Source organism: Pinus tabuliformis, chromosome 2_1, assembly GCF_031772625.1.
Source record: "Pinus tabuliformis cultivar Carrire ecotype Pingquan chromosome 2_1, CPIR1, whole genome shotgun sequence".
Taxonomy (NCBI): domain Eukaryota; kingdom Viridiplantae; phylum Streptophyta; class Pinopsida; order Pinales; family Pinaceae; genus Pinus; species Pinus tabuliformis.
Window position 1 is genome coordinate 434,607,991 of NC_142299.1, and position 72,089 is coordinate 434,680,079.

Sequence of the window (72,089 nt, forward strand, 5' to 3'; positions counted from 1 at the left end):
CAACAATGGTAAACCATGGTCAACAATATTTATTTTAGGGTTTGTAATATTTATCTTATGGTTTTTATACCTTGGGTTTATAATATTTATCCCTTGGATTTAATATTATTCCCTTGAGTTTATAATCCCTTGGGTTTTTAGTATTAATCCCTTGGGTTTATTAATTTAAGGGTTCATATTCCTAGGGTATAATATTATTCATAAGGTTTATAATATTAATCTTTGGGTTTAATATAAATCTATTGGGTTTATAATCATGGTCAACCATGGTCCAACATCACATTGTGACAAATATTTTCTCAACGTGAAAACCAACCAATGTCGCATTGTGGCAAGGATTGTCTTAATATGAAAATCAACCATGATAACCATGGTAAATCATAATTATAGGCCTTCAACATATATCAACCATATTTACTAATGTGGTTCTGCATGTGATTGATATAAGCCTTCGATGTATATCAACCACATTTACTAATGTGATTATGCTAGCACAACCACATTAAAAATCAAACACGGTCAGCCATGGTCAATCATGGTCAACCATGGTCCAACATCTCATTGTCACAAAGATTGTCTTCATATGAAAATCAATCATGGTCAACCAAGGTCCAATGTCGCATTGTGACAAAGATTGTCTCAATATGAAAATTAATCAAGGTAAACCATGGTCAACCATGTTTATTTTAGGGTTTATAATATTTATCTTAGGATTTATATACATTGGGTTTATAATATCAATCCCTTAAGTTTATTAATCTAAGAGTTCATATTCCTAGGGTATAAAATTATTCTTAGGGTTTAGAATATTAATCTTGGGTTTAAAATAAATCTCTTGCGTTTATAATCATGTTCAACCATGGCCCAATGTCGTATTGTGACAAATATTGTATCAATAAGAAAATCAAGCATGGCCAACCATCATCAACCACAGTCAATCATGATTAATAATAATAAAGTACTATAAAAATGATTATTGTTATTCTTATCATTTATATTTTTGAATATTAAAATTTAATTATTTCTTGTAAAATAATAAATTAATTATTATACCAAAAAGAAATAAATTAAATAATTATTATTATGTTTATTTTTAATATAAATAAAAAATATTATTCATTAATTATTATTAATATTTAAATAAATTTCCGTATTCAAACTTCTGTGATCCATAATGGAATTAAACAAAGTCTTTCGATAGAAAACACATGAGAGAATATTTTTGGCTGACGCGTTTCGAACCAACAAGTGTGGTTCATCATCAAGACCAGATGAAGAGGCAGACCATAGCAAAGGCTAAAGCCAGATCTGTCTTCAACTTGGAAACCCTTACGTGAGACTGTTCAAAGTGATGAACTTTAATAGCAGTGGCCCTTCCGTATATGGTAGTAATTTCTGTATTCAAGCTTCAGTGATCCATAACGAATTAAACAAAGTCTTTCAGTAGAAATCACTTCATCTGGTCTACCTCTTCATCTGGTCCTAATGATGAACCACACTTGTTGGTTTGAAACGTGTCGACCAAAAATATTCTCTCATGCGATTTCTACTGAAAGACTTTGTTTAATTTAAATAAATTATTTTATAATTATTTAGTTATTTACTATTATTTATTATTTAACTCAAATTTTATTATTATTATTATTTAATAATATTATTTTTTTTCTCAGTAAAGCCAATTCTATTAAAAAGAAATAAAAATATAATTACAATGAGGTTGTAGCCTCAGCCGAGAACAACTGAGTTCCTTCTGGGTATCATAACTGCCCCATATTTGGGAAAATCAGTTTAACATTGCAAAAAACCATGCAGAAGACCGGGAAAACATTGACAAAACTAGAATGAAGACTTGAGACATCACCATCTGAAGCAGTTGAGAAACAAGACAGAATTGCCTAACATGTAAACGAGAAACAAAACCACAAACGACAAGACCTAACCAGTCATCAACAAAACTCTGAGATGGCACTTGGGAGTCCACGTGGCATCACATTGGGACATCCTGGTCAGGAGTCTCCTCGATGACGAGGCATGCGTTCCCATACCAGATCTCGCCTTCCTTCGCCATGTCGCTATTCGCCCTGCCACCTGGAGGTTCCGTCGCCTGAAGGGTGCCGCTCGAGCTACCAGCAATAGCCATCGAAATTGTGGCTCCATGAGAGCTGCCACCTGGTTGCCGGGTGTCGCCTGCGGTATCACCTTCCTCATGCTGTCTGCCACACCTTGCTGCCCTGCCTTCTTCCATCGGGAGCTGCTCAGAGCCATGACTAACAGCCATTCTGCGAATGTCATGAGGTTGCTTTGCAGAGTTTCACGCAGGAGCACTGTGTTGATCTTCTTCTTCAGAGAAAATGATGGTGATATTAGCAGTGATAATGGACCGGTTCAAGTTGCTCTAGAACCTGAAATGAGTCGACTGGAAGGCATTGTGAGGATAGTGTCTGCGGGGAGGACTAGGAGGGGAGAATTGGCCTAAGACGGAGGCGGAGAGGCAGGTGGTGGTGGTTGTTCATCGCTTTGCGCTGCCTGAGAGCGAGCGCTACCACCTCGGTTACCTCCTTGGCGGCTCCTCATGCGGTGACGAACCATGGCAAAGCGGCGGAAGAAAAGTTCAGGAGAATTGGGTGCCTGGATGGAAAGCAGAGAATGCATAGAGGGCTCCTGAATAGGGTTCAAAGGGCAGTGCTTGGAATGGGAGTAATGAAACCCATTTCCAAATTCAAGACAACAAAGAAGCCAACAACGTTTTCCTATAATAGTTCTATTGCAAGGGTTTCCTGCTTGGAGCAGGCAAATGCTGAAGGAGGGAGGGCAGACAGAGGGGTTGATGGGTGTAGGTTTTAACCCTGTACAGAAATTACCTACATACGAATTCTTAAACAAAGAAAATAAACAATGCGAGAGCATAACCCATAAAACACATATGCACAGAGATTTTTCCCTGGATCCCAAAACCGGGACTACCAGCTTGATTTTTCATTATATTCCTTTCAATGTTACAATACATATTTATACATGCCGAAGCATCCAATACCATGGACCGAAAACCATCGCGTCCAATACCATGGACCGAAAACCATCGCGTCCAAAAAACATGTGTGAAAATCATGCACAAAACCATAGGTGGGTCTGCCCAACCTAACATATGGTCCAAAACCAAAATTTTTCAGGGCAGCGAGTGGGGTTATGGGTGCCCTTCAAACCCCCTATTAACTACGTGGAAAGAATATAACACAACCCAACAATGGGCGCCATGTTAAATTGCAAAGCTTCCTTATCTCAACCGGAGCGACCATTAAAGGCGTCCTGCAGGCGGACCTGCTCTCGCCTTACGTGAGTCTGCAGGTGCCATAACTGAGCATGGAAAAGTGCGCTGGCCTGTAGCTGGTTGGGTCGAGCGCCGTCATTCCTTCGTAACGCCATTAATATTCTTGAATTTCACCAGCATCCGGGTATTTAATAATATTATTAATTTATAAGAGTAGAAATATTATTTAATAATATTAATAATTATTTTAAAATGATAATAATAATAGTAATAATGATTATTAATATTATTTTTATTATTATATATTTAATATTACTAATTAATTAATAATATTATTAAAAATAAATAATTTATATTACATAATTTAAATTTAAATAATAATAAATAGCATTTAATATTAAATAATAATTAATAATTATTATTAATTATAATGAAAATAATAATAATTTTTTTTAATAATTTTTTATTATTATTATCTCTATCGTGAAGGGTATAATGCATTCATTAATGCGTTGACTATCCATTATATCCTATTTGACTTAAAAATCAAAAGACCATGGAAAATGTTAACACTATAAAATCATTTTTTTTTTTTTTTTTTTGGTAAATTTCATTTATTTGAAATTTGATTGGTTGATGAGGCTTCACTCTTACTTTACAGTGACGGTGGTTTACGGTCATTGTAGTACTAGTACGTCATAGTAGTATTAAGAATTGAGAGTGTGTCATACAGTGATTCAGTCAACTATGCGGGGGAGATTTCCAATGTTAATCGCATGTACGATGTGATCTCTCAAATATATTATTATTGAAAATTAACACTTTACGAAGCAACAAAAAATCATACTCCTCATGCCTATGGGTAAGAATTATATTAAATTTAAATAAAGTAAGGTGGCTTTCATTGCGTGTATGAAGCACTAAAATTCCTACCCATTACCTACATATATAGATTGAGGTAAATTGCAATCTTGATGAGATGGATGGTTTTATTGCTATTAGGTGCACGAGTAACTTTCACATCTCAATTATCATTTTTTATCATCTACATTGACCCCTTTCCTTTTCGTGGACGAATAACTTTCACATCTCAATTATCATTTTTTATCATCTACATTGACCCCTTTTCTCTACATTGTCTTTACCTTTGTACCTTTCATATCTACATCAATAAATTTTTGCCGACTATGTACATTATAAGTTGCAACTAACACTTGGTTTTTAATAAAGAAATTATTATATTTCAATTTTTTAATCAAATAAAATAACGCCTGGTTTATAATAAAAAATTATTATATTTTGATTTTTTAATCAAATAAAATTATTAAATTTATTAATTTAATCTATTAATAGAAGCATTCAATGTAAAAGGCAGAGAATAATTTCAAGCTAGAATTAATCAATGAGCTACTGTAATAAGGTAGAAACATTTTTTAGTTTAGAAGTATAGTTCTATGATTTTGATTCCAATATCTAGATACTATAAGTTCGATGTCATTAACAATATTGTATGGCTACTGAAAAACACTTTGTTCATCAATTCATGTGTGTATTCATTGTTTTTTACTCTAACTTAATTATAATTAAACTAAGTAAGAGTATCTAGAATGAAACCCTTGTTCAAATGTGGCAGTTAGTTCATATTTTTCAAAGTTCAATAATTAAACTAAGCAGCAAGGAACGCTAGTTGTGTGACCTTGTTACTATACCTACTGAAAGCAAGTTATATTGTTTTCGTTTTTAGTGAGAAAGACTTGATTTTCAAATCCTTTTGAAATTTCTAAATAGATTTTATGAAGTTCATTAAAGTTTAGAAAAAAATAAATATTTTGAAAATAAAAAAATGAATTTTGATTTTTTTTTTTAAATTTGAATTTCTATTTTCTGATTGGTTCATTTATATAAAATGACTAATTTCATGGTGTTTAAAATTAAATTGTCAAAAAAAAAATTCTTGTATGCAACCAAGTGTCATAATATTTAATAAAAAGTACAATTAGAAAACAAAAAACAAAAAATCAAAAAAAATCTTGTATGCAACCAAGTTTCATAACATTTAATAAAGAGTACACCTATCAAATCTAAATATTTATGCTTAGTAATTTATCTTTACACCTCCCTTTTTCAATATTTATTTTTACTATATAGTTTTACTAATAAAAATGTACAAGACAATAAATATAGTCATTCATATATTATATTATTTTAATTTGACAATTTTTAATTTTTTAATTAATAATTGGATAACAAATTTAATATAAAATAAATAAGAACATATTTTTAAGTTAAAATATTTATTTAAATTAATTTATTTGCATAAACCATTTAGATTTCTTTTTAAATATAATTTATCTATAATTAATTCATTTAGAAAATGTTTAATTTATGTAGTTTTTACATGAAAAATGTTGATGTTGCATCTCAAATTTTATATATTTATAATTTTTAGTACAATTTTTTACATAATAATAAAAATAATAATAATAATTTAATTTTAAGAGATATAAATATGATATTATGTGTGTGTGGGGTTTTGGAGGTTTTTAAATCTATAAACATTTAAATTAATCCAAAGTAGCTATCAATTACATGGTTTTGGAGGTTTTTAATTCTAAATATTTAAATTAATCTAAAGTAGCTACTAATCACATTTTACATATTAAAAAAAAAACACTTACTAAACAACAACTCTGAATATTACACTTGTTTATTAATTTATTTAAACAACTCTGAATATTACACTTGTTTATTAATTTATTTAATTTAATTGTTGTTGTTGTTTCTCTCATATTTATAATAATAAAAGAATATTAACAGAATATTATATCTATAGATATGTTTATCAATAAAATATAATTTTTTAGTACAATAATAATTTCCAACACACATAGATAACCATTGAAATTTTTGTCATAATTTGTTTTAATTATTTTAAAATATTAATATAGTTTTTAGTATCAGAATTCGTAAATGGTATATCAAAAGTTGAGTTTGTCATTTTTATAAATATGCATGATTTATTAGAGAGTCTCAATTGACTTATTACTTTCTTAAGGTTTGATAAACTACATTGGTCTTAGTGGACGTTAATCATTATCATCATCTTCATCATCAACATCTATTATAAATATTCCATTATAACAATTTTTCATAACAATAATTATAATTTTAGTATAACTATGTTGTTGTCGAAATCTTCTGGAAAACAATGTTGCATCACTAAGTGTCGAAGTTTACTTCACTCATCATCTTTATAGACATAAAGCTATATCATTGATACGAAGAGTGCTAAGCCAAGAATAAATAGATCAAGAATGTGAGCATTAAGGGATGTAAGGAGATTTAGTAAATGTTATTGAAAACCAAAACAAAAAATTAAAATTATAAAGGAAAAGGTCAATTAAAATTAGTAATAACATTATTATATAATTAAACTAAATCATTAATTTAGGAATAAACTAAACTAAATTTAAAAGATTAGTCAAAATATCAAATCTAAATTAAATTAAATTTAAAAAATTAGTTTAAATGACAAAAAAAAAATAGAGGTGAATGAATTAAATACAACCATAACTATTACAATTATTAATTTATAATCAATAATATTAGACAAAGATTTGATTAGACTAATTAAGATTAATTAAAAAAACAAGATTAATAAAAAAAATTGGTCAAAGTAAGCAAATCAACCTAGTAATAATTTATAAAATAAAAAATAACACTATATATAAAAAAGATGATAGTAAAAGTAAGAGGTAAAGAATTAGGTCAAAATGAAAAACCACTGATAGAGATAAGGTTAACCGAGAGATATTATAATAAATTGATATACTAGAGTAGACATGGAAATTAGATTAAAAAGGTCAAAAAAAGAAATTAATGGGTAAGGTTAGATCAATAATTTTAATAGGATTTGTAAGGGGAGAAGAATTATATGATTAATTTAGGAAATTAATTAGATAAGGAAATTTAGAAATTAATATACAATATAGAGATTAAATTTTGTTTTAGATTAGAAAAATAGAAGAAAAAGAGGAAGAAGTTAATATGCAATATAAAAATTAGACTAGAAGAAAAAGAAGAAGAAGGAAGATGGGTTGGAGGAAATAAGGAAAGAAGAAAAAGACATTTTGGTGGAAGGAATATGAGGAAAGAAGAAAAAGACACTTTGGTGAAAGGAATATGAGGAGGATAGGGATTATTGACATCAAAGTAAGGGGATTTGATTTTTGAAGACATAAAATGGATAGTTGGTTTCCACTATTGGCTCAATGATATCCTTTTTCTCTATTAAAATTGTTAGGGCACTTTTCCATTTCTAAAGCCTTCCTAATAATAAGTTTCAAGTAGAAAAGGGCGGAGGCCAAGATTTTAGTATTTTCAAAGCTAAATAAATATTGGGTCTTCTTTTAATTAATCTTAATTAGTCTAACCAAACCTCCGTCTAACATTATTGATTATAAATTGATAATTTTAATAGTTATTATTGTATTCAATTCCTTTTGCGCCCTTTTTGGTCATTTTGACCAATCTTTTATATTAAATTAAATTAAATTAAATTGATTCCTAAAATAATTATTTTATTTAATTATATACTATTATTATTACTGATCTTAGTTGGTCTCTTCCTTTATAATTATTAGTTAATTATTTGTACTTTTCAATAATGTTCACAAAATCTCTTTGCATCCCCTAGTGTTAAGATTCTTGATCTATTTATTCCTCGTCTAGCATTCTTCATATGAGCAATATAGCTTTTTGTTCCTGAAGATGGGTGAAGTGTTCACCTGAGACGTTAACACTTTAGTGATGTAACATAGTATTCTAGAAGATCTCAACAATAATAATGATTATAATATTTCGAAATATTTTATTACCTCATATCTTAAATTTAATATTAGTACTGTAATACTCAAAATAATGGAAGTAACTAAAATGACAATGAAAGAAAAAGTAAATGCATGTATCATCAACACAAATGAACACAATATGTGACTTGGGAAACCTAATATAGGAGAAAACCCAACTAGAAGGTAAGGCTTATGTTTCACTCTCTTTTTCTCAGTGATGAAATACAAATACAAAGAAAGAGACACTCACCATAGAGTTGCTATGGACATTGTGGCCTAAGTCGTTGTTATGGAATCTTTTACCTCCTTTGTTATGCTTTAATATCCCACTTCTAGATGCTCTATTCAACTATGGAACAATAACAATACCAAAAGAATGAAATCTCTTCCTTTCCTAGCCACCTACTACTTAACATAGCCTAATAGCCATGTAGAGTTACAATTAGAGTTTTTTCATGCCACAACACTTAACAAATGTTAGGGTTTTGGATCCTCAAGAATATTCTTGAAAATCTTCATGTGACTAGCTCCATATGTAATGTAGCATCCACTTGGTACCGTGGTGATTAATAAGGTAGGTTAACTTGTAAGAGGCATAACTTCCACATACGAACTTTGGCTAAGGTGTGCACCATTGAAAACTTATGGTGTGCAGAAAAACAATGAGGGAATGAAGCTAAGCTTTTGAAGTTTTTACCACAAAAGTGTTGTTTGATGTTTCAAATTAGAATTGGAAGTTCCCAAATCACCGAAATGGTGCTTTCCTCTAAAATGGGTCTTGGAAAACAATTTTTTTTCCTATAAAGTACCATGATAGATGACAAATATGTTGATCCATTCTAAACCATGCCTCCCCATTTAGGAAGGATTTTGGTCCCCGGAAGCTTTTAATGAGTGAGGTGGAGAAGTTTTTCCTTTACCATCTCCTTAGAGTATCATTCGACCTTGCCTAGATGCTATCCTCTCAACCTTATCTACCATAGTTCATGCTAGCCATATCTAGCAATTATGTACTTCTTAATGTATTAATATTATTAAGTTGTTGGAAATCATGTAGGATGTAAGGCTTTTTTGTCTCTCGGTTGGGGTTTCGTGGTAGTGTGGGTCATCTTATTTTCTTGTCTTCAGGTGGGTCATGTCAAGAAATTATATAAATGTTTTTTCATTTGGGTTTCTTGGAGTGTTATTCTCTTGTTTTTTAGGTCCTTCTGACCTGCACTCTCCTACAGTTCATGTCTTCTTTGGTGGTAGTGAGCAGTGTGTCGGCAAATCGTTGGTATCCTATTATTTTTTTCTTTGTTCGAGATGTGACGCAAACCTGACATTCTCGATTTTAACATTTGGGGATAACCAGATGAGGCTCCACAAATTTTCCACACGTCCTCTAAGTTATGTTCGGTGTGTGAATTTTCCTCTATTGCCCACTCTGTGTCGGTTGTGCAGTCCTTCAGACCTTCTAGTTTTTGGTCTTGCCCTCCCCCTTTGGCTTCTCAGTGTCATCACCATCTGTGTCTATGGATCTAGTGGTTGGGGATATTAGCAGCCGTGTCTCATAGGGATTCCCAAGGTTTTAAGTCACCATTGAAGGTTTCTTCTCCTCCACAGATCGGTGTGCCTCAACCTATCACTTTTCAGAGTTCTATTTTCAAGTTTTCAAGTTTCGAGGTTGTCGTTCCTCAGCGCAAAGGCGAGGAGAATTTTGGTGTGAATGTTTCTGCGGGGCGGGGGTTACAGTGACGGGTCAGAAGTATGAGGGTTTGAATGTTGCAAGCACTGAAAAAGCAAATGAAGGTTCTCGGCCCCCTCTGAAAATTCTCTCTTCTCTGGAGATTGGTTCAAATTTTGTGCCCTTCCCATTGTTTATGGTCGGCTATATCAACCACATTAATATTTTTAATGTGATTATGCTAATAATAATTATTAGGTGAACCTTTTTTAATATATATATATAAAACAAATATAATAAAATCTCTCTCATAAAATGTTTTCAATTTGTATTCAATTTGTATTGTTCTTAATTTTTTAATTGACAAGCGTGAACCTGTTGCTTATCCTTGGTACACTAGATCTGGACCATTGCTTATGGAAATTGGATTTTCAACTTCTTTGTAACTGAAATCCACTAAATGATGTATGATACCTCAAACGTTCATATGCCGAACTAGTTCATTGAAAAAACAGATATTGAAACAGAATGGATTTACCATTTGAGCTAGTAAATCCTGAATCGGAGTATGTACGAGCATTTGTCTGACTAATATGATTTGCATTATGTCCTTTCCTTTATTAATGATGCCATAACCCTTCCATATCATGTACAGGAAGCTCACACGAAAAAGTTGCTTTTGAGAAAATTGTGGCGAAAAGGAGTGTGATAGTCCGCATTCTACGGTGCACAGGAAGCTCAAACTCGAAAAGTTGCTTTTGGGAAAGTTGTGGCGAAAAGTATCAAATCGTTGAGACAGGAAAATGATCAAATCATTGAGACTTTCACCATGTTTTTGACGATTATGACGTCTAAGGACCAATAGAAAAACAACTTTGAGAGATGATCGTTCGTGCGTCTTTTTAATTCAACAACTACAGAAATTGAAATATCAACTACTTTGAGAAATCAACACTAGTGTAATTGACTGATGTTTAGGGACTAGCATCATTGATTCCCGATAAGTGTAGTCTAAAAAATAATAGGAATAGAAATTTTAATAAGATTATAATAAAATCTGGCGAGATAATCCCGAGAAAAAAATTAAACACCATAAAAAACAATAATATAAACTGATAATTAATTTAAAAGGTCTTAAAGAGGGTGCTTGATAATATCTGGTGTGTCGCGAAACTCAATTATCAATGTCAGCTGGTCAGAAGGTCATGTTTTCACGGTTCAAATTGCCGTATTGATTCTTTCCATCCATTCATTCAAAAAAAGATTAATAATGAAATAAAAGGATAATATGGCGACTTGAAAATTACAGAAAGAAACCCTATACACTAGGTATTCAATCGTTTAAATAACTAGGTATTGATACACAGACAGAGTAGCAAAGATGCAGCTGGTAACTTCATTGGAGTTGCGAGATCATTCAGTCGAAAATATAGAGCTTGAGCTCACATTCCCCAATATCTGTAAAACATTTTGGTTATTGCTTCTTTGTTATTCTATATCCAATGGCAGATATGATTAAATTAACAACAGTTGGTGACGCTACATGCTCGACACCCTCCACCGCATCCACCTCACAGGGCAATAGCTGCAAGTATGTTTTTGATGTATTCATAAATCACCGTGGTCCTGACGTGAAGAAAGGTCTCGCCACCCATATCTACCGTCGCCTGAAAGAACATGGATTAAGAGTATTTTTGGACCAGCCAGAATTACAGAAGGGAGAGACCATGACTTCTCAAATTGAAGAGGCTATTCGAACTTCCACGGTGCATGTAGCGATCTTTTCTCCAAGATATGCTGAATCTAGTTGGTGTCTCAACGAATTAGTATTGATGTTGGAGTCGGGCTCAACAATTATTCCTGTCTTTTATCATGTCAATCCTTGGGAGCTTCGGTGGACGCGGAGCCAAGATGGAGTTTATGCTCGAGCCCTGAGCATACTCCGGTGTATCCTTCTGTGTAAAGAGGACGAAAATGGAGCGTATGCTCGAGCCCTGTGCATATTGGAAAAGAAGACAACGATAGATCCTCAAACCAATACAAAGAGGCCACGGCATAACTCGAACACTATTGAGAAATGGAGGAATGCCCTTTCTACTGTAGCAGACACAAGCGGCATTGACCTGAAAGCGTGTAATTGGTAAGAGCGCCCCTGCTTCTCCCTTCTTAGCTTTTAATTTGGTCGATTCATAATGATATCGATATCTTTTAGGCGTTCCTTACAGACAGACATTTATTGTGGACATTATTCAGTGACGAAGAACTGCTTGTTGATGAGATCGTTGAACGAGTTCTGAAAAAAGTTCGCAGACCACTTCTGAATGTCGCTAAATATCCAACTGGCCTGTTTGAAAAAGTGAAGGATGTGGACATCACAGTGTCACTGCAACGGCAAAGCGGGAAGCCCAGTATTGTGGGAATTGCGGGTCTTGGCGGAATTGGAAAAACGACCCTCGCCAAAGAATTATTCAATCGGGAGATGTCAAATTACGATCGATCTTGCTTCTTGTCTGATGTCAGATCAGGAAATTTGCTTTCCCTGCAGAGTAACCTTCTTAACCATTTGAGTCTCTCGAATGTACATATAAACAACATTGATGAAGGCATGGGGGCCTTCAAAAGGCATATCTCTTTTTCTAACCAGGCTCTCATAGTTTTAGACGATGTTGATCATATTAATCAACTAGATGCATTATTTTCCCCACTTAAAGATACTATTCATCCAGGAAGCTTAATTTTAATTACAACTCGCAATAAAGACGTGCTCACAAGCTCAGGGATCGCAGAGTCCTCTATTTACACGCTGAAAGGCCTAGGTCGAGAGCACTCGCAAGAACTCTTTTGCTCCCATGCCTTTGGTCAGCCCCGTCCTGCGTTGGGATTTGAGGACGTGGTGGAAAAGTTTTTGGATATCTGCAATGGGTTGCCCTTATCTCTTAAAGTGCTGGGAGCGCTTCTTTGTGGAAAATATGATTTAGAATATTGGAGAGCGCAATTGCACAAAACCTCCAAAATACTTCCCAGCGATATTCAAAGCACACTTAAAATTAGTTATGACGCCCTGGATAAAGAGGAAAAACAGATATTCTTAGACATTGCCTGTTTTTTCATTGGAGAACACAGGGATACCGTCATCAGAATATTGGACGGATCCGGTTGGGAAGGATGGCTGGGTCTTCGTAACCTAGAGAATAGATGCGTGGTCGAGGTCGACAGTCAAAACTGTATAAGAATGCACGACCAGGTTAGAGACCTTGGCAGAGATCTCGCAAAGGAAACTCCTGAGCTTCGGCTTTGGTGGTTGACTGACAGCTTTCTTCATAATCTTTCTACGCGATCTCCTGTAAGTATTTTGTAGATTTCAACCGGCTTCAAAATAAATGTGCGTTAATCCTTTGAAGTTTTGAAGTATTACAACTTTGCAAGATTGACCATCTTGTTTCTAACAGTTCGAGGTGATCAATTCAGGTGCGTGGAATTAGCATGGTTCACGGAAATGTCTCTGAACAATCTTTGGAAACCCTTGTGGACAGCTTCAACCTAAGCAGCTTAAAGCTACTTAGGGCTGAAGGTTATTTTGTTGAACGCCTATTCCGGGGTGGGCAGTTACCACAACTAATATATCTCCGCTGGGAGAATTGCCCGTACTCGTCCTTACCTTCCTGGATTTCACTAAAAACTTTACGAGTTTTATATATACAGAAGGTGAGCCACCTGCAAACACTGTGGCAACATGAATCTCAGGTAATCTTTTTTTTGTTTTCTTTGAAACAGATTTTTGTTTTGTTTTTCTCCAAATTATAAAAATTGCTTGCACTTGAGAATTGTCTTCCCATACCACAATGCCAGAATGTTCACATTTACAGTGTCGAACCCACTATATTAATGTACATTGCAGGCACCTCTAGAATTAAGGGAATTGTATATTCGTGCTCCCCTTTCAAAAGTTCCAAAGTCTATTGGAACGCTGAAGCACCTCCAAAAATTTGTCTTGTGGGAGAGTCACCTAGAAATTTTGCCAAATGAATTATGTCATATGGATTCCTTAAAACACCTTGCATTAAGGTATTGCTGCAGTCTGCAGGCGCTCCCAAACTCACTGGGGAACTTAGCCGCTCTCCAAAGTCTTGACTTGGGCAGCTGTTTTGCTCTGCATACGCTCCCAGACTCGGTTGGGTATTTAACAGGACTCCAAAGTCTTGACTTGAACGGGTGCTCTACTCTCCAGACGCTCCCAAACTCGGTTGGTAACTTGACGGCACTCCAAAGGCTTGACTTAGGTGGGTGCTTCTCTCTGCAGAGGCTGCCTGACTCGGTTGGGAACTTGACGGGTCTCCAAAGCCTTGACTTGGCCGGATGCTCTCGTTTGCAGAGACTCCCAGGTTCGATTGGAAACTTGACGGGCCTCCGACGTTTTCACTTAGGCGGGTGCTTCTCTTTGCAGATGCTTCCAGACTCGGTTGGGAACTTGATAAGCCTGCAAAGTTTTCATTTGAGTGGGTGCTCCGCGCTGCAAACACTCCCAGACTCAATTGGGAATTTGATCGGCCTCCAATATCTTGACTTTGGCGGGTGCTCCGCTCTGCAGATGCTCCCGGACTCGGTTGGGAGGTTGACAGGTCTCCAACGTTTTCACTTGGGAGGGTGCTCTGCTATGCAAACTCTCCCAGACTCGATTGGGGATTTGACGGGTCTCCAACGTCTTCACTTTGGCGGATGCTATGCTATGCAAACGCTGCAGACACTTCCAGATTGGATTGGGAATTTGAAGGGCCTCCAATTTTTTAACTTGGGCCAGTGCTTCGCTCTGCAGACGCTCCCAGAGTGGTTTGGCAACTTGACCAACCTCCAACAACTTCACTTGGGCGGGTGTTCCTCTTTGCAGACGCTGCCAGACTCGTTTGGGAAGTTGACGGGCCTCCAAAGTCTTTACTTGGGCGGGTGTTCCTCTTTGCAGACGCTGCCAGACTCGTTGGGGAAGTTGACGGGCCTCCAAAGTCTTAACTTGGGCCGGTGTTCTGCTCTGCAGACGTTACCAGACTCGGTCAAGAACTTGGGTATATTCTCCACTGTGCAGACCATCCAAAGCTCTCAGAGTCAGTTGGGAACTTGACGGGTTTCCAAAGTCTTTACTATGCAGAGTCTCCCACGCTAGGTTGGAAACTTTATGGGACTCCAACGTTGAGCATTTTGGAAGGGTGTTGCAATTCACGGATGGTGTCTACAGTTAAGCATTTTGAGGTCGTTGGAAATGTCCCAAACGGCACTGTTGTGGTATTAGGTCAATCAGCGGCACGCCCGGTTTTTCTCATTGGGTGATAATGTTTGGCAGTCTTACCTATGTTTGTATGGTTTTTTTTTTAATTATTTATGGTTATATGAATATAAAATGCATTTGAAAATATTATATTAGCGAAATTTTGTACAGTTATGAATTTGTATGATGTTTCAGATTGGTTCCAAAGGTGTAAAGATCTGTCTTTTTTATAGTTTTTTATCATATGAATATAAAATGTATTTAAAAAAATTATATTAATAAAATTTTAAGACTTTTAAGATTTTTTAAAGGTTTTTTAACAAGAATATAAAGAGTGGCTTAAATAAAAAGTTTTAGGTTGGTTTGAAAAAAGTAAATAATTAAATGAAAAGTTGTTTATTAGGTTTTTTAATTTAATATTTATTAAATTTGGTATTTTTTTTTGAATTTTTACAAAATAAAAAGAAAATATATATTATATAATTTAGATTTTAAAATAAGAATAAAAAATTTGTTATTTGATTTGGATTTTTATAAGATTTGTTTTTTGGTTTTGTTTTTTTTTGGAAATATGGTTAGAGAAAATTTCATTATTATAGGATTTGGATTTTTTTTCCAAAGGATTATAATTAGATTTTTTTTATATGGTCAAAATGAAATTATATTTTTGAAAGTATTAATACGTGGAATATTTTAGAAAAAAAATTTACTATTTTAAATTATACAATTTCAATCAACAATTTTACAATTCCAACAAAATTTAAAAAAAAATAATTGAATTTTGAATAAAAACAACTAAAAAATATTTAAATCATAATAAGTTTAAATTAAGTTAGATCTAAGACTTTTGTGATCCAAAATGTAGATATTAGTTTTTGGGATTAATCACATTGTTAGGATTTGGTCGACCTTTGGAACCAACTAATGTGGTTTAAATTAAGTTATTTTTGAGCCGCAAGGCTCATTCTACAACCCAGTATGAGGGGATGTGTAAGTTTGTCCCTTCATGCCCAGTTAAAATAAAAATTATGTTCTAAATAAAAAAATAATGTTGGCTATAATTAAAAAAAAATGAATACGTTGTAAAGTAATTAGAAGTAAAAAAAAGATGTGTGAATGAGATGTTTAAATCTTATATTTTTCAAAAATATTTTAACAAGAGATTTAAATAAACTATTTGAAGATCTATGTTAACTAATTTATGTGGTATCTATGTATAGGAAAGAAATTAAGTTTTATGGTTAAAATTTTTAGTTTCTCCTATAGATACTTTATTTAGCGTTCAAAAATATGATGAAAAACAACACAATGTATTTTGCACTATAAAAAAGTTCACTGGTGAAGAAATTTGATCCCTCTCAGCTCATGTTAGATCCATACTTAAGATGGATTTATGCCGGTTCTTTTATTTTTATTTTTAAGGAATGCAAATTTATCTAAAATACTTGAGTTATCAAGTGATTGTGAAGAATGATTGTTATTATTCTCACATAAATTCAATTTCTGCAAATAACATTGATAACATTGACATCTAACCTTTTTGTATCAAAAGTATGTATGTTTCCTCCTAAGAGGTCGCAGGAGTATGTATGCCTTTGTAGACTTAGCAATCAAATGGTTGCGTTGAGGTGGCCAAACAAGGGGTAACATTGATAACATTGACATCTAACCTTTTTGTATCAAAAGTATGTATGTTTCCTCCTAAGAGGTCGCAGGAGTATGTATGCCTTTGTAGACTTAGCAATCAAATGGTTGCGTTGAGGTGGCCAAACAAGGGGTAACATTGATAACATTGACATCTAACCTTTTTGTATCAAAAGTATGTATGTTTCCTCCTAAGAGGTCGCAGGAGTATGTATGCCTTTGTAGACTTAGCAATCAAATGGTTGCGTTGAGGTGGCCAAACAAGGGGTCTCATACATGAATTTGGTATTTTGCTTGCCCGTGACCTTAAAATTAGATAAGAAGAAGAAGAAGAAGAAAGAACAAATGAATTTAAAAAAAGAAATAAAAGAAATGTTTAAAAATATGAAGAATTAAAATAATATTTTATTTTTGTATATATTTCATCTCTCTCTCTCTCTCACACACACACACATATATATATATATATTAGAATTTAATCATTTACAAAAGGATAAATTAAAAATTAAAAATTTAATTTAATGAATATTTAAAATTTTAGTTTTTCCAACCAATTATTATTAACATCTAATTATATAGTTTTTGGTGAAATTTGCAAGTGAGCCTAATAAGGTATCTCCACAATGAATATATGCAATTCCAATAATTCATTTTCTATTAATATTTTTAATTCTCAATCTTTTAAATTATTAATTTACAAGGTCATCATGAAGAGTAATTATGTCATAAATAAGATTCAACTTGGATAAAGATCATAATAATTTATCCTTCTAGCTACAAGGTATCTCAAAAATTGATATTTGCAATTCCAATAATTCTTTTTCTTTTAATGTTTGTAATTCTCAATCTTTTACATTCTTAATTTATGAGGTCATCAAGAAGATTAATCATGTCATAAATAAGATATGAGCTTGGATAGAGATTGTAACAATTTATCCTTTCAACCATTTGAACTAGACACAATGAATTTTCAAGGTTGAATTGATTATATTAATTTTGTTAAGATTAATTTAAACTCTTTCCTTCTCCATTTCAAGAAGTTTATGTGTGTGTGTGTGTGTGTGTGAATTAATGTTATGATATTATGTAGAAAACAAATTTACATGGATTTGAAAAGTGACCATGGAGGATAAAACCTCTCCTCATCTTGTTGCCATTGACGACCAGAGGACCAAAAGACTCCCATAACCAGGTTACATCGAGGCCAAAGCTAGAATTGGACTGTCTTGCTACCCAACTATCCCATACATAAATAACAAATAGACTACCCAAGTATAAATGTCGCCTAAAAATTTCAAACAACAAAAGATCCCACCAGAATTCCAACATACGAGACCTTGAAAAATTACTATGACCAATACATAAACAACCAGATTGAGACTAAATTGTCGCATCCAACCATTTCCATCAAAAAATATTTCAAAAGAAATAACAAGTTCTTTTCAAAACGAGCTGAGAACCACCACGAAGATCATGACGTCGCGACCGGCCTATGCCGACACAAAAAGGAGACCAAAAGAGATAACAATTGCCCTACATAAACAGACCAATAACTATGAGAAGACCAACTTAATGCACTACCTACCATTTATGCTCAATGATCAATATCCGAGGATGAAATATTTGTTGAAGTCCTTGCACTAGAACTAGGAGGATCCATTAGGTCCCCACCATCTAAATCACAGAAATATGGCTCTCCACATGCGCCAGGTGGGAGTCAATCCTATCCAAGAAAAACATTTGATTCCTGAGCAGCCTCTCGATGTCTTCTAGGGATGCAAAAGCATTGTACTTCTCCACTTGCTTATCCTTCAAGACCAGGCCCAAAAAGGTCTTCATTTGCCAACGAAGATCCACATAGTTTAGTTATTTCTTCCTCCTTCCCCTAGTATGCCCAGGGTCAAGAACCCAAGCCAACATGTCCTCCAAAAGCTCAAAATCCGAAAAGTATTGTCTTCCCCCCCCCGCTTGGGTCTCAAGATTACAAATTTCCTTCCAAGTATTTGGTGAAACAAAATTGAAATATGTGGTAGCCAAGTCATGGGCACAAAGTCTCACGCCTCATTTCCCTAGCTGAGCTCTTCCACCTCCCCCCATTTTTCACCTCATTCTCTATCTTTGCGACATAGCTGAGACTCGGGGGGCACACTTATTGCAACTGCTATGAATGCATCTACCTGCAAAAAAAAAGAGAATGGATGTGACCCACCTCCTACAAGACCATGATACCAGTAGACCAAATCATCACAAAAGCTCCAGACATGTGACCCAAACTTTACAAAAGACCCACTAATTGAGACAAGGGATGAAACTTCCTCGACCAAGACCCTTTTCCTATTAACCATTGAACAAGAGAAAGACAATACCAATACCAAATGACTTCACAAACCAAGAGTGTGCAACTAGACAATGAATTCAACAACCAACGCTCATCCTTCCATGGAAATGACCCAACATTTCAGAAACCTCGTAATTCACTTTGAATAGGACTCACAAGCCCCAAATTAAGCCATAAATGCACACGTCAAAACAAAACCCAATGCCAAACTAATAAATTTCTCCAGATAGAATCCCTAGACCAAAGATGAAAATACATACACAAAGATTTGTCCCCTAGACACACATACCTAGACCCGATGCAACACCTAAATAAGGAAACCAAGAATAGAAAATAATAACCTTAGATTCCACGTTGCACTTGAGACTAGAAGCCCCCAATAACTCTTCTAGAAAGTAATCTCCCAGCTTCCATGAAGAAGACTAGGCATCTAGGGAACACCAAGCATTCAAATGACATTTACATTGGCCAACATGACCTCCTTTCCAACCTTTGAAACCCACTACAACCCACAACACTAAGATTCTCGCACACTCAAAATGAACAAAGGAACTACACCAGGAGGCCAAGGACCTTACCTTGATTCCTCTCTACTCACCATATAATGTCTCACCGCCCATCGAAGACCTTAAATAAAACCACCACCAACTGTGATACTGCATGCAAGGGAAAGCTTCGTCCTCCCTCTTTAAATGCTTAGTGTGTACTCAGGGTGGTGAGTGTAGCCTCCAAGGCCCTCGTTCCATCTGCATTTACACCCCCATCGAGGGAGTATATACAATTTTAAAAATAATGATAAAATTTAAATCAATTTAGTATATCTTCACTATAATAACAATGAATACATTGAAATTTCCATGTAACCATCTCCCTCCCTTTATCATCACATTTGAGGAGGGGTATGATTTTTGTCTTTTCTCATTGATTTGATCCGTCGGGGTTATGAATTTATTTCCATTAGAACTATCCATCATTGTGTGGACCAAAGATAATGGATGGTTCTATTCTCATGTTTTCATTTGGCCCTTTTGAAAGTTTAGATAAACATGAAATTAAAATATTAGTCATGTGATACACATAAATACGTAAGATTATGACTCTTGGTTTCATATCTGAAGAGGTCTCTTCTAATTCTCATGACTCTTGATGTTCACTTGTGGCTTTTCAATTTCCGTGCAAGTGAATATTACAATTTACATAATTCCCGATGGATTATGTTTCCAACATTCACCCCTACCCTAGTCCTACCTTAACCCAAAGGGTGTATTTGAGTCCAAGAAGAGAGCTGGAATATGAAGGTAAATAACAACTAATGGCTAGATGTGATCTATAAATGTAGTGGTTTAAGGAAGACCACAAATCAAATGGGGTAGAACAAATCGCAGTCTTCTACTAGTGGTGGTTTAAAGAAGATCAAAAATCAAAAAGGTAGTACAAGCCAAAGTCTTCTATCAATAGTAGTTTAAGGCTAGTCACCAACTATAGAACTTGGCTTGATTCAATTCCTAGAGCAATTCCTAATCTTGCTAGAAGTTTATGTCTTCTACTAAATGGAAATGATTTTTATAATGGTTTAAAGATAACCACAAACTATTGAAATGGTGGTTTGAAGATGACTACAAGTTATATAGCAAAATCAATAAGTCTTCTACTAAGTGGTGGTTTAAGGAGGACCACAAACCAACTGTTGGTTTTGGGATGACCATAAACCAAATTTTGTTCATGGAACATGAGTTTGTCTTTGGTTACATCTTAGACTCTGATTTTGGTTGACTCTAGCTCTAGGCTTTGAGTACTAGCTTTGGTTCTGACTATGGCTCAAACTCACTTAATATGAATTTGAAACTGGTAGTTCACTATCAATTTCCACCTCATTAGATACAAGGTGAGAGGAAGTGAAAATGAAAAGTATGTGATTTTTAGCTTCGAGAGGAAGTTCCTATACGTTTGAAGGTTAAACACATCATACGAAACATGTCACTAATGTTGATATTTCTTTGAAAATTTTATATAACTAATCTAGTATTTATGCATGGAAAGTTTCCATTCTTAGAATACTATGTGATGTGACACAATCCAAGGTCTTGCAACAACCAAACATGAATTACAAAACCATAATTGTTATTATAGAGTGCACAACCCCAACCATTTGGTTTTGGATACTGTATTAAATTAATTAAAATGACTAAATCACAAAGCATAATAGAGAGTGATTTAAGCCTACACATGAGAAATCAAAATAGATTTCGAATATTTTCTGTTCATTCAGAATGTGATGTTACATACAAGAAATTTAGATCGAAGAGAGTGGAGTCCTCAAAGTACTTGTAATTCATATGTTGTTACATAGTGATACCATGCAACAACCAAAACACTCTCGCTAACTCATATAATGACCAGTTGATCTGAAATTAAAAACTTGAAGGTTTCTTAAAAAAAAAATTGCAAGTCTATGTATTGTGGGAGATGGATCAAGTTGCAAAAGCACATAAACTTAGTGCTTTTAGCTTAGTTTGTAGAAATAAAACAAAGAAAAATGAACCATAAAAGAAACACAACACAACAATTTGATACTGGATTTGATCCTTCCTGGGCTACGTCTCTGGGTCTAGCTTCCAATGTTGGGCCTCTTCAATTATATGCTCAAATCTGAAATTATATCAATTTATAGTGCTCAAATAGAAAAATAGTGCTGCCAATGGATTTAGAATGCTCAAAAACCCCTATCTAGGCTCTTCTTAAGCTGAAAAAGCTTTAAAATGAGCAAGATATGCTTGCTGAAACCAAGATTTGTTATATGTTTTGCAATTCTGCAAAAATGGCTAACCATTCTATGTATTCTGCCTTTTCCCTGCCTGCCAAAAGACAAATTTGCCTAGCACTGATGGGATTCCAGTCAAAAAATGCATAAAATGTCACCTCTTTAACTCCGTTAATAACCCCTTAAGCACCCAATTTTCAGCCCCAATAAGCGGTCATATGGCCCATATGGTAAGGGGTCAGGCTAACCACATGTCCCCACCAGTTTAGTTATGTTGCTCCAACCGTTGGTTATGGGGTTGGTTTGTGACTGAGGACCGATGCTTATCCTCCCAGCCCCTCTGTTGTAGCCTCCTGTTGATGGTCCCGTGGGCACTACATAGAACCATGGTTTGGGCCTAGTCCCTACCCCTCTACCTTCAGCTCCTCCCAACTGGTTGTGTGGTGGCATATAAGACTAGGGGCTAGGTATAACTACTCGACCCCTCTTCCCTAAATGTGCCATTACTCGGTTTGAAATAAAAATGCCCACAATGTTATGTTAAGAACCATTGCATTGGTGTGCTAGTAAGGTGTTGTGATGGCTTGCCAAAGGTCTTGGGGTCGAACCCTGTCGAGGCCCTTTGGCCCTGTTGAAAAAATAATTTCGAATAAGAATCTGCCATGTGGTGGCCTATGATTGGTCATAAACAAAACAAACCAACCAATAAAATCTCGCCAACCCAACTTGTATGACCCTTCCACATGTCAACATGGGATTGGCCTGTCTAAAATCGTACCATACATAATCAGTTGATGACATCATCATATGGATTTCCGAGTCAGAAACCTAGTCAACTCTATTATTTGACTTTTTAGTTATTTGGAAAAAACTTCAGAACATCATAACTTTCTCATACGACTTCAGATTGAGGCGATTCAAGCGATGTTAGAGACAAGACAACAAACACTATGATTTGGCATTTGTTTTGAGTGATTTTGAGTACTTCCATTTTTGAGAATTTTTCTGATCCCCTAGATCATTCCTCCCCACTAGAAGCTTTTGAACCACCAAAAGTCTTGTTTCATTCAACAAGTAAGTGAAGTACAACTCCCTCACTTTTCTTATCTCAATCCAATTGAATTTACTTGGATTAGTTCCTTTGAGCCCCATACGAAGATACTCCACGTTGCCTCTGCGTGAAGTTCTTATCCTCTTGTCAAGAATAGTATATTGCTACAATTATTCTATGTATTCAGGAGAAAATTCTTATATGGATGGAATCTGAACATTCTCTCCTTGATATTCAATCATAGGAGTCTCATATAATCTCAATTTTTCCACATTCACGACGACATAAATTTTCATGTATGGTGAAAAATCTAATTGAAAAGCATTATTACCAATCTTCTCTAAGATTGTAAAAAGACCATATTTGATTGCCTTGAGCTTTTTACCTTCACCTTGAAGTCTTTCCTTGCTGATATATAGCCAAACTTGATCTCCCACCTAGAAGATGTGGTCAACATGATGCTTGTCATGTCTCGCCTTGTACTTGGCTTGACTCTTCTCCAACTGTTTTTGTACCATCAGATGCACCAAATGAATTTGTTTAATGAAGCGCTTTGCTTGTCACCGCAACATCTTTCCCAAAGATAAAATCTAAGGGAGATTTGGTAAATATCCCAAACTTGCTTCGAATGGAGATGTCTTAGTTGAAGAATGCTTAGCTCTATTGTAGGCATGTTAAATGTAATGTAAGTTTTCATCTCAAAGCTTAAGATGTTTGTTGCAGTATCCATGAAGGATATGTACTATTGTTCTATTCACTACATCTGATTGCCCATTGATTTTTGGATGAAATTTTATGCTCTTCTTCAACTTGGTGTCCATCAGTTCCCATAAACTTGATCAAAATTTCCTGAAAAATTGAGAATCTTGATAAGAAATAATAGAAGTGGGAAACCCAAAGTGTACCCATACATTTTGGAAGAACATCTTTGTGGTTTTTTTAGTTGTAACATATTCCTTACATGGCATCAACACACACATTTTGCTGAAATGATCCACAACAACATACAAATAATCATGACCTTTCTTTGACATTGGTAGTCCTACAAAATCCATAGAAATACTTTCCAAAGGACGAGAAAGAAAGTGGAGTATAAAAACCCAATTTCCTATTGCTAGGCTTTCTATTAGCACACATAGAACCTCCTCTTACATATCTTGAAACACTTTCATTCATGTGAGGCCAATAACAATATCTCTGTAATTGTCAAACTGTTTTTCCTACACCAAGGTGACCAGTAATAAGAGAAGTATGAGCTTCCCTTATGATGTTGACTCTTTCACCTTGTGGAACACATGAATTTCCAAGATGATACAACTTGTTATGAACATGATAATCCAACTCTTTAACATGATTGCCTTAAATCAAAGTTGCATAAACATATTTAAAATCATCATCTTGAGCATATTGTTCAATATAAATTTCATGCATGATTGAGTTATGCTTAAGAATGACAGATCCATTAAAATTAGGGCTTGACAGCATATCAAAAACTTTGTTGTATATACCTTTCTTGTACCTAATTACCAAATGGAGCTGTTGTATAAATCCCATCCACAATCCACTTGAAATGTCTAGCTTGTTGTAGCTTGGTTTGAAATTGTAAATATTGCATAGGTTTATGGTCAGTATGAATAGTTGTTTCCTTACCCATCAAATAATGCTTCCATTTCTTCATGCTTTGTACCAAGGCATACAACTCTTTATCATAAGTGTAGGTTTTAACCCCATACAAAAATGTTGGAAATATTACTGAGAAGTGCGGGGGACGGGGGGGCGTGGGCGGCGGGGGTGAATCAGTATTAGCAAATCAATAACCTTTTCATTTCCATTATCAAATTCATATACGCTACTTCAGTTAAGGCAACCCGCGTGTATACGCAACTGTGTTTAATGCAACTAGCATATATCCATCAAACTTATGATTCAGTTAATTCATCATATGAGTGCATCAGAACATTATTAACCATATAAACAGTAAACATGTGCAATAAAACAGAATAGATCATCACACATAAGAAGCACACATGAACACCATGATATAAGGTGGAAACCCAATGCGGGACAAAAACCACCTACTGTTGTTTTCTTTAAGATAAGAAAAACCTGTTTACAATATTGTACTAGTGCAGACTCATACCAGTACGCAGGCACCCACCTGCAAAAGGCTACAACCTTCTCTTGTTCTCTAGCTTCTACTAGAAGGGAGCTACAACCCCCTAGCTCTCGTACTAGCCAATATATATTTACTAGTATGTAGGCGTCGGCCTACAGAAGGCTACAACCTTCTCTTTTCTTCCAAGGACCACGTTTCATAAATTTTCATACTGCATCCATCAATACAAAACAATCACCACTGCAATACAACCATCAACTATATCTGCATCATCAATCTCTGAATCACCCAACAATTGAATCACTGAAACCCTGTCATCAAAACACAGTCACCAGAACATAGAGCAAAACCCAGAACTCTGCAACAACCACTAGAACCAACAACAACCTCAAATATCAAATCTCATAATGTATACGCTACTTGGCTGTGTCGAACCAGCGTGTATACGCTCTTTCACCAAAGGGAACCTGCGTACAGATATGAAAATAATTACTTATACCTTTGCTGCAATTTTCAACTTCAGATATACCCAGAACATAAGATATAAAGGATAAGACATGCGTCAGTATTCAGATCTATTCATGATCATACCATATAATGATAATGCATTTTAGTCTTCATAATCCCAGTTCATCAACCTTCATTTGCCACATAGGTGCATCCTTAACAAAGCATCACATACCCATAACTTGCATACTAGATCTCACCCTTCATCAAATATTCATCACTTGCACGCTTGCACTATGGCCTAATGATCTTCTTCTCCTTATATATAGGTTTAGGCCTCTCTCAATACCATGGTCCAAAACCACGTAGGACCAATACCTTGGACTTGGGGTCAATACCACGGACCAAATACCATGGACCAAATACCACGGACCAAAACTTAGTTTTCCAACATGTACGTGTCTTTCCTTCTGTGAAAGTGTGTGTGTATGTTATACACGCCTTTTGGTTTGCTAACTTGCGTGTACACGCGGCTTGGTCTATAGTGAACCTGTGTGTACACGCGGCTTGGTCTATAGTGAACTTGCGTATACCTTACTTTCTTCATTCTTGTTGTTTACCTGCTATACTATGATCTTCCATCTGAGAGAGTTGTCATTAATGACAACACTTGTGGCATACCTATATCATAATGCCAACAAAAATTACCCGCACACGAATTCTAAAACAAAAAATAAACAATGCGAGAGCATAACACATAAAACACATATACATAAAGATTTTCCCCTGGATCCCAAAACCGGGACTACCAGATTGATTTTTCATTAGTTTCCTTTTATATGTTACAATACATATATATACATGCTGAAGCATCCAATACCATGGACCGAAAACCATCGCGACCAAAACCATGTACGAAAACAATGCACAAAACCATAGGTAGGTTCGCTCATCTAATATAGGGCCCAAAAATATTTTCCTCAGGGTGTTGCCCCAGACCCCATAGAGGGGGGCTACCCGCCCCCATCAAACCTCTTGGATAGGGGGGCTTCCCCCCCCCATAACCCCCCGGTTAACTAGGGGAGTTAGTTGTGGAAAGAATATAACACAACCCAACATTCTCCCACTTGTTGTTTTCTTTCCACGGGAGAGCTTAGTCATTTATCCATCCCTGCAATTCCCATTGTTTCTCTACACCAAGAGAACTTCTCAGAGCTCACAAATTTTGTCAATGCATCTGCAATATTTTTCAAAGTGTCCACCTTTACCAGCAACACCTTTTTGTCCTCAATCATATCCCTCACAAAGTGATACTGAACATCAATGTGCTTTTTCTTTGAATGGTAAGCAGAGTTCTTTGCCAAGAAAATTGCACTTTGGCTGTCACAATCTATCCTTAAGGATCCTTGCACTAACCCCATACTTGAACACAATCTCTACAACCAGACTGCTTCCTTGCTTGCATGAGTGGCTTCCATGTATTCTGCCTCCGTAGTTGATAGTGCCACTATAGATTGTTTCTTACTCATCCAAATGACTGCACCTCCAAATAGGTTAAACACATACCCACTTGTAGGTCTTCTCTGATCCACATCTCCAACCCAGTTTGCATTAACAAAGCCATGAATATTCAATATTATGTCCAATCTTGGTCTTCCTTGGTAGCACAAATCATAATCACTAGTGCCACACAAATACCTGAAAACCTGTTTCACTGTTGTCCAATGCTCCTTCCTTGGTTTTGACATAAACCTGCTCAATACTCCCATTGCATGTGCAATGTCTGGTCTAGCATAGACCATTGCATACATTAGGCTATCAACTACACTTGCATATGGAACACGGGACATGTCATCTTCCTCTTCTTGTGTCTTGGGACACTGTTCAGCAGATAAATTCACACCTACAGGAATAGGAACCTTCACCAGTTTACTATCCTGCATATTAAACCTCTGTAGTATTGTCTCAACATACTTCCTCTGGTTTAACCAGAGCTTCCTCTTTGCCCAATCTCTTTTAATTTCCATGCCCAAAATATAGTTTGCAGCACCAAGATCTTTCATGTCGAATTTGGAGGACAATTGGGTCTTCAAATCCTGGATAATTTCTTTTTCATTTCCAACCAACAACATATCATCCACATACAAGACTAGATAAATAACACGGTCACCAATTAATTTAAAATACACACAGTGATATGCTTTTCTTCTGGTGAAGCCAAGTCCCCATATAAATGTATCAAATTTCTGATACCACATCCTTGGTGACTGTTTTAACCCATACAAAGACTTTTTTAACTTGCATACCAATTATTTCTTATCCTTCATCGCAAAGCCTTCAGGTTGCTTCATGTAGATCTCCTCTTCCAGATCCTCGTGAAGAAATGTTGTCTTCACATCCACCCGTTCTACCTCAAAATCAAAAGCAGCAACAACAGATAAAAGTAATCTAATAGAACCTACCTTAGCAACAAGAGAAAATGTATCACCAAAATCAATTCCCGACACTTGGGAATAACCTTTTGCTACCAACTGAACTTTGTATTTCTCCACCTTTCCTTCTGCATTCGTCTTCTTCTTGAACACCCATTTGCTGCCAATGGGTTTCCTTCCAGCCGACAACTCCACCAGATCCCATGCTTCATTCTTGTGCAAAGATGCCATTTCATCAACCATGGCCTCTTTCCAGAGTTTTCCATCCTCTGAATCTATTGCTTCCTTCACAGTTCTGGGATCATCATTAGTAATAGATAAAACAAAATTTTGAACAAAAAGCAGATGGACTATACCTTTCTGGCTGCCTTCTTTCTCGAATTGATCTTCTCACAACCGGAGTTTGTGGCTCTTCATCTTCTGATTCCTCTTCTGCTGTAGAGTCTGATTCTTTCTCCTTTAGCTCAAACTCTATCTTCTCAGGTACCTTTGATGGCACTTCATGTTTAATAATATATTTCACCTCTCTGAACACCACATCTCGGTTGTACACAACTTTCCTTGTTATTGGGTTCCAAAGCTTATAACCCTTTAAACCATCCTTATATCCAATAAATATGCAATTTTTATATTTACTATCCAAATTTGTTCTTTTCTCCTTTAGAACATGTACATATGCATCACATCCAAATACCCTCAGATGTGAAAGAGAGGGTTTGTTACCAGTCCATACCTCTTGTGGAGTCTTATCCTCCAACGCTAATGAAGGTGATCCGTTGACCAGGTAACATGCAGTCTCCACTGTCTCTGCCCATAATTCTCGTCCTAACCCAACACCACTGAGCATTCTTCTTGCCCTTTCCATCAACGTCTTGTTCATTCTTTCTACAACTCCATTTTGCTCAGATATGTATGGAGTAGTCTTTTGTCGTGATATACCACACTTCTTACAGAATTCTTCAAATTCCTTGCTGCAAAACTCTCCATCGTTATCCGTCATTAGCACCTTTATCTTCTTCTCTGTTTGGTTTTCCACCAGAGACTTAAATTCTTTAAACCTGTCAAAGACTTCATATTTCTTCTTAAGGAAATATATCCATGTATTCCTTGAGAAGTCATCTATAAATGATACATAGTACACAGACTTACCCAGTGATGGAACCTTCACATGTCCAAACACATATCTGTGCACAAGCTCTAATATTTGTTTCGCCCTCTTACCACTAGAGGGGAAACTCACCCGATTCTGCTACCCATATACACAATTTTCATAAAAATCAAAATCCAGAGAGATATTAGTGATACCTTCTATCATACCTTTACCATGAAGTATTCGAAGGCCCTTCTCTCCAATATTTCCAAGCCTTTAATGCCATAGCATGGTCTTTTCTCCACTTTCAGGAACCACAGAATTGTTGCATCCATCAACAACAGTGATACCTTGCAGCTTGTACAGAGTTCCAATATGAACTCCTTGCATCAATACCAGTGCTCCTAGAACCATCTTGCAGGTGTATTTCTCGAACACTGTTTTTACACCTGCATCATCTAGCTTGCTTACAAAAATTAGATTTTTGGCTAATGCAGGAATATGCAAAACACCGGAAGTGTTCTAATCCTTCCACCTTGCAACTTCAACTTGACTTTTCCATGACCAATGATTCTAGCCTTCCTGTCATCCCCTAAGAAGACATCACCACCATCATATTTTTCATACTCGCAGAACCATTCTCTATGGGGAGTGAAGTGAAAGGATGCACCTGAGTCAATCAACCATGCCTCATGATCTACATGTGTACTTGAAGAAGCCAAGTACGCATCCCCTCCTTCATCTGAGGTGGTTTTTGCCTCTACAGGAGGAGCATCATTAGATCCCTTTCCTTTGTCAGGAGCTTTAGATTTACATTCGTCTTGTAGTGCCCTTCCTTTCCACATTTCCAGCACACCACCTTTACAGGTTTTGCTAGAGACTTAGATCTCCCTTTAGAATTAGATCTCCCACTCGATGACTTATTTTTGTTTCTGTTCAGGAACCATGCTCGTACAGACAAGGCATCACCATTCTAGCACTCCATATTTTTCCATCTCATCTCCTCCATTAGTAAGGATGAGATTATTTCATCAAACTACAAGAAAATTGCATTTCTACCTATTGCAATAACCAGACTATCCCACGAATCTAGTAGAGGACATGACAAACTGATGCAATTATCTTCCTCTGAAATTTTAATATCAACATATAATAACTGATTTACCACAGTATTAAATGCATTCAGATGCTCTGTCACCAAGTCTCTGTCTTTTATCCTTAGGTTATATAGCTTTTTCGGTAGGAACAATTTATTCACCAGAGACTTAGATTGGTACAAAGTCCCTTATTTGACCCACAAAGCCTTAGTCGTAGCTTCCCTTGATACATTCAGCAATACTAAATTTGAGACACACAATCGTATTGTGCTCTTTGCCTTCTGATCCAACTTCTTCCATTCTTCATCAGACACTCTTGTTGGTTTAGTACCCATATCTACTGTGATCCACTGATCTTTATCTACCAATAGATCCTCCATCTTGAGTTTCCATAACTCAAAACTATGACCATTAAATTTCTTGATCTCTATCTTTCCACTGCTTGCCATCTTCTTTCACCACCAGAATCGATCCTGCAGATCTCCCACTTAACAGGGTCTACCATAGGCCTGAGGGAAACCCCTTAACAACTAAGGTGTCCCCTTGAAGCCAAAACAACTATGATAAAAAATGTAGGTTTTAACCCCATATAGAAATTACCTACATATGAATTCTAAAACACATAAAATAAACAATGCGATAGCATAACACATAAAACACATATACACAGAGATTTCCTCAGGATCCCAAAACCGAGACTACCAAATTTATTTTTCATTATTTTCTTTTCATATGTTACAATACATATATATACATGCCGAAGCATCCAATACCATGGACTGAAAACCATCGTGCCCAAAACCATGTGCGAAAACCATGCACAAAACCATAGGTAAGTTCGCTCACATAATATAAGGTCCAAAAAAAATTTCCCCAGGCCGCTGCCCCAGACCTTGTAGAGGGGGGTTACCCGACCCCGTCAAACCCCCTATAAGCCCCTAGTTAACTAGGGGAGCTAGTCATGGAAAGAATATAACACAACCCAACAATAAGTTGGATAGTTAATTATTGCATTGGTAATGTAAAACCCTTCTCCCACATTTACCCAAGTTAGCTAGTCTGCTAGGGTAAACATGTGATGAGAGGCTACTATGATGTGATTCAACTCCCCATGTACAATTAAGGAAGTGGAATCGATAAAACCAAACCAATATGATGTTCCACACATGCTACATAACCTTCAGGAGCTAACTAACCCTTCTAGGTGACCAAGCCTTGAGATAACTTGACATTTCACTGATCTGGACCCCCAGCTGCTCCCATGACAAGCCATGCATGTGACAGAGGTCTTCTAGTCACTCCCACAACAAGGCATGCCAACGATTGTGGACTTTTTCAACCAATTCTCAGCCAGTGACCCCAAATATTGTGCCACTTTTGAAGGGCCAAGACTTAGGCCACTGCCCAGAACTTCATCAAATTTCAGAAATGATAAATAGCAATGGAATAAGGCTACTAATGCAATCATTGGTACAAGAAATTGATTTGAACCCTACTATCCATGATAGGAATTTTGTCAAACATGTCACAAATATGCAATCTATAGTTCATAACAATAGATATGAGCATAGATATCTCATACTTATCTCAGACTCATGAAGAAGCATTGATGTTGTAACACCCTCCTCCCACATTTACCCATGTTAACTGACCCGCTGGGGTAAACATGTGATGAGATTCTACTACAATCTGCTTCAACTCCCCATATACAATTAAGGAAGTGGCACTGACACAACACAACCAATCTGACCTTCTGCACATAGCACAAACTTCATTAAATTCTAACCGTTGGGGTAAATTCTTGCTCATATTTGATAAACTTCAATAAATTCCTTAACTTCTATGATGTGCTACGGAATGGTTTGCACGGTACTTCTATTTTGGTTTCAGCCCTTCCATCTTCAAATAAAGACACAAACTGCAAAATACTTCTAACAAGTATAGTTGCTATAGGGTGTTTATTGTGGTGGTTGGGACTATTATTTCAATCAGTCCCCCTTAATCACAATTGCCCCTATTGAAAATTCCCAAACAATTTCCGAGATAAACAAAACTTTCACGTGCCAATGGCTTTGTGAAGATATCAACAAATTGTTCCTGTTACCTGTAGTGCTGCAACACAATTTCATCATTGTTAATCAAATCTATGATAAAATAATATTTAGCATCAATATGTTTGGTCCTCTTGTGAAAGAAAAAATTCTTTAACAATGCAATTGCTGAGGTGTTGTTGCAGAAAATAGTTGTCGTTCCCTCTTGGTCATGATGAAGATCCCTCAACATCCTCCTCATCCAAACTGCCTAACACACTGTTGTTGTTGCTGCGACATATTCAACTTCTGTTGTTGACAATGACACTATTGGCCGCTTCTTGGAGGCCCATGAAATGGCTTCGGAACCAAAATGGAAAACATATCTTAACGTGCTCTTTCTGTCATCGACACTTCTTGCCCAATCACTGTCAGTGTAACCAACCAACCTGAAATCACTTGTTGTTGTGTACAAAACGCCATACTGTTTTGTCCCATTAACATACCCTAGAATCCTTTTTGCTGCTTGCCAATGTGTCTCCATTAACCTCGACACCAAACTTACTACATACATTATATTCGGCCTAGTGGTAGTCAAATACATCAAGCTACATGTCATGCTTTTGTATAATGTTGGATTGGCATTGCTGTTGTAATCTTCTTTGCTCAACTTCAACCCCATGATAGTTGGAGTTGGTGTGGGCTTGCTGTTCTACATTTTAAACCCCTCCAATATGTCTGCCACATACTTCACTTGAGAGATAAAAATGCTATTTTTCTATTTGCTTCACTTCTATGCCCAAAAAATATCTTAACAGTCCCAAGTCAGTCATTTCAAATTCACTCTTCATGACTTGTTTGAAATCAGCGATGAGGAAATCATCACTGCCTGTAAAAATCAAATCATCTACATATAAGACAACAATAAGAATCTTACCATCACTCTCTTTGATGTAGAGAGTAGGCTCACTGTCACATTTGTCGAAACCATTGTCCAACAAGTAGGAATCTATCCTGCTATACCATGCATGCGGTGCTTGCTTCAACCCATAAAGAGATTTCCTCAACCGATACACTTTGTCTTCTTGGCCTTCTACCTCATAACTAGGTGGTTGCACAACATACACTTCCTCTTTCAACACTCCATTCAAGAATGCTTATTTTAAGTCCATTTGATACACTTTCCACTTATGCTTCACGACAATCGTCACAACTACCCGCACTATCTCCATCCTTGCGACTGGCACAAAATTCTTCACGTAATATCTTCCATGCTACTACTTATATCATTTGATGACTAGGCTTGCTTTGTGGCTTTCAATCTATCCCTCAATGTTGCTTTTGGTCTTATAGACCCACTTCACTCCAATGACATGTTTTCCTTTCGGAAGGTTCACTAACTCCCATGTGTCATTCCTTTCTATTGCTTCTATTTCTTCCTCCATTCTTTGACTTTATCCTCAAAATGGATTGGGCCATCTACATGACAAAACAAGGCAAATAAGGAATTCAGACCAGTGTTACTATCAACCTCATCTTGCTCATAAATTTCATTTAAATTTCTGAATTTTGAATTTTGGTCTACGCCTACTGAAGATGGGCTTGACATATCACTTGGTGTTGCACTTTGCTGCGTGCTTGGAGAAGCACTTGCTTAGTTGCGAAAAATTGTCCTATTATTCGTTGATGGTGTTTCTTGTTGCCTGCTTTGTTGCGCTTGAATAGGAGTAGTGGGAATAAATGTTGAGGAATTACTTGTTGCTGTTAATTCCTCTTTGTCCTCATGTGGTATACATGCTTTGACATTGACTGTCTTCTCTAAACTTCCATCCCATGCTTCCTCTTCTATAAACTGCACATCTCTGCTGATTATGACCTTCTTGGTTAATGGATTGTAGAGTTTGTATGCCTTGGATTCATCACTGTATCCAACAAATATACATTTCTCCCCCTTTCTATCCAACTTCTTCCTCAACTCATCCAGGACATGTGCATACGCCACACATCCAAAAACTCTCATGTGAGTGACACTATGCTTTCTTCCACTCCATGCCTCTTCAGGAACTATGTTCTGGACGCTTTTGGTTGGACATCTATTCAAGATATATGTTGCACAAGCGACAACTTCAGCCCAATAATCATTTGGAAAATGCTTTGCCTTCATCATACTCGCCATTTCCATAATGGTCCTATTCTTCCTTTCTGCCACACCATTTTGCTGAGGTGTATACCTTGTTGTAAATTTCTTGTGAATTCCATGATCCCTACAAAAATGAAGGAAATCATTTGAATTGTATTCTCCACCTTTGTCAGTCCTGAGGACTTTGATGTAGTGTTCACTTTTCTTCTCAATAAGAGATTTGTATTGGCGAAAGTGCTCAAACACTTCGACCCATGTCTTCTTTTTGTAGTCATCTATGAAGGTCAATAAATAGTGGCTGCCACCAATTGTTGGTGTCTGCATTGGTCCACATAAATCTGAGTGGACAATCTCCAAAGGTGCCTTTGCCTTTACTGACTTTCCTGCTAGAAATGTCTCTCTATGTTGCTTGCCCAAGATACGTCCTTCACATAGGCTGTCCGGTTTTTCTATGAGTGGTAGTCCCTTCACCATGCTTTTCCTATGCAGAAAATTCAAACCTCCAAAGTTGAGATGTCCAAATATCAAATGCCATAACCAATTTTCATCTTTGACCTCTGATTGAAAGTTTACTTGTATGACATCCGCATCTTTTCTTGCATCCTCTTGTGGGTTCATTGAGAGTTGTGCTTGTGCACCTTCTCTCTGCAAATCTGATGTTATTTTTAGGGGAAACATTCTATTGTTTGTCATCTGAACCTTTGCAATCAACTGTCTGAATGGAGGTCTATCCAAAATTATGCACACATCATTTTTGAAAAAGACATTGTAGCCCTTTTGTATGAGCTATCAAATGCTCATGAGGTTATGCTTCAAACCGGGGACAAAGTAAACATCTGATATGTACTTATTCTCCCCCTTCTTTGTTAGGATATTAACGCTTCCTTTTCTCATAACAAAGACTTTGATATCAGTCCGTAATGTCACTTCAGATTTCACACTTTCATCTAGATTGGAAAATGTTTCTATGTTTCCTGACATGTGGTTGCTACATCCTGAATCTTGATACCATATATCATATCACTTTGTTTTTCTTGTGCTACATTACAAGCTAAAAACGTGTTATCATGGCTCTGACTTTCTTTTGTGAAATTTATGCTTGGCTTGTCATATTTATTCTTTCTACATTCATTTGCATAATGTCCATACTTCTTATAGTAATGAAATTGAACTTGAGATTTATCATACCTCTAACCTTGTGCTTGATTTTGGGTTGGGCTTTGACTTGGATTTTGATTGCTGCCTCTTCCATTTGAGCTTGAAGGGCTGCTTCTTCCACTTCTGTGTGGTATTCTTCCTCTTCCTCTAGCATATGATCTTCCTCTGCCTCGAACTTGACCAAATGATACTTGTGTTTTGAAGGCATGCTCCAATGAGGAGCTTGTTTCTCTATTTAGTCTATGTACATGAGAAATCAGTGATGCATTAAGCTCATCCACTAAGAACTGTGAGAGATCATTTGTCTCTTCTCAAATATTACTAGAAAACTTTCTCAACTATTCTTCTTTCCTCAAGTGTCTCACCATGAGACCTGATTTGAGTAACTATCCCAATTACATGTGAAAAAAATGAGTTTACATTCTCAAACTCTTTCATACAAAGTATTTCAAAGTCTCTTCTCAACATTTGCAGCTTTGTTGTCTTGACCTTTGCCACGCCTTGGTGGGTTGTCTGGAGTGTGTCCCATTCTTGCTTGGACCTCATTGCTACTGCAACCCTTGGGAAAACACTTTCATGAATTGCTTGAAAAATGTAGAAGAGGGTTTTTGCATCCTTCTTCCTATTATCTCTTAACAACTCTCTTTTTTCTTGAGACAGGACATTGTATGTTGTTGCATCTGCTGGTTCTTGAAAACCATTCTCCACCAAATGCCAAATTTCTTGAGAAGAAAACATGTCCTTCATTGTAATAGCCCAATAATCATAATTTTTGCCTTTAAACTGAGGTATTTGAGGATTAGTCAATCTTTTGCTTGATGCTTCCATTTCTAAGTGTAAGAAAACAAACTTTCTACCTGCTCGTAAATATGCTAAAAACAATCTACCCTCAAAACAATTTTAACTTCTAGTAAAAACACTTGTTTTTACATTAACAAAGTTTAACCCGAAAATTCTTGTTTTTACATTAACAGAGTTTAACCTAAAAACACTTGTTTTTACATTAACAGAGTTTAACCCGTTCTGATACCATGTTAGAAAATAGGATTTAGGTGGAGAGACAGAGGGGAGAAGAAGCATAGGAAAGTAGTTTCGCGGAGAGTTCACATGCGTTAAGGATTTTGGCATAGCTATACAAGGATTTCACGCAGCTATCCCGAGGCTTAAAAAACACAGAATTCACTCATGGCAAAAAAAATAGAGTAAAACAGAGTAAGCTTGGAGCAACACAATAAAAATTTAAGATTAAATTCTAATTCATGAAAATACATTTTCACGCACACCACCAAAATTTGCTCTACGATTTTCTCCTCACGGACTCTAGGTGTCTAACTTAACCAACCTCTCTTTCCCTCACTTACAAAATGACTTTTACATCTATATTTATCTCAACATAGAATTTGACATTAATACATGACAAAGAAAAATAATTAATACGATGTTATTGTTGAGTGTCGACAGTAATCGCGTAGGTGTTTATGGAGTAGGGACAATAGTTGCGCTGTAAATGCTTGCCCATATTTGCTAAACTTCATGTGATGTGCTACAGAATGGTTCGCGTGGTACTTTTATTCTGGCTTCAGTCCTTCCATCTTCAAACAAAGACGCAACCTACAAAAATACTTTTGACAAGTATGACTGCTATTAGGGTGTTTATTGCGGTGGTTGGGATTATTATTTCCATCACACATCTGATTGGGAAGGATGATTGGGTCTTCGTAACCTAGAGAACATATGCGTTGTTGAGGTCAACAGTGAAAATTGTATAAGAATGCACGACCATGTTAGAGACCTTGGCAGAGATCTCGCAAAGGAAACTCCTGGATGTGAGCTTCGGCTTTGGTGGCTCACTGACAGCCTTCTTCATAATATTTTGACACGATCTCCTGTAAGTGTTTTGTAGATTTCAACGGGTTTCAAAATAAAGTTGTGTTAATCTTTTGAAGTATTACAACTTTTTAGGATTGACCATCTTGTTTTTAAAAGTTCGAGGTGTTCAATTCAGGTGCATGGAATTAGCATGGTTCACGGAAATGTGTCTAAACAATCTTTGGAAACCCTTGCGAACAGCTTCAACCTAACTTGCTTACAATTTCTTTGGGCTGAAGGCTATTTTGTTGAATGCCTATTCCGGGTGGGGAAGTTACCACAACTAATATATCTCTATTGGGAGAATTTCCCATACTCATCCTTACCTTGATTTCACTCAAAACTTTACGAGTTTTATATATACAGAACGTGAGCCACCTACAAACATTGTGGCAACATGAATCTCAGGTAATCTTTTCTTTTTCTTTCAAGCAGATTTTTGTTTTGTTTTTCTCCAAATTATAAATATCGCTTGCACTTGATAATCGTCTTCGCATACCACAATGCCAAAATATTCACAATTACAGTGTCAAACACACTTTATTAATGTACATTGCATGCACCTCTCAAATTGAGGGAATTGTATATTCGTGCTCCCCTTTCAAAAGTTCCAAAGTCCATTAGAACGCTGAAGCACCTCCAAAAATTTGTCTGTATGAGAGTCACCTTGAAATTTTGCCAAATGAATTCTGTCATATGGATTCCTTAAGACACGTTGGATTAAAGTATTGCTCGGTCTGCAGATGCTCCCAAACTCACTGGGGAACTTAACCGAGTCTTCAAAGTTTAGACCTATGCAGGTGTTTTGCTCTGTAGACGCTCCCAGACTCAGTTGGGAATTTAACGGGACTCCAAAGTCTTGACTTGGAGGGGTGCTCTACTCTCCAGATGCCCCCAAACTCAGTTGGTACCTTGCTGTCACTCCAAAGCCTTGACTTAGGTGGGTGCTTCTCTTTGCAGAGGCTACATGACTCGGTTGGGAACTTGACGGGTCTCCAACGTCTTGACTTGGGGGGACGTTCTAGTCTACAAAGGCTCCTAGATTCGATTGGAAACTTGACGGGCCTCTGACTTTTTCACTTAGGCTGGTGCTTCTCTTTGTAGATGCTTCTAGACTCGGTTGGGAACTTGATAAGCCTACAACATTTTAATTTGAGTGGGTGCTTCACGCTGCAAACACTCCCAGACTCTATTGGGAATTTGGTGGGCCTCCAATATCTTGACTTAGGTAGATGCTCTACTCTATAGATGCTCCCAGATTCGGTTGGGAGCTTGACAGGTCTCCAACGGCTTCACTTGGGTGGGTGCTCGGTTATGCAAACGCTACCAGACTCAATTGGGGATTTGATGGGTCTCCAACGTCTTCACTTTGGCTAATGCACCGCTATGCAAACGTTACAGACACTCCCAAATTGGATTGGGAATTTAATGGGCCTCGAATGTCTTCACTTGGGTCAGTGCTTTGCTCTGCAGATGCTCCTAAAGTGGGTTGGCAACTTGACCAACCTCCAACATCTTCACTTTCGTTGATGCACCGTTATGCAAATGTTGCAGACACTCCTAGATTGGATTGGGAATTTAATGGGCCTCCAACAACTTCACCTGGGCCAGTTCTTTGCTTTGTCGACACTCCCAGAGTGGGTTGGCAACTTGACGAGCCTCCAGCATATTCACTTGAGTGGGTGTTCTTCTTTGTAGGTGCTCCCAAACTCGGTAGGGAACTTGATAGGCCTCCAAAGCAGGACTGGAATTTGACGTCTTTTAAGACGTATTTTAGGTTTCAAGACGTATTTGACGACAACCAGAAAATTTAACCCGTCACATATTACTTCTCTTTGATATCTGCAACCTGTGATAATGACATCTGATTTCAAATTTAAATCATCAAAAATTATAATACCTATACGATTGAAGGGATTTTCCTTTCAGCATCAGTTTAAATACAAGTAGTTGGCTGCACTCTCAATCTCTCGAGCATATCCATATTAAATCCACAACTCTATGATACAGCATAATTGCATTGCATTGAATATTTATAACTGGGAATTCAAGTTTCCAACCATTGTTCTACACTCTCAATCTCTCTGGCATGCCCATAGTAACTCAAATACGGTGAAAGATTATTAATCAAAATACAATGCCATATCACAATCATTTAGTGCACTCAGATTGTGTTCCAAATTCCAATGTAATCTTTCTAAAACATCCCCGCAAAAACTGGGTTCCCCCATCCCCATCTTCAACTACGCATGGCACCCTTGGGCCTTTCCCATTTCCCATAGGATTCCAGCACCGAATCCATCTCATGCGGGGAATTCCCTTTTGGCTGCAAGAATCGTTTCACGAGCCTTTCTATTGTAGTCCTACTATTCATATAGAGGCGAATGTTGTCGAGGACAGTGTGGACGACTTCCCCTCCGCTGCCATAACCTTTCTGATTAAGATGTTTTTGGCATTGTGCAGAAATGGAAGGAGAGGAGGATATGAAACAATTATTTAAAATTAAGGTATGCCTCCATGGTAAAACATGATTTATTTTGTTAATGCAAATTGAAAATTAAAGAGCTTGGTTTATTATAAATGGTTCAAATGGTTTTGTGAGTAGATTTTTATCTTTTTGTTTAAATATTTAAATATTGTTAAGTACGTTAGGATTAGTTTATTATCATAATCTTATGTTTTCAAATTCTATTTCTGATTTTCTTAGTGCACCATATCTCTTTCTATTGTTTTCTCTTTGAATTTATCATCTTTCAAGTCAATTTTTTTTCTTTCAATACAATAGGTGGTCTGACATTTTACCAATTTTTTTTGGAATACTCATAAAAATTTTCGTAAAATATTTTTATTTTTGGAAACCTAATGCAATTGATCTTTTATCTATACCATTCATGTCAATTTGTTGTATAATGCAATGTCCTATAGCACCATAATTACTTCTAGTTAGAATTTGTGTGTTTATCACTGGATTTGTTAAGGGTTCAAACTTTGTACAATCCTAATAACCAAATTGTTATCTCAACTAAAAACTTTGTGGGATAATCTTTTAAGAAGATACCATATGATTATATTAAAATAGTTATTATATAATAATATGTTTGGCTGAATATATCAAATTCCAAATTTGATATGTTATTCATTTGTGTGAATTTTTCATATGCATTTTGAAACTTTACATATTCAAATTTAAATGGATTGAGATAGCATTCATACTAATACTAATAATATTGAATGCACCCAAAACTTTAAATTTATTGACATAAGCGTACTTATGCACTTCACACTTCCTCAAGAGTTGAGAGGCCATCCTGATCTCACTCGCATGCCCAACCAGGGTTTAAAATATCTATAGTTTACATCGTTGCTATTACTCCAGTAAAGCACATAAGTATTTTGAGGTGTTTTTGACTTGCTAAAGAAATGCTAGGACTTACTCCCAATGTGATTGTGGAGGTTGTAGGTTTGATTGAGGTTGTTAGTTTTATGAGTTTTATGAATGTACATGGTTTGAGGTTAATACAAATTTAGTTGTTTCAGCCAGTGGTAGGCACTTGATGTTGGAAGCTTTTCTTATTTTAAAAAAAAAAAAATCAAAATGCTATTGTGTATTTTTTAAAATTAATTGTATTTTTGGGTGGATTTTAAAAAATTAATTTAATTGTTTTTTAGGTTTAATGTTGATTTAATTAGTTATAATATATTTTGGATTGTTTTATAAATTAATTGTTTTAATGATTAAATGAAATTGAAGTTCAATTTAATATAATTATAACACATAACTCTTAAAAAAGAAGTAAGGATTGGTTGTTTTGCTTATATTTTCAAAAGTCTGAAGAATTTATAATGCTTTGTATGAGTAAGAATAAAAATAAATTATGGATATCTCATTGTTATATAATAAAAATAAATCATGGATATCTCATTATTATAATTCTTTTAGCCAAAAGAATTAAGTATGAGTCTCAGTAGTTTTTTATTCATTAATTCTTTCTCTCACATATGCATAGATATATATTTAATTAAAATCATATAAAATTTAAAGATATAAAAATTAATTGAATTAAGTTCTAATTATTTTTCATTATATAAATAGAAAGTTATTATATGAATAACAAAATCTATATCCTTAAATCCACTTTGCAGATTGAAATAGTTTTTAATGTCAAATATTTTATAACATAAAATAAAATTGAGAATGAAATAACTTAATTTTTTTTAATTTGAAAATAAGAGACTATGATTAAAAAGAGAGAATTAAACCAAAGATATTACTATAGAATAAAATTGCAACAATTCTCAGGAAAAACAAGGTACTTTTGGAGGAAGATTAATGAAATTTGAGATGCAAAAGTAGTTGAAAAGGACTTTCTAGATAAGGGAAAGTTGACATTTACAAATTTAAGTAAAATGTAAAATGAAAGGCATGAAAAATACAATAGTCATCAAACTTCCATTTGATAAGCAGTGAAGATTTGAAATTCCAGGATTCCAGGCCTGCTCCAAAGTCTTTACTTTGGCGGGTGTTCTGCTCAGCAGATATTACCAGAGTCGGTTGAGAACTTGACCGGGCTTCAAACTCTTCGATTGGGTAGATTCTCCGCTGTGAAAACTATACAAAGCTCTCAGGGTCGGTTGGGAACTTGACGGGTTGGCGCAGGTGCAACACTATGCAGAGTCTCCCACGCTCCTTCGGAAATTTGATGGGACTCCAACGTTTTCACTTGGAACATTGGAAGGGTATTGCAATCTACAGATGTTGCAAATTTGAGATCGTTGGAAATGCTTGAGGTGTCTTAATGTCTTAAACGAGAATGTCGTAGGTATTAAATCAATCAGCCGCACCAGGTTGTTGCACCCCAATGATCTCCCTTGCAATGAATGGATTCTTTTTAGCATTTTGAGGTCGTTGGAAATGCTGGAGAGGTGTCTTAATGTCTTAAACTGCAATGTCGTAGGTATTAAATCAATCAGTCGCACGCCCCGATATTGCACCCCGATGATCTCTCTCGAATGAATGGATTTATTTTTGTATTTGATTTTATGGTGCGCAAATTGATCATGGCTCGAGGCCATCTTTAAGTCGATTACAGATTTCTGGAATATTTGGGAATCCCACAGACATGGGTACGGTTTTGACCGTGCTTATGTCTGTCGGATTTCTCAATATTTTGGGAATCTGGATAATATTGGATTGTTTAATGTATCCAATAGTTTTGGGTTTTCTCATTGGGTGATAATGTCCGCGTAGTCTATCATTTTTTTGACTGTGTCCATGTCCATCAGATTTCTCAATATTTCGGGAATCTGGATAATATTGGATTGTTTAATGTATCCAATAGTTTTGAGTTTTCTCATTGGGTGATAATGTGGCGGAAGAGTTGCTCAAAAAGTTATAAAAATGAACAAAAAGTATGTTGCTTTCTTTGCCGATATCCAAACATGTAAATATTAAACTTTAACACAGTCCAACTTTTATAGTCATCAAGGATTCGGGGTCCAGAGTCACAAAACGGTGTGGAGGCAGAGATTATAACGAAAATTGGAAAATCTTGTAATATAAACCAAAAGAATCGAATTGTAATTATATGTTTGAATTAGAATAGAGAAAGACCTTGACCCATTCCAGGGGTAAGGGTTAGACCAGAACCAAGCCAAGATTTCCTCGGCAGTTCCACGCAGTCCCTTTCCTGCAAAGGAAGGGTTGAGCTTTGAACACGGAACAAGGTATGGACTTCAAAAAAAAATTAAAAAAATTCAAAGCCATGTCGTGACATAACATTGTCGTGTCTGCATGTCGGTAAACAAGATATGGGTTATGATTCTAACCAATGTTAGCGTTAGTTAACATAAACTGAAAACTCATTGAGACTCTTTGTATTAATCGACATTTACATTTACATTTAACTAACGCTAACATTTGCCAAATAAGACCTCCAAAGTTATGTATTGGACCATTGTATAATGTTGATAAGTAGATTTGGTTTGACGGTAAGACACATGGGCGAAGCCCGGGAGGTCTGAAGTTCAAATCTCATGGAGTACAGTGACCTGCTGTGGTGGCGGCTAGAGGGGCGGACCCCCCTACCGTGGGTGTGCTCTTGCCAAAATCATATGATCTTAGTATACCCGACCTGCAATGAGGTTTGATCCTGGGTCTCCCGTGGATTAAACTTGATAGTTACCGATTCACCATGTGTTAAAAAAAAAAAAAAAAAAAAAAAAAATGCTTCATAAAATATAAATCTAAAACATTGGGTTAAACTGAATGGATAAATTTTGGTTATAGTGTAAAAATAGTCTCTGCAGCCCTGAAGGGGCAGGGACTAATAACATGTTTAGTAACTTTTATAGGATAAAATGATGACATGACCAAACTAACCAATAAGAAAATGTACATGCAAGGGAATTAAGGTTGTTACAACCTCTCCCTTGTGAGGGGAACAATGTCTTCAGTGTTCCATGATTATATCTAATAAGACAAAATATACATAAGGCAACCTCTCATTAGGTTCCTTTCAACAAGATGATTTTGGTGATGTAAAATTTCGCCTCAAACAGGCTCCGAAATCATGAGATATGGTGTTACACTTATTCATAATGTACTCGTGATTAGGCTTGTAAAGAAAGAAATGTTTCTGTTGAACAAGTATATAAAAAAGAAATTCGAAGATAGATAATAAGTGTGAGATCTTCCAAAATAATAAGCATGAGAATGTGAAAAGTCCATGTGCAGAACAACTACTACCAATTCCATACTAAAGGGTAGAAAAATATTTGTATGGACAACATAAATTTAGGGTGTTTCTTTGATTTCAAACATGAGAGTATTTTAGCAAGGAGCCTTCTTTTCTCTCAAAATGGGGAAGATGATCAAGGAGGATCACAACACGAGTCTAGCCCAATCATTCTCATTAAAAGTTAAAGAGCTACATGTAAGAAATATGAAGGTGATATACAGTGCGACATTGACATGTATTTAAATCCTGCATCTGCTTCGATCATGACTCAATATGAAATCAAAGATTTCAGCAAATTACAATCAAGTGGAGTTCAGGCAGAAGTTTCTGAATGAGAATTGATGCCTTCGTTTCTCTTGATGAATAATTGAGGTAGTAATTTGATATCTGATGTACACCTACAGGGGAATTTCAGTGATATTATCTAGGTGAGTAAGTCATAGCATGATAGTGCATCACAAGAAAACTATTCACTGAAAACACAATTTTCATTCTTTCTATCTTCCTCCTCTACGGCCGTTGTTATTTCTGTTGTGAGATCAGGGGCTTCCTCTTATGATGACGATGAGTAGCCCTTTTCATGTCATATATGTTTATGCCTTTGGTTACTTGGGAAGTTTATTGTTCTATATTTCAGATTCCGGGAGTTCATTCCACACATTAAGAGTGTCACTACTGCATCATATTTCTGAGTCACATTGACCTACTTTGTGGTCATTCACTGGACATTAAATTTGTCTTATTTATCTATGGAATTATCCCTGGGAAACTAAAAAAGAAAGCATCAGAAAATAGATAAACAATGTCGTTTGTTCAAATCTTCCATGTACTCACTTTGGTGAAATAATTGTAGTTATTACTCACTTATCTTAGACGAGATTTGCAAAAATTATCTAGAAGTTTTCCTCATGTCAAGCTTCCATACAATTTGTACTACGTTTATTTTTAAATTTCAATTGAAGTTGTAGTTTAGTACAGATGAAAGGGAAAGTCTGGTATAACAAAATATTTCATGTAAGACCCTGCATGTGAACTCTTGTGTATGCATAGATCATACTATGCTCCACATAGTGAGCCCATACCTCCAAGGGTTCTTCCATGTTCTACCATTCATACCCACAATTAAATTCACGCATCCTATATACCTTGAAATGAAGCGGATATGCTCCTTTAGTTTAGAAATTCTGCACCTTTTCTGCCTAGACATCATGGTAAGGAAAAAGAATGATCCCTCATGCATTTTTGTTTGATGCCAAATAGAGGTTAAGCATGAAAATGAATTTAGGTTCAATAAAAATGAAACTACCTAACATGGAAGACATTGTTTCATACCCGGATGCGGGTGCTCCCGAGGCACATTCAATGCAGGTTAATATTCCGCCGACAGCTGGATATGCACCTGGTGATTCGGCACGACACTCATTACCCTCCTGCGATTGATATGAATTTCTTATGATACAGGCAGCTTGGCAAGCATTCGACATTGAATGCGCTCCCTGTTCGAGATTTGGCGCAGGTTGTTTTAATCATGGATCCGTCTCTGGTTTTGGTTATCATTCTCATCGAGTCTCTCCTCATCCGTCTGTCTTTATTCCTGCATCCCTGGGTTGCTCTGGCAGCTTGGGGGCTTCTCCGAAGTTTGTTCCTTACCTGGCTTGCCCACCCTCATCCCTGTTCTGCCTGGTCTTGGTTATTTCTTTCCTCAGGTCTCTCTATTTTCCTGAAGATGGTGCGCCGCCATGGTTGTTCTTGCCGTGGAGGCACCAGTGGTAATCGTGGTCACTCTCAGCCTGCTCCCCAGAATATCATTCCTCTGGCTTCGGCTTCCCCGTCCTTTGAGCATGGCAAGCCCTTCCCGCATAACTCATTCCAAAACACCCGTTTTAAATTTCACAGTCAGCTCAATAAACCAATTCTCTCAACTAGCATTACAGTCATTTTGGCTGAGGAAGAAGATAGGCCCAGCAGCTCAATCCATACCTCACCTTCACAGTCTCAGGATGACAGTGTGCTCCAGGGAGATGTGGTAGGAACTGTGTTTAATTATGATGATTTGCAGGATGCGGGGAACATTCCTGAGGTGCCTAAGCCTCCAGAAGATAATGCTTAGAACAATCTGACCGTGGTTGAGCCAGCGCACCCATCCGATGGCAATCTGAATTTGGTAGCTCCTCCAGGTGGCTGCGACACGGGTGCTGGGGACAATGTTGATGACATGTGGATAGGCTCTCCTTGCCAGGTGGAGAAGGATGCTCGGGACCGTCTGCAACATGCATGATACCTCCGGTACCGAGCCTACTGATTGCAGCTCCCCTTCTGGTTTTTATATCCTATGTGTTATGCTTCTCTGGATTTTGTCAAATATGCTTTGTATCAGTTTCTGGCTAGGTATAGTTATCAACCATTATAGTCTTATGCTCTGTATCGGGTCTTGGCTCGGCAGGCCCTTGCTTTTGTCAAGTTTTGCATATGGCTACCAAGGCAACACAGATATTATCATGGCCATGGTTCTTATCTGCTCTGTAATGTTGTTCACCATTTTGGTTAGCATTTATGTATGTAAGGGCTCTGGGAATTATGTATTGGGTCTTCTCAATCCCGGAATTGGGTCACAGGGTTATCTGACTATCAAGGTATCTGGTCTTATGGTCTCTGGATCAGGATTGTTGGATGGCTTCAGCCTCCTCTGAGGTCTTAACCTCTCTGTAAATATTTTCTCTTTATTAATAGATTTAGCCTTTACATAGAGAAAAAAAAAGACATTGTTTCATGTTGTTAAATAACAAATTTTGTTAGAGAGGCAACTCACCTTGCATTTACGTACCAAAAGGGCATCCAATGCAAGAAGAAAAAGCCAAAACAACATGTAAAGAAAAAAATAGGGATTTGACAGAAATTAATCTATTAATAGGTTGGTCAGTTTTAAAAATATTTTTGTCCACAAGGGCAACTATTCTAGGGGATGAAAAGCACATCTGACTATAGAATTCCTGTGCAAAAGGAATAAGGTGACTATTGAATAGCTCTAAAGTGTTGTAAGAAGCACCCAATCAATTCCAATGACAAAGAAGATATCCCAACTTTGCATTGCAGCAGGTAAAAGGTATATAATGCTACATACTACATTATTAATAATCTTTCTCCTATATTCACAACTATAAGTAATGAAGTTTGGTTAATATATGTTACGACATATTATTTGTGATTATTAACTAGAAATTTCACCACATGTTACAAAGGAAAAGTTGTAACTTGGTAGTAGTGTAGGAAAGAGTAGCATTAAATTGTTACTCTTCCATGATGATAATGAAAGCATGAATTGCAACATTTGGGGCAAAAGTCATTGGTGTGGTTGATACTCAAAACCAATTCAACAATTTCAAACATTGTGAAAGCATGCAAATGAATAAGAACTTTGTTCATGAAATAAGAGCCATTTTCAAACATTCTCTTGAGGTCTTCCAGATCTGCAAAGATCAATGTGAAGAAACCCTTGGCCCTCATTCGAAGTTTTTTTGGACCCACCAACCTCTATTTCTTTTGGACCCAATTTACTATATCTTGCTCCTTCAATTGAATGTTCATCAACTTATAAATCAAGGCATGGTCCTTCATAAACTTCCATGATTCCTTTAGTTGATTATTGGGAATGATGTACTTGGGTTTTTATGCTACCTTGCGGAGGCACCGCCCCCACAATCTAGACTACAATTGGGCCCCAAAACAGGGTTTCCTTTGTCCCAAAATTTTATGTAGAGGAACAGTTTGGTCCATCTGTGGGTTTCTGTGATCCCATAACAACATTGCGATTGGAGGGGATTGCGAGCGTCCCTGAGGTACCACTCATATGGCTTGCCAAGTGGAAGCAATTGATAAGAAAATGAGAATTAAAGCACTCAAATATGAAAAAAATCATAGTCGTGATTCGGGTAAAAAAGCCTGTAAGGGCAAAGATTGCATGCAAATAATTTTACTGTCAATGGTTGTTTCTAAAACATAATCAAGAATAACATAATGGAATATTGGCACCACATTAGAAAGTTGGAAGAAATAAAAAAAATATGAGAATTGAGATATTGTGTAATATTTGATTCCAACGTCAACAGAAGATGTCCAAGTACTCCTTTTGGTCCATCTTGAAATGATCATGAAAATCAATAAACAGAGATGTAGGGCGTGGCCCCTCTTTCCCATTGTTCATCATATCCATAATTGGAGTGAAGATCGCGAACCACATAAGAGATAAATAAAAAAACACAATGCTCCATCAATCATGTAAAACAACAACTACTAAATTTAATTTGTTAATCAGAAAGAGAAGCATAGAGATTCATAAGTGAAAGAGAATTGGAGAAATTCTAAAGTGTATGTTATGTGATTAAATTTGCATTGCCGATAGAAAGATCATTGATTGATGGTGAGGAAATCGGTATCGCCACAGCCAGGTTTGCAAAAATTCTCAGGTATTTGATTTTCCACAAATAACGTAATTGCAGTTATATGCAGATTGAAGTTATCGTCCAATTAATTTGCATCAAATTTTATCGTGAAACCATTTTTGTCATTTTGGAGACCAATCAAATGCGGGGCCCAATCAGGACGTTATACATGTGGGGTTTAAGAGTCTCCGATTGCTCATCATCCAAGATTATCTCATCCGAAAAGCATCATTTACTAGTTCATATATCACAATAGTGTGTGATTTTACCTTCAATCTAATTCTCACGTATGTAAACCTTGATTTGTCGACATGAAGTTTTGTATATTCCAAGTTTGGTCCTTACTTCAAATTTGATGGAAGAATATTCGAATCACTAACTATTTTTGAGTTGTAGCATATTTTTCTCTTGTTTTCTTTGTTTCATTTTCTCGATATATGGTTGTTTTCGATACATGTTTTGCTTACCTCTTTGTTTCGTTCACTCATTTGGTTTTCTAGCTAAAATTAACGTTGATAAGCATCGATGGGCTTTGGGAGAGACCTATTGCTATAGAAAATGAATGACCAGTCCTTCCGGCAGTCTACAATGATGTAAAATACTACGAATCAGAGAGAACCGTTTTCCTATCTTCCATTGAAGACCTATATAAATGGTGAGTGACATGATATCGCTGATTTTATTATATATTTGAAAATTGTTTATCCTGGAGAAGGAGATGAAGATGAAACAAATTTTAATTCTAACATCGTCAAGCATGAAATGGTCAAGTCTCTTAGTGATGCTTGTGGACCCAGCCCAACCATTTCTCCAGGTTAGAATAAAGGGAGCCAAAAAAATATCCACCAAGTGGATCCTGCCAAAAAGATTGATGAAGTAACCCGCCAATGGGTCCAGTCTGCAGTGACCCCCCCATACCTCATTATCTTCAATGATGAGGTTCAAATACCCTTCCAAAATAATGGATACCATCTTTAACAGGTTGCGGGATTCCAATTTATCCCAAAAGTATCTTCTGGAAGAATATGGCGCATATGTATTAAGAATATTAAATATGTCCTTCAAGCCCCTGATGAAACCAGATAGAAGGATACCCACAAAGGATTTTTAAGCAAGAAAATTCATGACCTTAGGATCCCAAAAATTTGCAAGACTGCCAGATAAACTCAAAGAATCCACAACACATACCCACCACCTAAGACAAATGTGGAGGAGATTGGGCCAAATTTTGTCTCCAATCATCATCGTCTCTTGTAAAAGGATAATACAGTGGTGATTAACTACAATCAAGTGCCGGAGTATGATGATTTTTTCGACACTCCCAAAGACCCTCATGTTTAAGGACATGATTATCATGGTAATCCCTCATAATCTCACAAATAATCTCTAAGGGCCCAAATAAGAGAGAAAGTAGAAATAAAATATGACGTACCAAGATACAACGTTCTTGAAAGATTGTGAAGATCACTATCAGCCCCATTTGAACAATTCGAAGGTTTCAAAAAATATACCTTCCTAATGGTCCAATTATGATGAGAATTGGGACTGATAGAGATCTTAGGAGAGGAGGGTAAACGAATTAGCAAGGTCTCCAGATGGATAGCAGGGTGAAGGCAGAAAAACTCGACATAAATCCCCACCAAATTAGTAGGAGAAACGTTTCTAGAAAAAGTCCCAAATTGAATGTGAGTAGGGTCAGGGCTAACAATCAATGAGTCATCAGTAGTGTAGGTTGTCCCATTCGCATCAAAAGATAGAGTTTGGGTAGATTCAAAATTGTCTTAACATGGAGCAATTTCTGGTACAAATAACAATGAAGGATGTTTAATACCATCAGAATGTGGTAGCTGAATATGCGAAGAAATAATACGTAAAGGATGGAATGTAGAATCACTAAGGGAAACAAAACTCACTACCAAATCATTACGAATATGTTGCTCAGGACATGTCATAGGTGGTGTGATTTTAAGCTTACCTGAGAGAGAGTGATGACCAATATCCTAAGCCATCGGAGAGTCTACGAATGTGAATGGACGACCCCCATCACATGTGGTCTTTGATATTCCATGTCACTAATTTCTAAATCTACGCGGGTGCTCAACAATAATATGCCCAGCATTATGATAACCTAGGTAGCAAAAAGGAATTGGCCAATAGTCAATTCGTTACCTAGTAGAGAAGCCACCGCAATTGAGCTCCACCTTTGTGCTAAGGCCAACAACAAATTCCACCTCCACCGAAATCCATTCAATACATTTATCTCTCTATAACATGATTGCTTCCTCCAGGAAAACAAATTTACCAATGGAATTGGCGATCATCATGAGTGATTCACGTGACTAGAATACAAGGGGTAAACTAGGGAGTTTATACCAAACCAATTTCTTTCATGGTAATTCTAGGTATGGATCAAATCCCACATGCCACTGATGTAAAGAGAGGAAACCATGGCCATCAACCCAATACGATTCCAAAATATTTTCATCTTTGTCATCATTAATAAAGTGGAAGTAGAACCACTGATTGTATAAAATTCCGAAAAGAGGAAAAGACGTCATCTGAGAGTCATCCATTCATAGATAATACCACTTACCCACCAAAGACCGTTGTTGTAATCCTACCACCCGGTCCCAAAAAACATTAGAACCAAAAACGAGTTTTTGATAATCCAGATCAACCTTAACTACCTTCTTTTTCCATGAATGATGGAAATTTTTTTCCATGGATTACCACATTCAGGTTCAATAGCCGGTGGGGATACGAAAACATTTGAATCCACGTGTATAGTTCCATGTACAAGAGATATCCCAGAGGGTTTGACTCCTGCCTTGGGGTAGCCACGACTCTCCGCCTCAATAGTCTCATGTACCAACGCATTGAGTAATGGCATGTGATCTCCCCAGTTGCCTTTAGTATCAAGTGACATCCTCCTGATAGATGTAAAGGCCAGTTGTATAGTTGACACCGTCGACACTCTGCAACCCCACCTATATGTGCACCAAAGTAGAGAGCATTACTAAAAATACCTTATGCAGAAGTGTCTAAAAAAACCTCGATAAAATATGTAGACAAGGTAAATTAATGTCAATTATCAATTATAGGCCTCACTCAATGTAGGTCACCACCAACTTAATCCACTAGGACACCTCTTCAAGTACAATAAGCTGGCCAATCACCACCAACATATGTTGTTAAGAAAATCTCATCAAGCACACAATCGACAAATATCTTCATTGATGACCCAAACCATTAATGGAATGTCCCTCATAATTAATGGCCAACTTGGAAAATAAATATTTCCCTGGACTAATTAATGACCCCAAGAGACTCCTTCTTGATAGATTTCAAAATTCAAATATGTTACCGACTCCACCAACCAAAATGAATGAACTTACGTAGCTGTAAAGATCATCTGAAATCCCCCGATCAACCACTTCAAAACCAAAGAGGAGTAGGAAAATCCACAAGAGAAAAGCTTTAGAAGAAAGACCACGTAAAATGACTAGCTAGTTCGTCTAAGATAGACCACAAAGAAGACCAATAGGTAGCAGCTAAGATCCCAAAAAATCCCATGATCAACCAATCCAAAACTAGAGAAGGAGAAGGAAGATACACAAGAGCAAAGGTTTAGAAGAAAGACCACGAAAACAACCAACTAGTGTGTCTCTGGTAGACCACATAGTAGAACAAAAACTAGAGTGTAAAACAAATTGTTATTAGTGTACCTTGAAACAAAAAAAACCAATAGAGATCTCTGATATCATCTAGAATCATGATAAAAACTGAATCTAGCTCAGATAATTGTGCTTAGACATATTGCACCCAACAACACCAGCAACTACACTAGTGAAGGCTACATTTAATCAATTTACCTCCACACATGTAGCCAAAATTATCGTCCTTGTGAATTTTGTGACTAATGATTCCATAATCCAATCTTTTATCCTGAATGTCTGCTTCTCGCAAAAGTTGTCGTAGACATTTAGAAGTAGGCATATTGCCTGCCAAAGGATATTTTGTAATTTTCCTCCACCATCCTTGTAGAAATTATGGTGTAGATTTGCAACTGCTCATGAAGTTTTAATCAAAATTACAAGACACAAACCTACTCTACTTCTCTGCGGAAGTTAATTCACAATTTAGAATCAAAATTTGAAACATGCAATAAGGAATAACACACATGCACACAATAGTTTTCCTAGGGAAATCAATCTACTAAAAACCCCAATTCCTGCTTGGATTAATATGCTGAATAGAGGTGTATTACAATTTCTTTGCTCAATTGAGCACAAATTGCAAGTGAATAACCTATCTTTCTTCTCACTGAGAAGCTATGACCTAGACTTAGTCAATTTATGCCTCTACTTGAGCCCCTATTTCCTTGCAAATTTCCTTGAGAAATTTGCCCCTATTATTTAGGAATTTTTCCAAAATGGATTCTGCAATTCCCAAGGTTGATCATCTGACTGCATGCAAGACCTATACACTCAAGACTAGTCTACAACTAATGCTACACTCCCTTGGAATCTCCACCATCACTGGGGAACTCGAATTCTCTTCATGCACCAATTATTTTGGGTTGATTTATCAATTAACTATATGATCAGTGAGTTTGACTAAAGTCTCACTACACAATTGACCTTTCACTAGTTCTTCCAACAATTGGAACTAGTTTAACTAAAAACAACTTGAGATAATTGATTTTAATTGCTACAAATTAGCAATCACACATGCTTAACTGAACTCTAACTCCTCCAACTCAAATTTATTAAGTAAGCTGGTGACACAAGTCATCTCACACAACTTAACTGCATCCAAATTGTCTGCTGAAGTGGAAATTCAAATTTTCTCAATTTAATCAAGGCAAAATCAAATTGAGAATTTCTTGCTACATTCTTCAACAATCCTTCAGGTGAATCTAATCCATGTTATCGATGATATTCAAGAGTTACAACATAACAATGTGTTGATAACAACAACGAGTGGATAGAAGCAGCATTCAAAATAAATGAAAAGATCAAAAACACAGATTACAACACAATGAATGGAGACCTTGAAAAACACTCCAACTATGTTACTGCATATCCACATTCAACGAAAGTGCCTCCATTTCTCCTCTCACTAAGTACACATCTATTATGATCTCCATCACCGTAAATCCCATCAGTTGTTATCGGCCTCCATCGCTCCGCTTCCTGAATAACCCATCAATAGTGTAAAGACAAACCCCTAATCCTTTACCTTTACCTTTTTTACGAGTGCCTTGTATTGAAAATTTTAAGACAAACGATTTCTTTTATATTAAAAAATTATCTTAAAATCCCCCTCTATGTAGTAGTGTCGAATCCAATAACAAACAAGTTGTCTCTAATCGTATCAATAGAGATTGAAGGGACATAATAGGAATTGATGTTCAGGAAATCTTGTCGGGGAAAGTAGTCACATTCTCTAGAGTTGGCTACCCCCACAAAACAAAGAGCACAAAAGGTCATTGTCTTTATATAAGATAATGTGAATGGTAAGTGAAATAGCAGCATCAGTATATGCGCGAGACAATAGTAGCCTGCAAGCTGGTGGACTTAGGGCGCACTGTCAGAGTTAATTTTGCAATTGTTAGATAATATTGTTTTAAATTGATATGGTTTTTCCTTAACTTTTAATTGTCTTAAATAGGTTTCGTCTTAATTTTCATTGTCTTAAGTGGCCATTGTCTTAAATGTAAAGTTTTGTCTTAAAATATTTTTATCTCAAACTGTTTTTGTCTTAAAATATTTTTGTCTTAAACTTGTTTTGTTTTAAATATAAATTTTTGTCTTAAAATGTTTTTGTCTCAAATTGTTTTTGTCTTAGTTTTGTCTTAAGATATTTTTGTCCAAATATAAATTTTTTTCTTAAATTGTTTTTGTCTCAAATTGTTTTTCTCTTAAATTTTATATTTAAGACAATTTAATTTATATTAAATTTTAATGTAAAATAATTAAAATAAAAAATGACCTTTTAAGAAAAAATATTTCTTGTCTTAAAAAAACATCTTAAAAGTGCCCTTAGTGTAATAGTAACTAGTTCATTGAAAAAACGGATATTGGAACATAATGGATTTACCCTTATGTTAAAAATCAAACACAATATAGAGATTAGGGTCATTTTTGCTTCTTTTATAACTATGTTGTAGGAAAAATGAATCAATTTTATCATACCACAACTTGGGTGCCTGTTTTAGTCCATATGATGCTTTCCTTAATCTACTGACTAAATGCTTCCTAATACCATGTTAAAAATGGAAGACCATTGACCATACCTCGTTTCTGAAGTAGCAGTAGGTCATTAAAATTGACATGACCGAATCTTTGATGCCATAAGTCTTCTGTAGTGATAACTGATGAAGTCAAGGCTTGGTGTGGTACGCTTCTTACATTAAGCTTATACATTCGTCCCACTCGAATACCTGATGCAATTGGCTTCATACAATCTAGAAGATCTTTAATAACAAAATAAGACTTAAAAAACTCTACCTTAAGTTTCTAATATGTTATCATAGAAACAGAGATCAGATTCATTTTTATTCTTGGTACATACATACATTTTAAATATGCCTAACATTTCCATCGGGAAATATGGCAAGAGCATTACCATACCCTTTGATTTGGTACCCTCTATCATCACCAAAGTAGATATTAGCATCACTGTTGGTTTCTTTGAAATTCTCAAACCAATGTCTGTTACCTGTCCTGTGAGTGGAAGCTCCTAAGTCCACAAACCAATTTTCTGCTTCATCATCCTCAGCGGAGTACACATAATCAGATACAAACAATATGAGATTCTGATTCTGATCTTCATCAGTAAAATTCCCTGCATGCTTCTTATGTATATGTCGACCTTCATCAAGATTCTTTTAATGGCAATTCTTAGCAATGTGACCAACTCTACCACAATAAAAACAGTTCAGTCATGAATCACTTCTGTTTGAAGACATACCTTGAGGTGGTTTTCTTTGTGGTGTACCTCCGCCTTTCTATCCTGCACTTGCCTTCCCTCCGAAGGGCTTCTTCTTCGACATTAAAGCAAGATCTGAACTCTGGGGTTTCAAAGTCATCCACCTTTCTTCCTCTTGCATCAGGATCCCTATCGATTCTTCAAATTTGGGGGTTTTCTCTCTCGCATTCAATCCCGTGATAAACATCTAATTGTCATCAGTCATACCATTCATGGTAATCATGACGAGATCAGTGTTTGACACTATCTCCCCTATGTCACCCAGGTTATCTCTGAGTTCCTTGATTCGAGAGATGAATGCAACCATTGATTCATTCTCCTCCATTTTAATGGAGAGAATCTTGCTTTTCAGAAACAATAGGCGATTTGTATTTTTGATCTCGTATAGGTCCTTGAGAGTTGTCCAAATGCCATTTGTTGATTTACATTCTCGGATGTAAGGGATAATACAATCTTTCACTAACAATTTTAAGAGCACTTTTTCTTTATTCTCCCTCTTTTCCCAATCCTGGATTGTTGTTGTTGTTCCGCTTATAGCTATGGTCGACTTCAACTCATCACCGCTTGCAATTGCCCATGCATTTTGCCCCTCCAACAGGGTCTGCAACTTAGATTTCCAATTAGAATAATTGGATTTGTCGAGCTTATTGCTCTCATTCAAGTATGCTTCAGCCATTATTGTTCATATTGACAGGTCTATCTCAAAAAAAAACATTCAACCTCTAACAATTGAAATAAAATGGATCTATCTCTAGATCTTAAAAAAATGTTGTTGTTAATACAACCCGTTTCAGATGGGTGCACAAAACAAATCTTTTTTAAGGATATAGAAACCTTCTTAAAAAAAATGACCCCCTTTTAAAATGTGCCCCAAACACTTTCCGCTTAAAAATATTATAACCCCTTAAAAAAAAGTATTCAAAAGGAGAAAAAACGATTTCAAAGATACCCAATGATAGAGCTCCTTTCTTTTGATTGCGCCTCCAAAAGGTCTCCATAGTCGATCAACACCATGTCTCATGCAGTCAAGTTCTCTGCTCCTCAAAACAAAATCGCATCAGATCTCGATCCACTACCCAGCTTCCGCCGCAGTTGACAAATCAGACCCCCTACCTTAGATCAGGTTGGTCCATCTATGCCAACTCGACTCTTCTCACGTTGCTTTGTCAACTGACTCCACGCACAAACAGAGATCTAATCAATTCGATCAGTGCGCACATCGATGCCAACTCGTAAACCCCAAATGTTGCCACAACAACCTCCAACCATGACTTCGCAACAAATCCACGACCTTCGATGGCTTATCTAAGAGCGAAATTCGGCCACACACCTGGCACAAGCTGCTGCCAATCGACCTGCCCAACTTCGACTACAATTGATAGATGCAATCAAGCCACCACCAACATGCAGATCCACCATCCAGTGTTGGATGTGTGGATCTCAGTCCACTGCTGCACCACACCTCACCATTGCGCCCCGAGAACATGACTCCGCCACTTGTTAATGTGTTAGAAAACCCGCACAAATGAATCTAGCTAGTAAAGGTTGAACACACAGCTTTGCAGAGCAAAAACACTAAAAGAAAATTGAAAGAACAAAAGAATGATTCATTAGAAAAGAGGTTACAATGCTCATGATATAGCATTACTGGGTGAAGATCCTGAGGTAATGCACCATAGTGGTGATCAATGAGAAGACTCAACAGCTACAACAAGTTCGGGAGAGAACTAGCTAGTTGTGGAGTGAAAGGAGGAGCAAATCGGGGAGTAAATCATGCAGAAGAACTAACCAGTTGCAGAGTTAAAGAAGAAGAAAATGAGGGAGTAAATCATGCAGAAGAACTAACCAATTGTGGAGTTAAAGAAGGAGCAAATCAAGGAGTAAATCATGCAGAATGAATCTTGCGTGCAGTCCCATGCTCTAACTAAGAGTCCGCATGTAGGTGTGTAGTACTTCCAACAGCCCCCCTTAACACCACTATGGGGAAAAATAGAAAATGGGCCCTCGCAACTAAGGCCAAAGGTCACCCAAAATACAATGCAAGTTGTACTAAAATTGAGGAAAAAGGGAAAACCTCGTGGGAAAATCCTCCCCTCAAAATACAATGTAATCGAAAGAAAAGAGGAAGAAAAGACAATTGCTAAGCAACTGTGTCCTTCACTCCAAGATGATTGCACAGAGAGAAAATATTGCTCAGTGAATGTCTTGGTGAAGATGTTTGCAGTTTGTTTTGCTGAAGGATAGAACTGCAAATCAATGACCTGATCATGTACTAAGTCTCTGATGTAGTGCATATGGATCTCTATGTGCTTCGTCCGCTACCGCTGTACTGGATCCCTGCAAAATTTGAGAGTGATCTAGTTGTCACACTAGATGACAATGGGCTGGTGGAACTGGACGCCTAACTTAGTGAGGAAGTGTTGTAGCCATAGACCCTGAATGGTGATGTTGACTACTCCTCTGTACTCGGCCTCGGCTGAAGAGAGAGAAATAGCAGCCTGCTTCTTGCTTGCCCAATAGATATGGCTGGACCCTAGACTGAGTGAATATCTGGAGGTGGACTTGAAATCAATATTGTCTCCCGCCCAATCAGAATTAGTGAAGCCAACGAGATTCAATTGCCTGCTACATAGTGAATCCTGAAGGTGATGGTGCCCTACACATATCGGAGGATGCGCTTGGCAGCATTCCAGTGTAGCTCATACGGCTCTTGCATGTATCTGGAAACTGCCCCTACTCCATATGAGAGATCTGGTCTGGAGTGGGTGAGGTACAATAAGCTCTCCATTAGCTGTCGGTAGAGAGTGCTGTCAAATAATAGAGTGTCACCTCCATCCTCAAGGCGAACCCCAGACAGAAAAGGAGTCAGTGCTGGCTTGCAGTCAGTCATGTGAAATCTCTCGAGGAGATCCCGTGCATACTTAGCCTGAGAGAATTTGATGCCTGTGGCATCTTGGCTGATCTCAAAAACAAGAAAGAAGTATAATGGACCCATGTCTGTCATCAAGAACCTATCATGCAAGGCCCTCTTAACTGCAGCAATGGCTGAAGCCGAGTTGCCGGTGATCAAAAGTTCATCCACATACAAAACTAAGATAAGAAGAGAATCATGTGTCCTGAGCATGTAAACATTCGGATCAGACTTACATCTTTCAAAGTTTTGTGATAAGAGAAAAGAATCCATCTTCACATACCAAGCTCTCAGGGCCTACTTAAGGCCATAGAGAGATTTCTTCATTTTGCAGACCAAAGATCAATCCTGAATGAAACCATGTGGCTACTCCATGTAGATCTCCTCAAATAGGTCTCCGTGAAGAAAGGCATTCTTCACATCCATCTGATGTAATTCCCACCCCTGGGCAACCGCAATGGCAAGTGCAAGGCATATGGAATCCATCGTTGCTACTGGAGCAAAGGTCTTATCATAATCAATGCCATGCACTTGCTGGAAGCCTTTGGCTACTAGCCTAGCTTTTTGTCTGGTGATTTGCCCATCTGTAGCACTCTTGGTCCTGTAGACCCATTTGCATCGGACAAGTTTCCTTCCTGAAGGAAGGGGGACTAGATCTCAGGTCTGGTTCTCAAGGAGAGAATTATACTCCTCCTCCATGGCAGACTCCTAAGATGGATGCCCAGCAGCCTCAGCATAAGACTGTGGATCAGAACACTGAACCAAATGACAATGCCAAGATGGCAATGGTTCAGTGGCAGTGAGGGCAAGAGGAGGCTCAACAAACTCTGATCTAGTCCTCTGCAAATCAGAATTATCCCCCACAAGACCATTTCTAGCAGCTGTGTGGTCTTGTGCATATATCTCATGTAAGCTCCTTGTTCTCTGAGTTATGACAGTGGAATTTCATTCACTGCTGGAAGCCCGATTTGGGCTTTGGATGTGGATCATCATATGCATGCACTAGATTTGTATCTGAAGACTCTATCTCTGGATCTGCATGCTCTACCTCGGCATCTGCATGCTCTGTATCTGCATCTGAGTGTGTTGAGTCATCATCTCGGACATGAGGTAGATAAAAGGTGTCTGCATGCGGCGATTGAGGTGCATGCGAGAGACTTTCCTCAAATTTGACACTTCGCTCAATGATGAGCTTGTTTGTAGAGGAAATCAGGAGTCAGTATCCCTTCACACCATCAGGGTATCCAACAAAGATGCACTCAATGCTTTGTGGATCAAGAGCTTTCCTCTTTTCAGAGGGGATCCTGGCCCATGCTCGGGAGCCAAAAACATGGAAGTGGGTGACCTTCGGTTTAGTGCTGCTCCAAGCCTCAAAGGGGGTTTGATCCTTGACAGACCTATGAGGAGATCTGTTCTAGATGTAGTTAGCACAATTAAGTGCTTTGGCCCATAGCTTATGAGGCAGTGACTTAGCATGCAGCATGCAGGAAGCCATTTCTTTGAGAGATCGGTTCTTTCTCTCAGCAACTCTGTTCTGCTGTGGAGTGTATGGAACTGTGTACTGAAAATGTATGTCGGACTGAAGGCAAAGGTTCTGAAGTGCTTTGTTAACATATTCCCCCTCATTTTCTGTGTGGAGGGCTTTGATCTTTCTCTTTAACTGTGTCTCAACTAGTGCTTTGAAATATTCAAAGTGCGCAAAAATTTTAGATTTATTCCTGAGAAGATACACCCAAGTATATCGTGAGAAATCATCAATAAATGTAAGCACATACCTTGCTTTGTTGATGGAAGGATGAGGAAAAGGTCTCGTGAGATCACTATGGATCAGATCTAGAGGAGAGGATGCTCTGTGAGTCTTGCTAGTGTCAAACTTTTCTCTAGGATGTTTGCCAGGGACACAGCCTTCACAAACTCCTTTGGAGAAACTTATGTTTGGCAAGCCTTCCACCATCTCATGCTTCCTTAGCTACTGCATATACCTGTAATTTAAGTGACCAAACCTCTCGTGCCAAAGCCTACTACTATCATCAGCATGTGTAAGCAATAAGGAGGATTCAGATTCAATAAATTCAGAAAATGTATATAGTCTGGCTCCATTGTTTACCTCACCGGTTGCAATTTTGGAGCTGCTATGTAGGTCATATATGTTCATTGCATCTGGAGTGAATTCCACTCTCTTTCCGTTGCCGGAATGAGTGATCTGATAAACTGAAAGCAGGTTTACCAAAGGTTTTGGAACATGAAGCACATCTTCAAAGCTTCCGTGTAAAAGTTCCACTCTACCTTTTCCGGTGACCTCAATAGGTGAGTCATCTCCCATGAGGATGGGAGGTCCTTTGCATGCATCCAAAGAGGAATAGAATTCCTTTGCAGCAGCCATATGATGTGATGCACCAGAATCTATAATCCATATATCAGGGGAAGAATTAATTGCAACTAAAACATGAAACTTGTTACCTTTTCCGTGTGGCGGATCTTCAGTTTTCTTTTTGGCGCTCTGAGGGATGTGGTCCCCAAGGTTGTGCTTCTAAAGGATTTCTGCCATTTGGTCAATTTGTTTCTTCATGCAAGAGGATTCTGGATGGAATCCTCTTTGACAGTAGGTGGATTTGTTTTCTTTCTTCCCTTTCTCATTTCTCGAGCCGGAGGAGTCATTGAAGGGCGTGGTGTACCCTTCCCTTTTTGGATGGGAATGCACTTTTCCCTTGTATTTTTGCTGTTGATTTTTCTAATTTGAATCAGATTTGTGATTTTTATTGTGGCTACCATCATGCATAGTAAGTGCATGCGCTATTGGAGGTTTGATTTTCCCCATGCCAATGAGTTTATCTTGCTCAAAAGTAACGAACTCCATGAACTCTTTGAGAGAAGGCATAGTGTAGGATTTCCCTGTTGTGAGCCTTCTGAATGAAATGTAGACACAAAGACGGAGTATTCCGGTCCGAGCTTTGACATAATAGAGAGAACTTGGCGACTCTCCTCCTTGGATTTGTTAATTCCACAACCCTTGAGTTGCAGCAATAGATCATTATATTTGGTGAAGAAGTCTTGAATTCTGACATAGTTCTGTGGATCCAATGACAACAACGCCACTTCGAGCAGATGTCCTTTCATCTCGCCCTGTTTTTTGTAGAGTTCTTCAACCTTTTTCCAAATCTCATTGGGAGTATTGCAGGTAGATAGATAAAACTCCAACTCTGGGGAGATGCACATGCATATGGATCCGTGGGCCTCATCCATGCGGTTGAGGTACTTGGATTTCTTTATGGCTGAAGTGGGTTCCACTTCTGTAGCCATGGTAATTCTGTACAACCCTTTTTGACGAAGGTATTAGGCCATTTGGTTCTTCCATTTGTGATAGTTGTACGGTGTTAGGATCAATGCTTTGGGAAACTCCATTTTTTTGTCAATCTTCGATCTCCAAGCTGTAATACCTACAAAATAAAGTACTGGTGCACCTTTTATCTAGCAACCTGTGGGCTCTGATACAATGTAAATGTGTTATAAAACCTGCACAGATGAATCTAACTAGTAAAGGTTGAACACACAGCTTTGCGAAGCAAAAACACTAAAAGAAAATCAAAAGAACAAAAGAATGATTCATTAGAAAATAGGTTAATATGCTCATGACATAGCCTCACAGGTGAAGATCCCAAGGTAATGCACCATAGTGGTGATCAATGAGAAGACTCCACACCTACAACAAGTTCTGGAGAGAACTAACCAGTTGTGGAGTGAAAGAAGGAGCAAATCAGGGAGTAAATCATGTAGAAGAACTAACCAGTTGCGGAGTTAAAGAATGAGCAAATCAAAGAGTAAATCATGCAAAAATACTAACCATTTGTGGAGTTAAAGAAGAGCAAATCAAAAAGTAAATCATGCAAAAAGAATCTTGCATGTAGTCCCATGCTCTAACTAAGAGTATGCATGTAGGTATGTAGTACTTCCAACAACCCTACTGCCCTCACCGTTGATTAGCCTAATCAATGGAACGATAGATTGAGCCTGCACGATTCCACTCCACTAACAATCTATAAATGTGTAGCCAACGGGTCATAAGTGCCAAAACTTGGTAGCGTTCATTGTTCTGAATCTGCACGTTCATGCAAAACGCAGTTCGACACTCTCTTGAATGAGCACCGCTCCAGGAATTCAAAGCTGCTCGCGCCCTCGTTGACTATTTCCCTGTGGCTGGCTCATCCAATCAACAATAGCTACACTGATCTCCATGCTTGCGCAACAACGCCTTAAAAAAACAACCAGTCAGCCAACCTCCACGTCGACCAGGAGCAACGCCCTTTTGAAAAAGTTGTGGCGAAAAAGTGTGATCATGCAGGAAAATGATCACGGCAAGCGGGCACCAATAGAAAACTCAACCACTCTTGGGAAATTGAAAAACCAACAATTATCAACACTATCAGATTTGATTGAGGGTAAAAGATTATTTGGTCGTGCGTCTTTTTAATTCAACAACTACACAAATTGAAATATCAACAACTTTGAGAAATCCACAACCATCAAGGCACGTGTAATTGTTTGATGTTTACGTATATCACTAGTATCATTGAAACATCAATAGTATCATTGAATCTGATAAGTGCATGAAAAAATTTACAAATTAGTTTAAAAAATAATATAAATTTTGGTAAGATTATGATAAAATTTAGCATAAATTTTTGAAAATTTGGATTATAGCTATTTAATTTTAAGATTCAAGATTTTGGGTTTTAAAGATTTTTGATAGTACTAAATTTATTTTTATTATAAAAAAAGTTCAAACACTCCATTCTGATTTTTTTAATTTCTTTTTAAACCAGATTCCAACCAAAAAAACTGGAAATATATAACAATATGTATTCATCTATTCTGATAAAATTAAATTTAAAATCCAAATTCTACCTTAATAACTAAAATTTAATAAATCCATAACTGTGACATTAACTAAAATTTAATAAATCCATAACTGTGACATTGTTGTGCATGTACGTCCAGTGGTTTTGCAGAGTAAAGTGTAAATAACTAGTTATTGATACACAGACACAGTAGCAAAGGTGCAGCTGGTAACTTCATTGGAGTTGCGAGATCATTCAGTCGAAAACATAGAGGTTGAGCTCACATTCCCCAATATAACACATTTTGGTTATTGCTTCTCTGTTATTCTATATCCAATGGCAGATATGATTAACTTGACAACAGTTGGTGACGCTACTTGCTCGGCATCCTCCACCACATCCGTATCACAGGGCAATAGCTGCAGCTATGTTTTTGATGTATTCATAAATCACCGTGGTCATGACGTGAAGGAAGGCCTCGCCAAGCATATATACCATCGCCTGAAAGAACATGGATTAAGAGTATTTTTGGACCAGCCAGAATTGGAGAAGGGAGATAGCGTGACTTCTCAAATCGAAGAGGCGATTCGAACTGCCACGGTCCATGTTGCAATTTTTTCTCCAAGATATGCTGAATCTAGTTGGTGTCTCAAGGAATTAGTAATGATGCTGGAGTCGGGCTCAACAATTATTCCGGTCTTTTATCATGTCAATCCTCGGGAGCTTCGGTGGACGCGGAGCCAAGATGGAGTTTATGCTCGAGCCCTGAGCATACTCCGGTGTATCCTTCTGTGTAAAGAGGACGAAAATGGAGCGTATGCTCGAGCCCTGTGCATGCTAGAAAAGAAGACAATAATAGATCCTCAAACCAATACAAAGAGGCCACGGCATAACTCGAACACCATTGAGAAATGGAGGAATGCCCTTTCTATTGTAGCAGACACAAGCGGCATTGACCTGAAGGCGTGTAACGGGGAAGAGCGCCCCTGCTTCTCCCTTCTTAGCTTTTAATTCGGTCGATTCATAAGGATATCGATATCTTTTAGGCGTTCCTTACAGACAGACATTTATTGTGTGTTGGGGATTTTTCTGGTAAAATCCCAAAACCAAAATCACAGAACACAGAGACAATGCTCTGTTTTAAACACAGGATCTTTGCACAGGGAAGCTATTTAAAAATTCTCATAACAGAGTATTACACAGCCATGAAAATATTTCTATTCATTAAAACAAAATGTCTGAAACAACATTCATCCTCTTTCACTCAGAGGGGTTTACCAAAAATATATTCTGCCAACTCTGATACATATTCATCCTCTTTGCTGAGAGGGATTCACCAAAATTACTTTCACCTATCAAAACAAAACTATGTCTCCACCTGAGAATTCACTGTGCTGGGTTTACTGCTGTAAAACCCCTTTTTACATTACTGCTGTAAAACAAACTTTTACATATGCAGTAAACTTTACATTACATTCACAATTTCAAAAATACCTGAGCGCTCTTTTCTTTTGCATTTCAATGCAAATCCAATACATTAAAAAATGATCTATGCACTGTTGTGCATCTCCCTTGGTTTTTCCACTGCTGCGAGCTTCATAACCAAAACATACTGCTCCCTTGATCTTGGCGGATAGCACTGCTGTGCATTATCCTCTCTCACACTACGCCCTTCTCATTACAATGAGCAACTGATTTTTATGCACTGCTGTGCAACACCAAAGTTTTTCTCTTCTCGCACTGCTGTGCGTTATCATTCACTTTTCAATTACATGTGCAATTAACTCATATGCAAATGAGCACACACAAGAAACATATACCAAAAGCATTAAAGATAGGACGTTGACTTGCCCATACCATTCTTTAAATTCGCCATGCTTTCGTGAAAAGGAATTAAATGTTTTTACCAGCCTTTACGTGTGCCCATACTCCCGCTGAAACAAAATTAAAAACTTCACCAAAACTTACCAACCACAGTAAATTGCATTTACTGTTTTACTGACACTTACTGGTGGTAAAGTAAAAACTTTTACTTCACGTAAAATTTCATTTAATGCTGGCCCATACTTCACCCATTGACTTTAATTAGATCGCATCGCAGAATCCCATTTGGTCGAAACACAAAATTTGGGACACACACATATGATGCGATCTGCGATATGCGATCAGATCGCATCGCACCATCGCAATCGGAGAAAAAACACAGTACGTATCGGAGGGTGACAAGGTGAGTTGCGATTTGCGATATGCGATGGATCGCATCGCAAATAAAAGCTGCAGTTGAAATTATATTTCAACACTCCCCTTTAATTTCAACTCCTGGGTTATCAATCATACCCAAACACTTCCTCACATAGAGGGATTCACCAACACTGCTGTTACAAAAGTATCTTCCTCACATAGAGGGATTCACCAACACTGCTGTTACAAAGACATCTTCCTCACATAGAGGGGTTCACCAACCTTCCTCGCATAGAGGGATTCACCAACTGCTTCCGATGCAGTTCCACAAACAACAAAATAGTCTTCCTCTTAGAAGAGGGATTAACCTGAAGCTGTGCTTAAGAGCACCTTCCTCATGACAGAGGGATTCACCATAACAATGTGCTGAAGAGCACCTTCCTCTTGACAGAGGGATTCACCTGTGACTATGCTGAAAAGCATCATCCTCTTGATAGAGGGATTTACCATGTGTATGCTAAAAAACATCTTCCTCTTGACAGAGGGATTTACCATGACACTGTGCTGAAAAGCACCTTCCTCTTTAACAGAGGGATTCACTAAGAACTTCACTTCCTCTCACGGAGGGATTACTGCCAAACACTGCTTTAGATGCAGTTTCAAAACAAAACATTCATTGCACTGTTGTGCATACTCATTACATTGTTCTTTTATGCTGCTGCATATTCTCTGCTGCACTGTTGTGCCATCTTCTTTGTTGCGTCTGCCCCACACTGCTGTGTCTACACTTGCTGTTGTGTTGCTGCACTTCACTTACATTTCTTTGCAAACTCTGCATTGCTGTGCATTCTTCAAAAACAGAATACTCTGTCTTTTCTGGAACAATTACTCTGTCCCACCTTACAAATTTACACTGCTATGTGTAAACATTTCTTACATTCACTGTTGTTGCATATGTTGCATTTCAATTCAATGAACAACACATTCACTATACTTACATTTACAGCTGTTAAGGAAAAATTTCTTTTACATCTGCGGTTGTCCATTACCTTTCATTTCTTCAACAAAAAACTTCATGCTGCTGCATTTTCTTATTTGCATTGCTGTGTAAAAACACATTTCTTCATTCTCTCTTAGTTCTGGTTTCATTTTCTTCGCACTGCTTTGCATTTTCATTCCCAATACAAAACATTTCCATCTGCTGTGTATTATACTCACTCTGCTGTGAGTATATTCTCTCATATTACATAAAAGGAAAACTACTTTCCATTGCTATGCATTTCAATGCATGTGCTCCAAAAAAAATTTCCAAACTGCTGTTTTATGTTCTGTCTTCCCTCTGCTGTGAGGGTCTTCTTGCTTTGCGTACTTTTCTTCTCTGCTTCTATGGCAGATTTAACTTCATATCTTTCCCTTATGAAAAGGTCTTCATCAAAGAGTGACTGTCAATACAGTTCAGCAAAAAAAATTACAAGCTCCCCTTTAGTGTATGCTTTATCTTCTTTCAGCAAGGTTTTCTCAAAAGAGACTTAAATCAGCTGGGGAGTTCAAGGGGGTTTCAGGTTGCATTTCCTTCCTTCTCCATACTTGTGTAACTTTCTTCTTTTGCATGGGTTTAGCTTGTGTAAGAGCCCATGTTAAGTTACAGTCACGTGCCATATGCCCAATGTTATGACACTTGAAGCATTCAACTTTATTCATGAATAAGAATTCATGATTTCTTCTTGTGAAATTATTTCTTGGAGATTGTCGGGGACCACAACATCTATCTCCATGAAATGCTCTACAGTCTTTTGCCATATGACCAAAGTTTGAACAAGCATAACAATAACCATAAAATGAACTTTGGTACCTGGGAGATGGAGGTTTCCTTGATGTACTTCTGAATCCTTGCTGTCTTGAGATCCTTTGATGATAACCATTGCATCTTGCCTCTTTGACATCAGCTACATTTCTTCTTGGAGCTGGTTTTCTGCTTAGAGTAGGATTTCTTCTATTGCAGCCTTCATTTTTCTCCTTGCCTTTGCTGGAACTAGGAGCATCACCATTTCTTTCTTCCCTCTTCACATCTCCTTTGCTTAAAGCATCTTCATCCTTGTTTGAGGGTTCACCTACATACCCAAGTCCTGATTTATCAGATGGAGATCTGTGATAGCTGAGCATGTCATCCAAAGCTTGAGAGCTCTTCATGATTTTGTTCATCCCTTCAACCTTTTTCTTGAGGAGGACAATCTCTTCTTCCAATCTTTCACACTCATTATTTTTCTTTGCTAGTTGTCCCTCAGTTTCTTCCTTGCTACGAGTAGCTTCAGCTGCTGCTATTTTAAGGGAGATTATATCTGACTTCATTTTGGAGATTTCTGCTTGACTGCTCTCCATTTTCTTTTCAGCTCCTTGTGCCAGCTTCCTGGCTTCTTGTAGTTCAAACTTAAGGGAGGAGACCTCTACCTTGTACTGTCCAATCTCTTCTACAAGCTTGTTCACTCTCTTGTGCCTTTGTTCAAGTTGACTTGACAAGGCGTCTTCCTGCTTCTTTGCTTCATTCAGCTGATTGGTCATGGATATGACTTCTTCATGATGTTTCCTCTTGCATTGATCAAGCTCTTTCTTGAGCTTGGCAAGCTCTTCATCCCTTTCTTTTACTTGAAGCTTGATGAGGTCAACCTTCTCATTTTCAGCTTCTATGATGGGTTCATAATTTTCTTCTTGACTCATTGTCATGGTTAGTGCTCCCTTTGCATGAAGGTCATGCAGTCTGTCCCATATATCCTTTGCTGATGTATATTTTCCTAGATTCCTCTTCACAGAATCAGGGAGTCCATTCAAGATAGTCTTTGCTGCTTTTGCATCATACTCCATGGATTCTTTATCCATCTTGCTATCTTCAATCACTGACTCCCAGACTTCAATCCCTTCAAACATTAGGAAAGCCCTCATCTTTATTTCCCATACATCAAAGTTTCCATCAAACTTTGGAGCTTCAAATAGAATGTATTCTAATGGATTGCCTTCTAGTTTAGTAGAGGAGGAAGACACATTTTTAGCAGGCTTGGAGGCTTTCTTCTTTGACCTTGCCATTCTTATCTAGGCTTCAAATACTTGACTGTGTTTTCTTTTAAATCACTGACTGTTCCTTTAACAGTAACATAAAGGAAAGCTTTGAAAAATACCTTACCCCTTTTGGCTGTGGCTTCACACTGCTGGAGAGCCTTCACTCTGCTGGAGAAGATCTACTGTTGCAACAAAACCTTCCTTCAGCTTCTTTGAATCCTTCAAAGAGCCTGGATTAGCTCTGATACCACTGTTGGGGATTTTTCTGGTAAAATCCCAAAAATAAAATCACAGAACACAGAGACAATGCTCTGTTTTAAACACAGGATCTTTGCACAGGGAAGCTATTTAAAAATTCTCATAACAGAGTATTACACAGCCATGAAAATATTTCTATTCATTAAAACAAAATGTCTGAAACAACATTCATCCTCTTTCACTCAGAGGGATTTACCAAAAATATATTCTGCCAACTCTGATACATATTCATCCTCTTTTCTGAGAGGGATTCACCAAAATTACTTTCACCTATCAAAACAAAACTATGTCTCCACTTGAGAATTCACTGTGCTGGGTTTACTGCTGTAAACCCCCTTTTTACATTACTGCTGTAAAACAAACTTTTACATATGCAGTAAACTTTACATTACATTCACAATTTCAAAAATACCTGAGCGCTCTTTTCTTTTGCATTTCAATGCAAATCCAATACATTAAAAAATGATCTATGCACTGTTGTGCATCTCCCTTGGTTTTTCCACTGCTGCGAGCTTCATCACCAAAACATACTGCTCCCTTGATCTTGGCGGATAGCACTGCTGTGCATTATCCTCTCTCACACTACGCCCTTCTCATTACAATGAGCAACTGATTTTTATGCACTGCTGTGCAACACCAAAGTTTTTCTCTTCTCGCACTGCTGTGCGTTATCATTCACTTTTCAATTACATGTGCAATTAACTCATATGCAAATGAGCACACACAAGAAACATATACCAAAAGCATTAAAGATAGGACGTTGACTTGCCCATACCATTCTTTAAATTCGCCATGCTTCCGTGAAAAGGAATTAAATGTTTTTACCAGCCTTTACGTGTGCCCATACTCCCGCTGAAACAAAATTAAAAACTTCACCAAAACTTACCAACCACAGTAAATTGCATTTACTGTTTTACTGACACTTACTGGCGGTAAAGTAAAAACTTTTACTTCACGTAAAATTTCATTTAATGCTGGCCCATACTTCACCCATTGACTTTAATTAGATCGCATCGCAGAATCCCATTTGGTCGAAACACAAAATTTGGGACACACACATATGATGCGATCAGATCGCATCACACCATCGCAATCGGAGAAAAAACACAGTACGTATCGGAGGGTGAAAAGGTGAGTTGCGATTTTCGATATGCGATGGATCACATCGCAAATAAAAGCTGCAGTTGAAATTATATTTCAACATTGTGGATATTATTCAGTGACGAAGAACTGCTGGAAGATGAGGTCGTTGAACAAGTTTTGAAAAAAGTTGGCAGACCACTTCTGAATGTCGCTAAATATCCATCTGGCCTGTTTGAAAAAGTAAAGGATGTGGACATCACAGTGTCACTGCAACGGCAAAGCGGGAAGCCCAGTATTGTGGGAATTGCGGGTCTTGGCGGAATTGGAAAAACGACCCTCGCCAAAGAATTATTCAATCGGGAGATGCCAAATTACGATCGATCTTGCTTCTTGTCTGATGTCAGATCAGGAAATTTGCTTTCCCTGCAGAGTGACCTTCTTAACCATTTGAGTCTCTCGAATGTACATATAAACAACATTGATGAAGGCATGGGGGCCTTCAAAAGGCATATCTCTTTTTCTAACCAGGCTCTCATAGTTTTAGACGATGTTGATCATATTAATCAACTAGATGCATTATTTTCCCCACTTAAAGATACTATTCATCCAGGAAGCTTAATTTTAATTACAACTCGCAATAAGGACGTGCTCACGAGCTCAGGGATCGCAGAGTCCTCTATTTACACGCTGAAAGGCCTAGATCGAGAGCACTCGCAAGAACTCTTTTGCTCCCATGCTTTTGGTCAGCCCCGTCGTGCGTTGGGATTTGAGGAGGTGGTGGAAAAGTTTTTGGATATCTGCAATGGGTTGCCCTTATCTCTTAAAGTGCTTGGAGCCATTCTTTGTGGAAAATATGATTTAGAATATTGGAGAGCGCAATTGCACAAAACCTCCAAAATACTTCCCAGCGATATTCAAAGCACACTTAAAATTAGTTATGACGCCCTGGATAAAGAGGAAAAACAGATATTCTTAGACATTGCCTGTTTTTTCATTGGAGAACACAGGGATACCGTCATCAGAATATTGAACGGATCCGGTTGGGAAGGATGGCTGGGTCTTCGTAACCTAGAGAATAGATGCGTTCTCGAGTTCGACAATGAAAACTGTATAAGAATGCACGACCAGGTTAGAGACCTTGGCAGAGATCTCGCAAAGGAAACTCCTGAGCTTCGGCTTTGGTGGTTGACTGACAGCTTTCTTCATAATCTTTCTACGCGATCTCCTGTAAGTATTTTGTAGACTTCAACCGGCTTCAAAATAAATTTGCGTTAATCCTTTGAAGTTTTGAAGTATTACAACTTTGCAAGATTGACCATCTTGTTTCTAACAGTTCGAGGTGATCAATTCAGGTGCGTGGAATTAGCATGGTTCACGGAAATGTCTCTGAACAATATTTGGAAACCCTTGCGGACAGCTTATTTTGTTGAACGCCTATTCCGGGCTGGGCAGGTACCACAACTAATATATCTCCGTTGGGAGAATTGCCCGTACTCGTCCTTACCTTCCTGGATTTCACTAAAAACTTTACGAGTTTTATATATACAGAAGGTGAACCACCTGCAAACACTGTGGCAACATGAATCCCAGGTAATCTTTTCTTTTTTCTTTGAAACAGATTTTTGTTTTGTTTTTCTCCAAATTATAAAAATTGCTTGCACTTGAGAATTGTCTTCGCATACCACAATGCTAGAAAGTTCACATTTACAGTGTCGAACCCATTTTATTAATGTATATTGCAGGCACCTCTAGAATTGAGGGAGTTGTATATTCGTGCTCCCCTTTCAAAAGTTCCAAAGTCTATTGGAACGCTAAAGCACCTCCAAAAATTTGTCTTGTGGGAGAGTCACCTAGAAATTTTGCCAAATGAATTATGTCATATGGATTTCTTAAAACACCTAATATATGGAAGTGAGATATAATATATCTAAATACAATAATCAGACTGTGGCTGAAAAACCATAAAAATAACCATTTAAGAATTTACTGTGTAGCCTATACCATCATCGCTTTCAGGCGAGTCAGCCACCTTCCGAAGAGAAGTATGGTAGTGAAATATAATATATCTAAATACAATAATCAGACTGTGGCTGAAAAACCATAAAAAACCATAAAAGTAGCCATTTAAGAATTTACTGTGTAGCCTATACCATCATCGCTTTCAGGCGAGTTAGCCAACTTCCGAACTAAAGTATGGAAGTGAAAGATAATATATCTAAATACAATAATCAGACTGTGCCATAAAAACCTTAAAATAGCCATTTAAGAATTTACTGTCGCCTATACGATCATCGCTTTCAGGCGAGTCAGCCACCTTTGAACAACAGTATGGAAGTGAAAGATAATATATCTAATGCTGTCCTCAAAGTTCTGACGAACCACGAATC

At 37.2% G+C, this 72,089-nt stretch overlaps 2 protein-coding genes across 2 annotated transcripts in view; both read left to right on the forward strand.

Moving 5' to 3' along the window:
• The first annotated feature begins 11,286 nt into the window (after positions 1 to 11,286).
• On the forward strand, positions 11,287 to 46,061 carry LOC149200756 (uncharacterized). The gene is made up of 8 exons (XM_089401053.1): positions 11,287 to 11,924; positions 12,038 to 13,127; positions 13,253 to 13,528; positions 13,683 to 14,880; positions 14,925 to 15,058; positions 38,319 to 38,442; positions 38,616 to 38,982; positions 45,413 to 46,061. The coding sequence occupies exons 1-8, from the start codon at positions 11,287 to 11,289 to the stop codon at positions 46,059 to 46,061; spliced, it is 4,476 nt and encodes a 1,491-aa protein (XP_089257179.1).
• A 17,404-nt stretch (positions 46,062 to 63,465) lies between these two features.
• Positions 63,466 to 72,089, forward strand: part of LOC149200757 (disease resistance protein Roq1-like) — a 9,908-nt gene continuing 1,284 nt past the window's right edge. Inside the window, exons 1-3 of the mRNA XM_089401054.1 lie at positions 63,466 to 64,111; positions 69,848 to 70,883; positions 71,055 to 71,154. Coding sequence (XP_089257180.1) covers positions 63,466 to 64,111; positions 69,848 to 70,883; positions 71,055 to 71,154 — 1,782 coding nt within the window. The remainder of the gene's footprint in view (positions 64,112 to 69,847; positions 70,884 to 71,054; positions 71,155 to 72,089) is intronic.

Bases quoted from the DNA above. Each gene is read 5' to 3' on its own strand.
- LOC149200756 (XM_089401053.1), top strand. From the start codon at position 11,287: ATGGCAGATATGATTAAATTAACAACAGTTGGTGACGCTACATGCTCG. The intron at 13,529-13,682 runs GTAATCTTTTTT...TGTACATTGCAG, and splicing joins TGTGGCAACATGAATCTCAG to GCACCTCTAGAATTAAGGGA. The intron at 15,059-38,318 runs GTATTAGGTCAA...TTCTCTTTGTAG, and splicing joins TCCCAAACGGCACTGTTGTG to ATGCTTCTAGACTCGGTTGG.